The 69,871-nt window shown below is 44.2% G+C and overlaps 1 protein-coding gene across 2 annotated transcripts; it reads left to right on the top strand.

Moving 5' to 3' along the window:
• The first annotated feature begins 10,520 nt into the window (after window positions 1-10,520).
• LOC136450048 (vacuolar protein-sorting-associated protein 33 homolog) lies at window positions 10,521-29,639 on the top strand. 2 transcript variants are annotated; one of them, XM_066450309.1, is made up of 23 exons: window positions 10,521-10,816; window positions 10,995-11,109; window positions 11,202-11,241; window positions 11,346-11,426; window positions 11,628-11,822; window positions 12,487-12,597; window positions 12,669-12,734; window positions 13,040-13,147; window positions 13,241-13,285; window positions 13,482-13,538; window positions 20,896-20,990; window positions 21,844-21,895; window positions 22,138-22,197; window positions 23,343-23,405; window positions 23,472-23,578; window positions 24,184-24,306; window positions 26,115-26,196; window positions 26,310-26,380; window positions 27,015-27,095; window positions 27,741-27,798; window positions 27,881-27,948; window positions 28,728-28,815; window positions 29,304-29,639. In XM_066450309.1, the coding sequence occupies exons 2-23, from the start codon at window positions 11,057-11,059 to the stop codon at window positions 29,403-29,405; spliced, it is 1,806 nt and encodes a 601-aa protein (XP_066306406.1). In that variant the 5' UTR covers window positions 10,521-10,816; window positions 10,995-11,056; the 3' UTR covers window positions 29,406-29,639. The 2 variants fall into 2 exon arrangements, 1 of the variants encoding a protein (XP_066306406.1); XR_010758247.1 differs by lacking the exons at window positions 27,881-27,948; window positions 28,728-28,815; window positions 29,304-29,639 and adding an exon at window positions 27,175-27,261 and having other exon boundaries at window positions 27,742-27,783.
• Window positions 29,640-69,871: the final 40,232 nt, after the last annotated feature.

Genomic DNA, 69,871 nt, shown 5'->3' with positions numbered 1-69,871 from the left:
GCAATTGGTGAAGCAACAAGTGAAGCCTCAACCAAAGCCACAAGTTGAGCAAGAGAAGACACCCCAAGAGCAAATCAAGATCAACCATGAAGATGGTGGTGACTTAATGATAAAGAAGAAGAAAATAAGAAGGGGTGGAAAGGCAAGGCATCCAATACAAACTCAAGATGCCAAGATGATGAGCAAGAATGAAGATAAGAAGAAAGATTATGCTCACATCAAGTGCTTCAAGTGTGGAAATATAGGACACTTTGCCTCTAAGTGTCCTACCAAGCTTGAGAAGAAGGCTCAAACAATCCATGAGAGGCAAGGCAATAAGAAGCACTACATGAGCAAAGAAGAGAAGGCTCAAGCAAAGAGAAAGTGCTACTCATGCCGAGAAAGGGGACACATGGCACATTTATGTCCCCTAGGTAACACTCCAAAGCCTATTTCAATTGATGATGATTCTATGCTTAGGAAGGATGGCAATGGTACCTCATTGGTTATAATTGCAAAACATTCCGCTACTCATACTAAGGCTATGACTAAGTATGTTGCACCTAACTTGAGAGGACCCAAACTTGTTTGGGTACCATAAAAAAGTAGATAATTATTTGTAGGTACCATCGGCATTGGAGACTTGATTCAATTGATCTCACATTGTTCATCATATGTTGAATCAAGTTATGAAGCTTAGTGCACATCCAAACCCAACGCCAAGAGAAAATTGAGTGAAGTCAAAGTGCTATCAACATACAAGTGTTATAATTCAAGTTGTTGGTGATTCATTGGATATATTTGATGACTTGCAAATAATTGAGTTGAAGCTTGCTAGTTGGATGATCATAAGCTAACCAAGGTATATCTCTTGTTGATCATTTCATTTGGGTGCATATGAGTTGATTGAATTAGATAAATATGCAATGTTGCTTGCTATGAGATGTTTAAATGGATAATTGCTTAGCAATCAAGTTTGGATTGATTTGTGTTGGATAAATTCATGAGATGACTTTTAGTAAGTGGTTTGAATGGATATATGTCTTATGGAAGTATTCAAACAAGTTAGCTTCAAGTTTGATTCATATTTGATGAAGTATAGCTCAATTGTTGAAATTCGTCCTATAATTGAGAATCTGAGCTAGCTGTGATCTTAGCCATATTTAAGTAATCAAAACATATTGGACTGGCATAAAAATTGGTGTACATGCTCTAGACTTATGGTATAAGATGTTGTACAATTTTCATAAGAATTGGATAAGAAATGCTTTGATTTTAGAGTGGATCTTGTCAGCTATAGTGCAGCAGTTTTTAGCATGTAGCAGTGGTGGAAGAATTGATATATGGTAGCAATCTAGAGTCACTTTGATTGAAAGGTCCTTAAGTAGGAAATATGTTTATAAGTGTTTGAGGCACCTAAGTTTGGTTTTGAGATGATCTAGAAGCATGACAAGATATGAGTACAAGGCTATTTGATTGTGGAGTGTACTTTGCACACATTTGGTACTCAAATTGAAAGATCAAGATCAAACTCAAGATGAAGTTGAAGTTTAAGTTCTAGTGACTATTAGAAATCATTTGGTAAAAAGAAAATGACTTAAACAAGAAGAAAGAAAAGGACTTAAAGAAGGAATCAAGGTTACTCATAAAGTTAAGTCCATCACTTGGATTAATCAAGTCATTTCAAGTGAGTATCAAGAATGATTCTTGGAGAGAGGTCATTTCTCCCTAGTGTAGGGGCTTGCCGCCTATGTGTAGGTAAACCAAGTGTGATACTTGGAAGGCTAACATGGAAGTGGTGATCCGAGGAACATTTGAGATGCTTAATTGAAGCAATCAAAAGGGTTGATCAAGAAAAGCAAGCAACACCCAAAAGAGAGCTAGTCATGATATTTTAAGTGGTATTCTCAAATTGATGCTCTCATGCAAGCAAAAAATCAAAAGATAAAGCAAGCCAACCACAACAAAAAAGTGCACTTAATCATAAGTGGTATTCATTTCATATGGGTGAAGAATGAAATTCAACATGATATCTATTGGTCTTCACCAAGCTTATAATTGGACTTCACATTGCTATTGGAGTAATGAATTGAAATCTATGTGACTATCCTCTCCTCCAACATAGCAAAGGTATCATTGTAATGTGCATGATCATTTCATCCCTTACTAGTATGCGATTAGTGCATATAGTACATACTTCATAGGATCATGCATAACAAATGAAATGTTTAAATTCATAGCCTGCCACTATTGCTTGAATAATTAATTGATCTAGTGGTTAGTATATAAATTTGTTCATGAGCTAGTAAACCCAAGTACTTGATTTAATTTGGATTGCCAATAAGTGATAAGTACAATATTGCCAAAATAACCCTTGCAAGAGGTGTGAAGAAGCTTGTCATTGGTTCAAACCGGACTTGGAAGCTTAGGCAAATCAATTTAGTTTAAGTCGATCATAAAAGCTCATGATAGTGATAAGAGTACAAGCACAAGACAACAATGTAAATGGATATCTAGTTTGTATGTTTCAAATGGTATCTAGACTCAAGTATTTTATCAAAAATCAACAAATGATGTCTAGATCAACTCACAAGCGATATCCTATAAGTGGTACTCATAAAGATAGCAAATGTTCAAGAAATGGTTCTTATTGATAAATCCAACAAGTGGTTCCATACTAAAAGATTCTTTCAAGTGGTATCACATCTACACATGGTATCAATCATGCAAAACGATAGTTCCACAAGTGATCCTCAACTTTAAGTGATCATCAAATGAAGAATGCATCCCTCAACTATAAGAGCTCAAGTGTATCAAATAGATGACCCATGCTACAACATAGGGGGAAGTGTCTCATAAATTGATATCAAGATCAAAGATCCTATGTGTGGTATTTCAAGAAGCCCTACACAAGATACAAGTGATACAAGCTACAAGTGGTGTCATTCCAACAATCAAGTGATGTCCATAAAAATGCAAGATTCAAGCCTCAACCATCTACCCCAAACATATACCTTTGCATCAATGAGAAGCTCACCTTTTATGGAAATTGATGACAAAGGGAGAGAGATTGTACAAAGATATGAAAGCCTTGAGATTGAGATTATACAATGGGGAGAGATTGGACATGGACATAGACAAAGAGGGAGCAATATTGAAGAAAAGAGATAGATCAAAATTCTTGGACAAGAGAAGCACACAAGTAGGGGAGCAAGCTCATTAACTTTGATTGATTGCATTTGATGTGTGCATATTCATGTGCTTGCTTGCATTGCATAAGCTTTCAAATTCAATATGCATGCTTGTGTGGTGTATGCTAGTTATAGAACTTGAATGATGATTTGATAACTAGCATGCATAGGATGATAGCTAGACACTTGGTATGCTTTTCAAGTAATGCTAGTACCTTGCTTTTAATGTTGATCTCACAAGGTATCTAGTGCTTTTATTTTCAAATGATATCTAGCTAACCATGGTGCTAAGGATGAACTTCAAGGTGCAACTCCGATTGGTACACGTTTCAAAGGTTTATTCTATATACCTTAGCATCATTTGGTAGTAATTACTTTTCCACAATTTAAAACTATGCATATGTGTGAGCTTCAAAACAAACACTCTAGCACATATGTAGGGGGAGCTAATACTACCATTTTGGGTTTGTGGTACTTGTCCAAAATTATTTTCACATGGTAAAATTGCTTGGGCAAGCAACATGAATCCAAAAGAGCTTAATTTCCATATCTTTGTAGAGTTATCATCAATTACCAAAAATAGGGAGATTGAAAGGTCCTTGTGTGGTTTTAGTAATTGAGTAACAACCTAGGTGGACTAATTGTGTTTATGTGAGATACACAGGTGATTAGTCCATAGGTACATGTGTGTGAGCAACATATGCCATGAAGGTGAAAATGGCTTGGAGATGTTGCAAAGCTCACACATGTGATGATCAAGGAGCTCATTGCACATGAGACATGACATTGAGTTATGTGATCAAGGTGGAGAAGATCAAGACAAGACTTGGCTTGATGGACCGGTTGCAAGCGTGAAGGGCAAGTCGAAGGCTTTGGAGCGATGGACCGCGTGGCGGTGAAGCTTGAGCAAGACTTGGCACCGATGGACGAAGGCAACAGTGAAAAGCAAGTGAAGTCAAGATCGATGAACCAATATAATCATGTGATGATATGAAGTGGATCATATCATTATTGATTGTGTTGGTGCATGTGTTGCATCGACATTGGAGGAGATGGAATGGAATGTGCAAGGCAAAGGTATAACCTAGGGCATTTTATTTCACCGGTCATAGGTGTGTAGAGAAGTTTATGACCAGGTTTAGGATAGATGGCCGTACTATCAAGAGGGGCAAACTTGTTTGCATATCGGTCATCTAGTGCCACTCGAGTGATCTAACTTTGCATCATCATTAGGATCGAGTGGCGTGGCAAGTTGTGTGGCTAACACCCTTGAAAATGTTTGTGAAAATATGCTAACACATGTGCACAAGGTGATACACTTGGTGGTTGGCACATTTGAGCAAGGGTGAAGAAGATAGAGTTGAAAATGAGTTAGTCGCGCTGGTTATAGAGCTACCGGACGCGTCCAGCATGGTGACCGGACGACTGGACGCGTCCGGTATTTGGCGACGTACTCAGCGACTAGACGCGTCCGGTTGCCACACCAGATGCGTCCAGTGTGAATCAACAAAATCGGTGTTCGGTGGAACAGTCGATCGGACGCTGGCAGCGTTCGGTTTGGTGTGACCGGACGCGTCTGGTCATCCGTGGGTGCTTACTATACTCGACCGGACGCTGAGGCTCAGCGTCCGGTTAGTTTCTAACAGACATGTCCGATTGGCCCTGGAGGCTTACTGGACTCGACCAGACTCAGTGGTTGAGCATCCGGTCATTTCGGACTGTGCATCTAGTCATCTTGTCAAAGAGCCATTGGAGGCAACGGTAGGACACGTGGCGGTCAAACAGCTACCGGACACGTTCGGTATAGCAACCGGACACGTCCGGTATTTGCGATCGGTGCGTCCGGTGTTACGTCCAGTCGACCCAAAAAACGCCCAGTGAAGGGGTAACAGTTAGTTTTGCCATGGGGTTATAAATAGACATCGTGGTCGGCCTTTGGCCGAGAGCTTGGATAAGGGGAGCACATTAGAGCCTTGGTGGCTTGTGTAGTAGTGCTTGGGAGCCCTCCATCTCACACATACTTGATAGTAATCATCCAATTATGTGAGTGAGCGATTCTAGTGTGATTGCATCGTGAGGTTGCATCGAGTGACACTAGGTGATTGAGTTGCAAGCCGGTGGTGCTTGTTACTCTTAGAGGTTGCCACCTCCTAGATGGCTTAGTGGTGGTCTCCGTTGAAGCCCGCGAGAAGCTTGTGCGGTGCTTCGGAGAAGAGCCTTGTGAGGGGCATTGTGCTCGCCCCACGGGAGTCGCGAAGAGCAACTTTATTAAAGCGTGTCATTGAGCTACCCTCACCTTTAGGGTAGGTTCTTACGGCACCCGACGTGCGGGCTTGGCAGGTGATGCCAATTAGCCGCCGAACCACCAAGTGAGCGGTCGACACAATGGGGACTAGCGTGTTGGCAAACACGTGAACCTCGGGAGAAAAATCATCGTGTCAACCTTGTTCTTCCCGTTGGTTTGCATCCCTATTACACAAGCTTACTTTCATATACATTGAGCTTATGTTGTTGCTTTTGTAATTAGTTAGCTTGTATAGCTTGCTAGTTACCTTCTTGCTTGTGTAGCATAGAAGTAGCTCCCTTGCATGGCTAATTTTGTTTATGTAACCTTGTTAGTCACATTGCTTAGTTTATGTAGCTAAGTAATTGCGCTCTCTAATTTAGCATTGGTTGCCTTATTATTGAGCATTGCTAGTGAGCTTAGGTGGCTTTGTGCTTTTGCTTACTAGCATACGTAGGAGCTCCCTTGTTGCTTAAAGTACTAGTGGCATAGGTTTATGACCTTGCTCCTAGAATTGGTTAGGTGAGCTTTAGCTAGCCCGGCACCTTTGTTGCTTGATTAGTATCTTTGGAAGGTGCTAGAGAACATAGATAGAGGGGTGTAGTCTTGGCTAGACCGATAGTTTTAATTCCGCACTTGTTTCGATTAGCTGACGCAATTAATCTTAAAAAGGACTATTCACCCCCCCCTCTAGTTGCCATCTCGGCCCTTTCACCAGTGCTCAACTGCGTCGACCTAGAGGCAGCTCCTCAACCCAACGGCAGGCCGCCATGCCCGGACATTGTCATCGAAACATGCAAGATGACGTGGGAGAGCTTCAAGAACTTCAATCGTGACGCCGTTGTTATCGGCATTACTCATGCCCTTGCGGTGGTCCAGTCCCACTATTAATTCGTTGACCTTCAGGCAATGGGGGGTAGATTCGCTGTAGGGCTGAGCGAGGCGGAGACCCAACAGCTAGAGGATGAGGTGGAGGATGCAACGAGAAAGCTGGCCGGTGACATCGACCTATTTGGTGAGACAAGAGGCGATGGTGAAGCTCGGTGATATGCTCAGAGATTATCATCTATAATTTCTGGACAGTGTAGTTAAAACGTGTGATAGCGCAAAAAACACTTATGTATGTGATAAATGTTATAAGGTGCATGTGTATGTAGTTTGCTTATAGTTTAGTGAAAAAATCTTCATAGTTTTAACCATAACGCAATTATACGTAAGGTAAGTAGCATCCAAGCAGTTGGTTCGCTACTGACCCCCATGGCCTCGGCTAGCCGATAGTCCATAACATCGAGCCTGGAGCCCGTGCATGTGTAGGAGGAACAGGCGTGACCAAGGAACCACAGTCGACCACCCATAATGCAGAGCGCGGAGCCCATGACACGTGTCGAGAGGGATCGAAGACTGGGTCTTCTCCATAGAGAACAGAGCGGAACATGTGCTGCTCAGTGGTTGTCGAAATAACTTGGAGATGTACGTAGTAGAAGTGGCGTCCGAGCAATAAGTTCTGTGCTGCACTCTCGGCCTTGGCCAGCCCATAGTCCATAACGTCGGGCACGGAGCCCGTGGGTGTGTAGGAGGAACAGGCGTGACCAAGAAACTGTTGCCGATCACCCATAATGCAGAGCGTAGAGCCCGTGGCACGTGTAGGGAGGGATCGGAGACTGGGTCTTTTTCATAGAGAACAGAACGTATGCTGCTCACTGATCGATGAAAGATCTTGGAGATTAGGAGAAAAATCTTTGGCGATTTGGAGAAAATGTGTTCTATGATTTGGAGAAAAACGTGTTCGGCAATTTGGAGAAAAACATGTTCGACGATTCAGAGAAAACGTGTTCAGCGATTTGGAGAAAAAATTTGTTCGGTGATTCAGAGAAAAACATGTTCGGTGATTCGGAGAAAATGTGTTCGGCCACCGATCAATCTACCATCATGGGATGCCCCTCGGTGGACTGCCGAGCATCTTTTGTCGATAGTCGAGGAGCATCCCACAATGGTAGATTGATCGGTGGAGGTGCGCGTGATCAGGAACCAGATAGTGACACAAGGCGCAGAGACAACGATTTAGACAGGTTCGAGCCGTCTAATCGATATAATTCCCTACGTCCTTTGTCTTTAGTGTATTGTATTGATCTGGATGACCATGTAGATGTATCAATCTATCCACTAGGGGACCCCTGCCTCTCCTTATATACTCTAGAGGGGCAGGGTTACAAGGAAAGTATCATATTTGGTACTATATAATAACTTGCGGTGCACGTCGAGCAGCGCCATGCATGCCTTGATCTTGTGGGCTGGGCCACCTCTGATGGTGCAGCCCATGTCTTGTCTTATGGATACCGGGGGCTATACCCACACATCTAGTCTCTAAGCCTAACAGTAGGTGACGTAGTCATATGGTGCCAGGGTCAGAAAGTAGAAGACCATCCGAGTAGACAGCCAGCCCTCGAGCGTAGTCTCGAGATGAGAACAAGCACATTCACCACAAGATGAAGTGTACCCACTTAGTCCCCGAGCCTGCTGGAAGATGAAGAATGAATCTTGTAGCAGGGTTAAAGAAAAAGAAGTCTGAAAGCTTTGCCGATGTCATCCAACATGCACGCATCAAGATCCCAGATGTGCTGCCCAAGATCAGCACCCTGATCCAAACAGCATAGAGCAACTTGATAGCACACCGATGAGATGTACCAAGATCCGACCACCAAGGGAGCACCGAGGAGTCCTCGGCGTCGCTGGCGATGTCCGAGCACCAAAGAGCGAGTAGTCCCCGGCGTCGCTCGTGATGTCCGAGCATCGAGGAGCGAGGAGTCCCCGGCGTCGTTGACGATGTCCGAGCACCAAGGAGCGAGGAGGCCCCGACATCGTTGGCAATGTCCGAGCACCGAGGAGCGAGGAATCCCCAGTGTTGCTGGTGATGATCGAGCATCAAGGAGTCCTCGACGTCGCTGGCGATGACCGAGCACTAAGGAACGAGGAGTCCCCTGCGTCGCTAGCGATGTCCGAGCATCGAGGAGTCCCCGACGTCGCTGGCGATGACCGAGCACCAAAGAGCGAGGAGTCCCTGGCGTCGCTGGTGATGTGTGAGCACCGAGGAGCGAGGAGTCCCCGACATCGCTGGCGATGACCGAGCACCGAGGAGCGAGGAGTCCCCGGCGTCGCTGGCGATGACCGAGCATCGAGGAGCGAGGAGTCCCCGGCGTCACTGGCGATGACCGAGCACGGAAGAGCGAGGAGACCCCGGCGTCGCTGGCGATGTCCGAGCACTGAGGAGCGAGGAGCCCCCGACATCGCTGGCGATGTCCGAGCACCAAGGAGCGATGAGTCCCCGGTGTCGCAGGCGATGTCCGAGCATCGAGGAGTCCCCGGCATAGCTGACGATGTTCGAGCACCGAGGAGTCCTCGGCGTCGCTAGCGATGTCTGAGCACCGAGGAGTTCCCGGCGAAGCTGGCGAGGTCCGAGAACCGGCGTAGCTGACGACGTCCATGCGGTGAAGTGTGCCCACGTAGTCCTCGAGCATGAAGAAACCGAGCGCCGAGGAGTTCTCGGCGTAGATGGCGATGAAGCACGAGCGACGAACGGTCTAGTCAACTGATCGGCGGTGAAGTGAGCATTGACTAGAAACGATCGGTGAATAGTCCGATCAACTGGTTGACGACGAAGTCGATGAACCAAGCGGTCCGACCTGTTGATCGATGGAGAAGTCCGAGTACCAGGTGGTCCGATCATCTGGACGATAACCCTGCAATACAAACATGTAGAACGGTTAGTACATAATGTAAAAATATATGAACTTTAGAGAAAAAAATAGTGTATGTAGCTCGACGATCAGTTGGAGCGAAGTTGTATTTATATTTAATATAAACCGTCTGACCAGTTAGTGTGTAGCTGAGTCTCTAGCTATAGCTAGCCCATAGTCCATAACGTCAAGCGCGGAGCCTGTGCACGTGTAGGAGGAACAGGCGTGACTAAGGAGCCGCTGCCGACCACCCATAACGCAAAGCGCGGAGCCCGTAACACGTGTAGGGAGAAGCCGAAGATAGGACCATCTCTGAAGGCGTCCGAGCATCAACGTGACTGTTTAGAGGTTCGAAAAATCATTTAGAGAACAAACATGGAGAAAACAGTTCGAAGAAACATTATGGCGATATACGGAGATTGGAGAATATTTAGAAAAATATTAAAGCGTGACTTAATTTTAGACAGAAAGTCTAGTTGACGACGTATGACGTTATCTGGTCGGCGTTGACGGCGAGTACCTAGCGGGCGGTGAGTTGTTGGTGAAGACGACCTCGGAGGTAGTTCCGAGATCGGATCTACTGTCGCGGGGCTGGTGTAGCCATCGATGAATTATCGTCGTGGACCGATATGGATCTCCACGAGATTGACGACGAGAACGCGTCGTTGATTTAAGATCCATCTGGCTTGCCATGGGATCAAGCGCACACCCCTATCTGGTGCGCCAACTATCGACAGAATATCGTCGGTAGTCCTTCGAGGGGTATTCCACGAAGGTAGATTAATCAATAGAGATGTGTGATATAAAGAACAAGAAGGCAATAAAGACACACGAGTTAGATAGGTTTAGACCATCAGTATGACATAATACCCTACTCGTGTGATCTATTGATTTGTATTAGCTATCGTATGATATTGCGTAAGTTTAGAGGGGTCCCTACCCGCCTTATATAGTCCGGGAAGTAGGGTTACAAGTCGGTTAGATCTGAGAGATAACTGAAAAGTAATAACTGATTACATAAATTTTGGGTTCATACATAAATTTTGGGATCTCGTAGTATCTTCAGGATATTCTCCAGATGTCTTGCGGAAGGCGCCGAGCAAAGTCGTATCCCAAAAAACTTCATCTTATGAGTTGAATCGCCCCTGAGAACATAGCCCATATAATCTACCGTGAGTATTCAAGGTCATATCCCACAGCTAGTTCTCGAACACTTTGGACGTGTTGTGCAACAACACCGACTTAAACTTCTCCGAACAGGTACGAACGAAGTCGAGCTCACGGTCCGACCACCCTAATAAATTGCCGAGTATGAGCAGTACCGTTACCGAGCAGCACGTACTGTCGTCGAGAAACACGAATCGTAGCCGAGCAGCGTAACCCCCGCACCAGCCCATCTCGTCTCATCGATACCCGCCGTCGCCGGCGACCTTCGGTCTATCAAACTCGCAGCGCCCCACGCCGGTGATCACGCTGGGTGGCAGGAGGAGACGACGGGTGCCGCGGAGCGCCGCCGCCGCCCGATCTGCCTCCCTTGGCCGGTGGACTGCGTCACTGCTCCGTAGACACCCGCTGGTCCGTCCGTCCCGTGACGTGCCTCCGCCGCAAACCCGCTCGATCAGCCTGAGGTATTGCACGATTTCTGCCTCATCCAGTCATCCTTCATCTCCAATTGATTCGTGCGTGCTCAAATTGCTTAATTCTGTGATCTTGGATGATGTGTTAACTATATAGTATATATACTGAAAATTCCTGTACTGCTTGATTAATCGTTCTTTTCTGCCCCGGTTGTCCACCTCTGTTTAGGCTGGGGTGGAGTAGAGATCTACCGGACTTGAATAGATTCCTTTCAACTCAACGCTAGGCTGATGGCGCAGATCCCCAATCTCGACAACGCGCCGCTCAACCTTGCGGCCCTCAGGTGCCCCCACCATCGTGAACCGTCTCATTAGCTCGCCTCCTCCTATCTGTTACGCATCTGGATTCTGACAGGCTTATTCGATCTGTTTGTAGGGAGCAGTCGCAGAAGGACCTGCTCGGCATCCTAAAAAATGTGTGTTTCCTGTCTCACGTTGCTCGTTATAACCATGATCTCCGGTGGTCTTGTTGTTTTGATACTAAACTGAGAAGTTTGGTTTCCTTTGTGATGCGTACCAGATAAGGGGGAAGAAGTGCTTGGTCATTGATCCTAAGCTCGCTGGGACTCTGTCACTGATTGTGCAGACATCGCTGCTGAAGGTTTGATGACACTATGTGTATGCTAGTCTTGTCTGGTTATCTTTAATAACTCTGTGTTACAGTAATATTCTTTGCTTGTACATTTTATATTTTATATATATCATATGTCAAGGTCTAGGCTATGCCACAGCGTGTACCCCGGTTCATCTGTTTAATTTCCAGAGTTTCTTAGCTCATTGCGCCCTTTATTCTGCTTATCAGGAGTATGGCGCGGAATTGCGGATTCTCTCCCCCGAACCCCTGCAGACGGAATGCCCAAAAATCATATATCTTGTGTGCTCTCAGCTGAGCTTCATGAAGTTCATTGCAAGTCAAATTAAGAACGATGAACCTAAAGGGCTCCAGAGGGAATACTTCCTTTACTTTGTACCTCGCCGCACCGTTGCTTGTGAGAAGGTATCTGCTATTCTTTTCATGTTTGAACTAATCCACTAGTGGGTTCTATATTGTGTATGGGTGCTGTAGAATAGTTTGCAATGCTCAGATCTATTGAGTTGTTCTAAATTTATATTTAAATTTGAATTTAGTAATAAAATGAAACTCAAAGTAATAACCGTTTCGCAGTTAGATGGACATGTATCCTTGAACCTTCTGATTCTTGTATGTTCATGCATTCAATCAATTATAGTTTTGCTTGAATGAGTAGATATCACTGAGTCTAGTTGAAAATTGGTTTCTATAGGTTCCAGAAATTGGCACTTGGCAGGCTGGAGCTAGTCCATCAGTTTATGCCTTTGACCTTAGGCTATGCTTAGACACGAGTTCAACAACAGCACCTTGTGTATTGTATTTGTCATGCTAAGCATTGGCTGTGTCCTGTTTGTACTATATATATATGATTCTCATACATGGTGCGTATCAGGCCTGAAATATTATTTGGTTTGATCATGACTTTACATTATTGTTTTGCATATATGTATGTTAATGTTTTAAGAATAAATGAGATACCTTGAAGACGATCTGTGTCTTTCTTTTTCTGCTGCCATGAAGATGAATGGAAATAAAACATGTTTGTGATTGGAAGATGGCTTCTAAGAACTGTTTTACTTGGCATCTACAGATCCTGGAGGAAGAGAAAGTCCATCAGAAACTGACATTCGGAGAATATCCCTTATATCTAGTTCCATTGGATGACGATGTCCTGTCTCTTGAACTTGACCATTCTTTGCAGGTACTATTGCATATATCTAGCATTTGTCTTCTGATATTCTGAATCTCATTTTAGCCCTTGTGATTTTATAGGAATGCCTTATTGAAGGAGACACAAGTTCTATCTGGCATGTTGCTAAAGCGATCCATAAATTAGAGGTACCTATGTCTTCTTATACTAGTGGCCTGTTTGGATTGGACCCTAGGAAAGCATTTTTGGTGGCCTGGGGCTGGATGGTGTTGGCTGGCCCAGGCCACCAACCAAACAGGCCCTAATGCATGCATTTGTGCCTGAGGTATTAAATCGACACGAGTACAGAGTATGTACCAATTTTAGAAATATTGAAAATCTCAAGTTGACTATTCATTAAGTGGAAGACATAACACCCTGTTGTATTTTGTTGTACTGACTTATAAGATTCTTGAAACTATGCATTTGTGCTTATTACTGCATATTTTGCCAGTTTGCCTTTGGAGTTATCCCGAATGTTAGGGCTAAGGGTGTGGCGTCAACCAAAGCTGCAGAGTTGTTGAATAATATGCAACTAGAGGATCCAGTCAACATGGATGATGTAAGACCAACTGATGTTTTGCTTCTGTGACTCAAGTTTCTAAATTTATTTGAACCTGACTAGTTCCATCTTTTTTTCTTTGTGGTGTCTTAGATGGGGATTCCGGAGATAAACACTGTTATTCTGCTAGACAGAGAGGTACACATTCTATTATGTTCTATTTGCACTGTGATTTTCATTTCTGAAAACAATCATTTAGTGCTTCTTGTCTTCTGTTTTGACCATGCGTTTTTCTTTAAGTCATTAAGTGATACATTTTACAGTGATATCAGGTGTGATACTGTTTTGATGTATTATAGTTTTTCTTATTTGTTCTAATTTTATTTCCATTCAGGTGGACATGGTGACACCAATGTGCTCTCAGTTGACGTATGAAGGCTTGTTGGATGAGGTAGGCTATAGAATCTTTCCATCCTGGCTTAAATTCATGAGCATGTGATCTGTTTCTGTTTTCTGTTAACCATGGTAAAGTCATCGTAGAACTATGAACCTGCATCTGTATGACGTTCTAATGTTGCTTTATCTAAAGATGGAACCAACAAGAAACATTGTATAATTCCCTTTCTTTTACCAACAAGAAAAAAGTTGATTGCTGCATACATCTTTCTGACTCCTCCACTAGATCCTCTGTTCAGATTTCAGCATGTCTGTTAGGATTAAACAATTTTTGTTTTGAAGGCAAAAACTGTGGGGGAGATCCCCACAGCACTTCATTTTATATATTTAAAAGGAATTAAAACAGTACAAACTTACAACGGGAATTAACTGTAAGCATCTAGCCAAAAACAAAAGGCTGATCTGAGATCATCCTTGATTAAACATTTTTTTTGCAGTGCCAATGCAGTTAAGTCACCAAAGACCACCGAAAACTCTTTAGTCATTAAATCTATTATGTTATCTCTGGCAAACTTCATGTGACTATTAAGAGCCTGTTTGGTGCCGCTCCAGCTCCACTGCGCCACCGCAGAAGGCAGAGCCGGAGCAGGGGCACCTAGAAAGCAGCTTCGCCTAGAAAACCGCTTCGGCTCCTTTGTCACCCAGGCCAGAAGCACTTTTATCGTGAAGCCATTTGGTGTGGCTCTGTCTGGAACTGTTTGGGGCTGGAGCCGCACCAAAGAGGCCCTACTTTCAACATTGATATACAGAAAAGTATTTGGAATGGTCTTATAAATGTAATACCAGCAGATCTGTCAACAAAAAGTCTTCCAGAATGCCTTTTAACATTTTTATTAGCCTAATTAATAATAATACAAAATAGCAGTAAAAAGTGTTAGGTGGTGAGGCTGTCAAAATCTGAAACCTCAGCTGTAGCCCCTTTGTTCTCCTAAGTGAGACAAAGTGGGTTGTTGTATTTCGCTTTCTCAGATTGGTGGAGAAAAGCAGTGAAAAAGATTCAGAAAGATACAAGAAAAGGGTTGAACTCGATTGTCATTTTGGGTGCCTGGGTAATCTGGAAACACCATAATTCATGTGTTTTTTGATGGCGCGCGGCTGTGCATCAATGACCTCTGGATGTTCAGAGAAGAGCAACACCTCTGGTGTCTTGCTGGAGCTGAAAGTCTGAGAGCGTTAGGTCAAGGTCAGGGAGATGAGCTGGGGCTGTCTTAGTTTGTTTCCTCGCTCTTTCTGGGTCAGGTCTCATCTCTCCCATGTTTCTTTAGAGTAAGTCCTGTTCATGTAAAATTCAACCCCTCATGGCTCGTCTCGGAGTGAGCTGGTGGTGATTGTAAGGGGCTGGTTCTTTCTCTCTATAATACCAAGATACGAAGCTCTCCTTCGTATTCGAGAAAAAAAAAATTAATACAAATATATGCAGCGCTCCTGTATGTTCGAGAAAGAAAATATGTCTGAAACATCCTTTTTTTAACACACAATAGAATGTCATGGTCAAATGAACGATTTCATGATCCACTATTGTTGTGCTCAGATGCATATCGGATGTCAAGGGCCTCAAACCCTTGGGTAGCTGGACCTCGACTACGTAATTCGTAGCCGCGATCCGTCTTCTCCGGCGAGGTTTTTCCCCTCCGCCGCAGGCTTAATTGAGTAGAGAGAGAGATAGGTTTAGGGAATAACTTCTTGCTTAATCCTTCCGATTGTCACCGAGTACAATATTAATGGCCTCAGGCCCAAAACAAACTAGCGCCATGCGCTCCTAGAATTATGGATAAAAAACAGCAACTAATCCTATCCTTCCTCTTAGCCACTGATGGCTGGCTCGGCCCGGTTCTCCCGCGCACACGCGCGGTCAGCGCGCTCTGCCGCTCGCCGCACATCCCTGGCACGCCGGCGCCTTGAGTACTTCTGGCCCCACATGACATCTCCCCCCCCCTCGAGAGCCAGCTCGTCCTCGAGCTGGAACGCTGGGTAGCGCTCCTGGAAGGTGTCGAGGTCCTCCCATGTCACAGAAGCCGCTGTTTCACCCTTCCACTGGACTAGCACTTGTTGAACGCCACGAGCGAGGCGTGACCGCACGACGAGCTCTGGCTCCGGTTGGACGGCTCCATGATGAATGTCCGGCAAGGCAGGAGGAGCAGCTGGTACCGGGCCAACAAATTTCTTGAGGAGGCCCACATGAAACACATCATGCAGCTTGGCACGCGGAGGAAGCTCGAGGCGAACAGCGACAGGGTTGATGAGCTCGACGATGCGGTACGGTCCGTAGAAACGGGGCTTCAATTTGCCTTTGCTGACCTGGGGCAAGGAGGCCGGTGCACGATGACGGAGGCAAAGAAGCACCAGGTCGCCTGCTGCATAAGTGACGGGGCGGTGCAGCTTGTCGTAATACTTATTTTGGACGGCCTGCGCCTGCTCCAGGCGGTAGCGTACATCAGCCAGGAACTCCTTGTCCGCCATGGTCCGGGCGACGGCCGCCACGCGAGTCTCGCCCGGTTCATAAGACCGGATGGTAGGCGGGTCGCGGCCGTAGACCACCCTGAAGGGCGTGTCCCGCAACGACGTCTGGTAGGCGGTGTTGTAGAGGTACTCTGCCCACGGGAGCCAGCGAACCCATTGCCGGGGACGATCGCCGGTGAAGCAACGTAGGTACATGACGATAACTCGGTTGGCCGCCTCAGATTGTCCGTCGGACTGCGGATGAAAGGCAGTCGTCATGTGCAATTTGGTGCCCATGAGCCGCATAAGTTCCTTCGAGAATGTTGAGGTGAACACGACGTCCCGGTCCGACACCAAGGACTGGGGAACGCCATGGAGGCGCACAATGTCCGCGAAGAACGCCTGCGCCACGGACTCTGCAGTGTAGGGGTGAGCCAACGGAATGAAATGACAATACTTGCTAAAGCGGTCCACCACCGTTAGGATCACCGACTTCCCACCCACACGGGGGAGGGCCTCCACGAAGTCCAGGCCGAGGTCACTCCAGACCGCCGTGGGTACCGGCAGGGGTAGGAGGAGGCCGGCGGGATGGAGGTGTTCAGACTTGTACCGCTGGCACGTGTCACAAGCACGTACGAAGTCCTGCACCACGCGACGCATGTCGGGGAAGTGGAAGTCGCGGCGGAGCCGGTGCAACGTGCGCTGCACCCCCTCGTGGCCGTCTGCGTGTACGGCAGCCAGCACCTCATGAAGCAGCGGGGAGGACGGCGTGACGTAGAGTCTGGAGCCGAACGTGACCATGCCGTCGCGCAGCCCCCACGGCGCGCCACGGGAACCAGCCAGGACCGCGTCACGGATGGTGACTAGTGCGGGGTCCGTGGACTGGGCCTGGCGGAGACGGCTGATGTAGTCGAAGCGGGGTGCTGAGACAGCCAACACCGCTCCCTCTTCGGTGTCGCGGCGAGACAGTGCGTCCGCCACCGTGTTGGAAGCGCCCGGCTTGTACTCCACGCTGAAGTCGAAGCCGAGGAGCTTGCCCACCCAGTGGTGTTGTGGGATGGTCGCCAGGCGCTGGTCGAGGAGATACTTGAGGCTGAAGTGATCGGTGCGCACCACGAACCGGCGCCCCCAAAGGTACGGCCGCCAATGACGAATGGCGAGGACGAGGCCGATCAATTCCCGCTCGTAGGCAGCGAGAGCGCGGTGACGAGGTGCCACAGGCCGGCTGAAGAAGGCCAGCGGGTGCTTGTCCTGGAGGAGCACCGCGCCGAACCCGTACGTGGAGGCGTCACACTCAACGACGAACGGCTTGTCGAAGTCCGGCAGGGTGAGGACTGGGGCGGAGGTGACGGCCTGCTTGAGTGCCTGGAACGCTGCGGCGGCCTCCTCGGACCAGCTGAACCCGTCCTTCTTAGTGAGCGCCGTGAGGGGCGCGGCGATGATGCCGTAGTCGTGGACGAACTTGCGGTAGTAGCCCGCAAGGCCGAGGAAGCCCCGGACCACGCGCGCCGACCGCGGTTGCGGCCAATCCATGACCGCCTGCACCTTTGAAGGGTCCATGGCGACGCCCGCTGCACTAATGATGTGCCCTAGGTAGGAGATGGAGTCGACGGCGAACGCGCACTTAGAGCGCTTGATGAAGAGCCGGTGCTGCCGCAGGACGAGGAGGACGGCTCGAAGATGGCGCAAGTGGTCCGCCCAAGTGGAGCTGTAGATGAGTATGTCATCAAAAAACACAAGGACAAACCGGCGGAGGAAGACGCGCAGAATGTCGGTCATGAGCGCCTGAAATGTGGCGGGGGCGTTGCACAGCCCGAATGGCATCACAAGGAACTCGTAGAGGCCGTCGTGTGTGCGGAACGCCGTCTTGGCGATGTTGTCGGGGTTCATGCGGACCTGGTGGTAGCCCGAACGAAGGTCCAACTTGGTGAAGAACCTGGCACCGTGCAGCTTGTCCAACAGCTCGTCGACCACCGGGATCAGGTACGCATCCTTGACGGTGATGGCGTTGAGGGCTCTGTAGTCGACGCAGAACCGCCATGACCCGTCGGCCTTCTTAACGAGAAGGACCGGGGACGAGAATGCCGACGTGCTGCGGCGGACGAGCCCTTGCTCCATCATGGCGGCGCACTGCCGCTCCAATTCATCCTTGTGCGCGACCGGGTAGCGGTACGGGCGGACGGCCACCGGTGCGGCGCCCGGGAGGAGGCGGATGGCGTGGTCGCGGCCACGCTGGGGTGGCAGTCCGCGGGGTTCCACGAACACGTCGACGAAGGAGGACAGGACAGCGTCGAGCAGCGGGCGCGCCTGAACCGGTGCGTCGGGGGTCGGCGCGACCGAGTTGGTCGCCGCGGGCACGTCCCGACTCGCGTCCAGCCCCGCGGCCGTGGGGGCAGATACGCCCTGTGCGGCCGATGCCTCCAGCCCGCGCCAGCAGATGTCGCGGCCCAGCCGTTTGAACGCCATGGTCCCTACAGAAAAGTCCCAGGCGATACGACCCAAGGTAGCCATCCACTGTGTACCCAAGACCATATCATACCCGGCCAGGGGCATCACGTACAGGTCGACGTGGAACGCCAAGCCGTCGATGGAGATGGCTGCGCGACGGAGAACGCCGGGGCAGGGAACCTTCTCGCCGTTGGCCACCGTTGCTGTGAGGCGAGGGCGTGGCTGGACGGCCAGACCCGTGCGCGACGCCGCGGCTTCCCTGATGAAGTTGTGGCTGGACCCGGTGTCGACGAGCGCGACGAGGGAGGCAGCGCCCAGGGTCACGCGAAGCAGCAACGTGTTGCCACTGGGAACGCCGGCCACCGCATGGAGGGAGAACACCGGGGCCTCCGGGTCCGGCGTGTCCTCGCCGCCGGCGTCGTCGTCGTCGTCGTCCACGATGCTGTCCAAAAGGAACAAGCGTTTGCAGACCTTGTTGTGGCCACGGCTGTACTGCTCATCGCAGTTGAAGCACAGGCCAAGGCGACGGCGCTTGTCCTGCTCGGCCTGAGTCAGGCGTTTCACCGGCCGGCCTTCGACGGTGACGTTGGGCGCCGGGGCTTTGGGGGCCGGCAGGGCGAGGCGCGGTGCTGGCGCCGGGAGAACGCCGCGGCCAGCCGCTCTCGGCGGCGCAGGAGTATACTGCTCCATGAGTTCCATCTGACGTGCCAAACTCATGGCTGCAGCAAGCGACTGCGGGTTGTGTACTTGGACGGCGAGGCTGAGTGGCGGGAGGAGGCCCCCCGTGAACAGCTAGACTCGTTGAAGTTCTTCCAGGGGGCCAGCGCAGGGCAGGAGCGCCTGGAAACGTGCCTGGTACTCCGCGACGGTCCCGGTGCGGCGGCAATCGGCGAGTTCGAAGAGTGGAGCAGATCGCAGTGGCGGCCCGAACCTCATGTTGAGGAGTTCGGTGAAGCGGCGCCACGACGGCGTGCCCTCATCCGTCTGCACCTGCATGTACCAGAGTTGCGCCTCGTCGTCGAGATTGTAAGAAGCCATCCACACCTTTTCCTCCATGATCCGCTGCTGGTGGAAGTATGACTCGCAACGGTTGATGAAGACGAGTGGATCCTTCGTGCCATCGTACTTGGGGAAGTCCATCTTCTAGAACTTCGGCGGCCGGTCGTTGTGGTGCTCGCCGAAGGCCGTCTTGGAGCCCGAGGACGACATGCGGTCGGCCGTGAGGGAGGCGATGGCCTTGGCATTCGCCGCGACGGAGGCCTGCAGTTCCTTCATGGCGTCGGTGAGGCTTTTGATCTGGTCGGCATCGCCCATGGCAGCGGCAGATGAGGCGGTGGAAGCGGAAGCCGAAGACGGGGACAGGGGGGCTGGTGGCTGTGGTGGTGGGGGATTGGCGGCGTCGGATGGTGAAGAGGAACGGGACGGCGAGGATCTTCTGGAACGTGATACCAGGTTGTCAAGGGCCTCAAACCCTTGGGTAGCTGGACCTCAACTACGTAATTCGTAGCCGCGATCCGTCTTCTCCGGCGAGGTTTTTCCCCTCCGCCGCAGGCTTAATTGAGTAGAGAGAGAGATAGGTTTAGGGAATAATTTCTTGCTTAATCCTTCCGATTGTCACCGAGTACAATATTAATGGCCTCAGGCCCAAAACAAACTAGCGCCATGCGCTCCTAGAATTATGGATCAAAAACAGCAACTAATCCTATCCTTCCTCTTAGCCACTAATGGCTGGCTCGGCCCGGTTCTCCCGCGCACACGCGCGGTCAGCGCGCTCTGCCGCTCGCCGCACATCCCTGGCGCGCCGGCGCCTTGAGTACTTCTGGCCCCACATGACATCGGACGTGGCCTATTTGGCACTCCAGAACTATCTATGAAAGCATCTAGCCATTATATAATGGCTAATTTGCTTTGTGTTTTTCAACTTGAGTGTAGAGAGAGGATGTAATATTTCTCATTGTTCTGTTGCTTCTACTCTTGTATTGTTAATTACATTTGTTACTATGATGCTGTTTCAGTAAATATCCGCTACTAGATTGCACATAATGATCCAGTAATCTTAGTTTATCTAGAAATGCATACACAGCTGCATGCTGACCTGCTCTGTTTGCAGCAGGGAAGTGTTGCCTAAGACTTTTTCTTAATTAGACCTTGTCTTCTTTTTGTCTGTTGTTCTTTATGACTTGAAAGTAACTCTAAATATGGTGGCATTGTCTAGGGGCTCTTTGGTTGGCTCCTGAGCAGTGCTGCCTGGCCCAGGTAGTGCTCCTAGTGCCTCAATCCAAACACGCCCATCATCACTGCATGATAGGTCCTGAAACATTCTTTCTGGCCTAAATAAATGCAATCGATACATACAAATGATATATCATCCATTTTGTAAACCCTAAACCTGCTGCATTGCTACAGTGATATAGAATCTCAAATTGTTTGAATTTAAATATCTAGGATCATGTAATATTCTACAGATGCTACAAATTAATAACGGTTCAGTGGAAGTTGATGCAAGCATCATTGGAGCTCAACAAGATGGGAAAAAGGTTAAGGTTCCACTGAATTCAAGGTAAATTCCCTGCCTCAGTTAGCGACTATTAATCTGCTCTTTAAATTTTGAAATAATTCTGGTCACAAATATGAATTGTTTTAGATCTGCCATAAGTCAAACCTTTTTAGCTGTCCTAAATGACTGATCTATATCTTGATAAAGCTAATCCTCACTACAAGTCTATGTCATCATGCAAGCCATCCACATCATCCCCACTAACTATCCACATCATCTCCCTCTAATAGCCATGTCATCCCACTAACTTTCAACCTCTCAATTGGAAGCTATCCACATCATCTCCATTTAATTTTATTTCAAATTCTCTGCAATCCCCGCAGCAATGCGTGGCCATATTCTAGTATTTGTTATTGAGAGAGTGCATGTTACTAAATTGTAAATTTGCTTTGTGCCAACGAATATTTTGTAACCCAGCATTGTACCTTTTTTATTTAGTTTTTTATTCTTAGCTACTCTATTGGCATCCTTGTCATTATCAAGATACTTATGGTTTGTTTTGCACAGTTTTGAAACTTTTGGATCTAGAAAGTTGAGATAATTGTTATTAATGGATTTCTTAGTTTTTGAAGTTGGCAAAAGTTTGATGGTGCAAAATGTCTGCAATCAAACTTCTGATGTCTGATCAACTTACCTTCATGAGTACTTAGATTGGCTATGTGGAAATGTACCAGTTGGCTTTTCATGAAAACTACTTTCGTACAAATTTATTGGATAGAGACTGGTACTTATTTGTGACTGTAGATAGTGCAAATATATGTGTGCAATTGTCTTATTGTACATAGGCTTGCATTTTTACAGGATATTTTGCTGTATTTGGAGCTATGCATTTACATTGGTGTCTTTTTCTTTTCAGCGATAAGTTGTACAAGGAGATCCGAGATCTCAATTTTGAAGTTGTAGTTCAGGTTCACTCCACTGACTTCAACTTTTGTTTATTCATGTGAAGGAACTTTGTGCTAACTTTTGTGGTTTTGGTTGTACCTGCTATTGTCATAGCCATCATTTCTAATTCCAGTTTTTTTAGTTATAGCTACCATCATTTCTACCTATATTAAATAATTATAAATTGTATTGATTGCAGGTTTTACGTCGAAAAGCAACATCTATTCAGCAAGATTTAAATAATTATAAATTGTATTGATTGCAGGTTTTACGTCGAAAAGCAACATCTATTCAGCAAGATTATGCGGAAGTGAAATCCACCAACGTAAGAATTAAGTGTGTTGTGTTTTGCCGTGTGTCCTCTATGTCTGTTGTCTATGCCGAGTTCATGTGTGTTTTATTTAAATATGGGCCACCTCTTTCGGATGATTTACTGATATGAGATGGTTTGGACATGTCCAACGGAGACCTCCAGAGGCACCGGTGCGTAGTGGAATCATAAGCCAAGATAGTAACGTGAAGAGAGGCAGAGGAAGACCGAAGTTGGCTTGGGTAGAGGAAATAAAAGGAGACTTGAAAGGATGGAATATACCCAAAGACTTAGCCTTAGATAGGAGTGCTTGGAAGACAGCTATTCACGTGCCTGAACCTTGATTGTTTCTGCTGGGTTTCAACTCTAACCTACCCCAACTTGTTTGGGACTTAAAGGCTTTGTTGTTGTTGTCTGCTGCTGCTGTCGGAATTAGAATGAGTCCCCATGTTATATTAAGATTGAATTATTGTTCCCCAACAAATCAAGTATTTTGTATGTTAATCAAGTTATAGTTTCTTTTAGAGATAAGATTGAGTTCTTTGGAGAGAGCCTCTATAATGGATTGTAATTGTTTCAATCAGGACAATTGATAAACAAAAGTGTCTAATCTGCCTCTATTTTTCAACCGTGCCAGAGGATTGAATCAATGGCAAGAGGATTAACTTCGCAAAAAAATATTAGACAATACCCACTTTTCAGTCTTTGATTTGTGCCTGTGATTATGATAACCTGGACATATAGCATTTGCCTGCTGTTGAGAATTGACATGGATATGGATTTGGACTGATGCAGCTGGTTTAATATTCACACAAGATCAGAAAAATATTAAATTATCAAGAAATGTCGTTTACATTGTATAATCAACAGCTCTGCTTGACCTAAATAGTTTTGTCTTATTTGAAGATTCAGGGGGCATTTCTTAGTACAATAATGGGTGATCTAGGTGTGATTGCTTGGATAACAATATCAAAATTAGTCTAAATGTGGACATGCTTTAATGGAACTCTTAGTATGAAGAACTTACTACTTTTTAGTGTGTTTCTGCGTCCCGTGTTGTTTAAATGTTATGCATGTTTTTTCTACAGTAAATTACCTTTGGCTAGTACAATGTAGAAAAGGGAAGGTAATTAATTAATTGATATTGTGGTTTTTAACAGACTCAGTCCGTTTCGGAGCTCAAGGATTTTGTGAGGAGGTTGCACTCGCTACCGGAGATAGCTGTGAGTTGATTGCATGCCTTCATTTTTCTCTGATATTATTTTACTAACTTATTGCATGTTGTTTAGAGGCATGTTCATTTGGCACAACACTTGCAATTGTTCACGGGGAAACCCTCCTTTCATGCCCGACTAGACATAGAACAAACAATATTGGAGGTTCAGAACTTTGAAATGTGAGTTTATCTTTGCAATGCCCTTCTTTTTTTTCCTTCTGCTTTTGAACACCGAAGAGCTGCGCTTCATTTTATTTCCACTGCTCTTTAAGAGGGTGTTTGGTTTGAGGAGGAACCCATCCCCCAAATTTGGTGGAATTACCTCATTCCTCATGCTTATACTGATTATTAGATTGCGAGGAATGAGGTGGTGATGGATCAACTTACTCTATTCCACAAACCAAACAAGATGATGGATGGTTCATTCCTCAAACCAAACACCCTGTAATTTTCTTCTGTTTCTTTTTCTTATAGTTCATTCATCACTTATTATCCTTAAGTTTATTCATTTGCTTAAAATATCCCTTTTTGTATGCTTGTTTTTATCGATGTGCAGGAAACTTGGTGAATGAGTAAAGCAAAGTTTTCTCCTTGAGCTTTCACCAAGTTGAACTTGTGTTTTGAATTGCATTTGTGCTGATATTTTTTACTCTCACACTTCTATGAAAGCTGCCTAAATTTTTTGTTAAGTTGGGCCACATGTTTTCTTCAATATCATAATTAACCACACGAGTCCTGTTTTTGTTCCTCCCGGTATATATGAGCTAAGCTAACTTCATTCCCAGATGCTTTGAGTACATTGAGGAGATGATACATAAGCAGGAAGCTATTGAAAATGTGCTTCGCCTTTTGGTGTTACTTTCTCTTACAAATGCTGGGCTTCCAAAGAAGAATTTTGATTACTTGAGGTATGCTTATGTTTTTTATAAAACTTTCTTCTTTTTCCTTTATTGCTTATGCACAAGACTGGCGACACTATCAACCCATTTACCTTAATGCTGCAATACATTTCATAAGCTGTAAAACAATTAAGCAATAATGAAATGTATTGCCGCATTAAGGTAAATGGGTTGATAGTGTCGTCTGTCTTGGAGCACAATTTTCTTTCTAGCTATCACATCAGAGATGCGCCTTTTCTCCCAACTTTTTATGAACTAATAGATAGATGTGTTGGTACCCAGAAATACTGAATATAAACAACAACAACAACAACAACAAAGCCTTTAAGTCTTAAACAAGTTCGGGTAGGCTAGAGTTGAAACCCAGCATAAGCAATCAAGGTTCAGGCACGTGGATAGCTGTCTTCCAAGCACTCCTATCTAAGGCTAAGTCTTTGGGTATATTCCATTCTTTCAAGTCTCCTTTTATTGCCTCTACCCAAGTCAACTTCGGTCTTCCTCTGCCTCTCTTCACGTTACTATCCTGGCTTAGGATTCCACTACGCACCGGTGCCACTGAAGGTCTCCGTTGGACATGTCCAAACTATCTCAATCGGTGTTGGACAAGCTTTTCTTCAATTGGTGCTACCCCTAATCTATCACGTATATTTTTGTTCCGAACTCGATTCCTTCTTGTATGACCGCAAATCCAACGCAACGTACGCATTTCCGCGACACTTATCTGTTGAACATGTCGTCTTTTCATAGGTCAACATTCTGCACCATACAACATAGCAGGTCTAATCGCTGTCCTATAAAACTTGTCTTTTAGCTTCTGTGGTACCCTTTTGTCACATAGGACACCAGATGCTTGCCGCCACTTCATCCACCCTGCTTTGATTCTATGGCTAACATCTTCATCAATATCCCCGTCTCTCTGTAGCATTGATCCTAAACATCAAAAGGTATCCTTTCTAGGCACTACTTGCCCTTTCAAACTAATATCTTCCTCCTCCTAAGTAGTAGTGCCGAAGTCACATCTCATATACTCAGTTTTAGTTCTACTGAGTCTAAAACCTTTGGACTCCAAAGTCTCCCGCCATAACTCCAGTTTCTGATTCACTCCTAAAGCATCAATAAAATTTTCCTCCTCTCCCAGATCAAGCTAGTGCATAAATTTACAAAGTTGATGAATCACCATCCGTACATGATAAATTTAAAAACTGTGTAATATTAGATATTCATAAAGGCTTTACGTCACGTAACAGGATGACCAGGCCAATGGTCTTATAGCCCTACATATTTATAAACTGAAAGTGTCCTCATGTCTAGTCAGAGACACCTTGACTAGCGAACTGAGACTGGGCTTCTGACCATAAACTAGACATCATCTTTGATCCCCGTAACCCAATGCAAAAAATTTGTGACTAGCGGAGGTGCTACCATTCTTAGTATTATGTGTCACGACCCCATTTAAGTCACATATTCGCTATAATAATTGCTCCACAAACATAAGATATTTTTTTTGGATCTTATCAACAAATGTAAGGCATGCTTCATACTCCAATGCAAAACAATTGCGCTGCTCCCTACGCAAACCCTTAATAAGAAATATCCACCTTTTAACATCTATTGTTTGCATGCATGAATTGAATATAGACTTAAGATGGAATAAACGGATTTGTGGAGTAGATGCTGTTTAAAAGTACGTGCTTTAGGGTGTTATTGTGCATTTGTTATATACATCCTATGTTTATTAGAATTTATTTTTTAGATTCCAGCATGCTGTTGAGTGTACACTTAATCCTTGTTTACTCTGCTTTTTTTTAACTGGCTAGGCGGGAGATACTTCATAGTTATGGCTTTGAGCACATGCACTTGTTATACAATCTGGAGAAGGCTGGCCTTCTTAAGAGGCAGGTTAGTCAGATTTGAGTGTCACCAAACTTTTTCTTCAGAGTCATCTGTGGTTCCTTCAATGTTGTTTTCTTTTGCCTTCCTAATCTTCAATGACATATTGTTGTACTACCCAGGAATCAAGAAGCAATTGGGTTGGTATTACAAGAGCACTGCAGCTTATAGTTGACATAAATGATACGGCAAAGTATTAACTCTTGAGGCTTTATATATACTTTGCATTATGTTCTATTTGCTCATGCTACAAGCATTTGGTTTCATATATGCCTGGTTACATAAATACTGCCTCTATTCCAAAATGTAAAGTGTTTAAGTTTTGTCCCAAGTCAAACTTCTCTAACTTGACCAAGTTATAACATCTACAGTGACATTTAGTGGTGGAGTTAATAAACTAATATGGTGTTGTAGATGTTGGTACAATTTTGTATTGGTCAAAGTTAGAGAAGTTTAAGGCAAAACTAAAGCATTTTACATTTTGAAACAGAGGGAGTTGTATTCCCCAATGCATGCACTGATACACAGGTCTCCTGCATGTTCAAGAAAAGTAAACTGTTTCTGTCTTCTTCATATAAGTTATATAAACTGTTTCAGTACATCCTTTCAAACTCCATCCTAATTTTTTACCAAAATGTTTGAGTCAATATTTTTTCTGTTTAGTTTTAATTTTGTTTAGAAGTTATTTGTTTTCCTGCAATGCACTGCTTCATTGTAATGATTATTCAAGGCATAATTATGGCCATTCTTGAGCTCGTTGTAACTAGCCATTCGATATCTAATTGCACCTTCAACTTGTACTAATGTATTCTTATCGTCACTCTCAGCCCTACTGATATATCCTACATCTTTTCTGGATACGCACCTCTTAGTATTCGCCTTGTTCAGCATGCAGTGAGATCTGGATGGTATGTTTCTCATGCTAGTTTCTTTGTGTCCCTTTACTTTTTTATGATGATGACGTGTTTCTTTGAATATAATCTGCAGAGAAAGGATTGTTTAACTTCCTATGGAAGAAATGTTTCTATGCCAAAAGAAGTCAGAGAATAAAATATCTAGGTCTTTGAGTAACGGAAAGTTCTTATTACACATGATCTTTATTCATTTCCTTTCTTGGGTAAAACATACATGCAGTAAACAAAAAATTTGTCCCATGTATTCCTTAGGAATGTAGCCTTCCAATTCCTTTTTATATTTATAAATTGTGCAGACTTCAGTTGTGGAAACTTATGAGCCATTTTGTTGATATAAATTACAAAAAGTCTCTTCTACTAGATTGAGTATCCAGTATAATAGGAGTGTTGCCCAATTTTCCTTTATCTACATTTCTGCTCTCTTAGTTAAAAATAGATCCTAGTTTTTACCAATATATCAGATAAAAAAAGTGTTGTTTATTTATCAACAAATGCTTCACCCATCCTTTTCGGGTGGGAAAGCTTCAGCTGTCATGTTGTACAAGTGGTTTTCATGCATGTCCTTAATAACCTTAATTAATGGATAGAATGTTTGCGACATATACTTTCTCACACTGAAATATATTTCTCACTTTGCAGGTGGTCTATTGAAGAACTGTTGAAACTACTGCCAGGCCCACATCTGGATTTGAAAAGAGTGAGTGGAACTCGTTGAATTGTCTTCGCGTTTTAGGGAAGCAAAAAAAAAAAAATCCTTAAAGATTTTCTCACTCATGTAGGGTGGTTTGACAATTAATTCGTCGCCAGAGGTACATCCAGGTTTAGGGGCTCAACAGAGTATTGACAGGTAAATTCACCCCTGTATAACAATTCAAACATGACAGAAATGATTGAAGTGGAGAGAGAAGGGAGGGATATGGACACCATGTTGACTCTGTATACAAATTCAAGGAAATTGGGATCCGAAGATGTCATGCACAGCACACTTGGTATCTGAGGGGAGGAGCAGCACCATGCCTTCCTAGGGCCTTTGGATTGTGTTATTTTTTAGAGATAAGATTAAATTGTATTGTTTCGTTAAGCTTGGAGATTAGTTCTCTAGGATCAAGTCATTCCATAAGGATCAAGTCATCTCATCATTATAAGGATGGCATGCATCTCCTCTAGGAAAGCAAAAACAATAGATCATAACTCCTAGTACGTCAGCTATCCTTGCCCTTGCCTAGAGGCCACTGTTTTCCAGCACAGTCGTGCTGATTGGGTTCAGGGCCATCTAAAATAGATATGCACCAAATTGTGCATGCTATTTCATTATCCGAACTTTTTGGTTAGTAATGATAGCAACAGAAGTACTTAGTCTTGTTGACGTCAGACATAGATGGTCAAGTTTTTGGTGTTACTCAACCAGTTTTCCCTGAAATATGTGGTACCAAAATGCAATAGCAGATAATTTCTGGACAGTATGCAGCAGATCTGGGAGAATGATCTCATGCTTCAATCAAAACCATATTTTAATAGAGAAGAGTGCTAAAACTTATATACTCTTGATATGGAAAACATTGTGGGCCATTCCCCTAGCATTCTCACAGTAATAAATCTGCTTTCTAAAATTTCTGTTCATTCTAGGGTTGGTCATCGCTCTCTGGTTTTGGTTGTATTTATTGGTGGTGTCACATTTGCTGAGATTGCTGCCCTTCGATTCCTTAGTGCACAGGTACGCCTTGTCCTACTTGTTTCTCAGTTTTCAGATGTTTAGAGCAAATTGATTCCAAGGTATTTTCTTATATACAAAAATTCACATCAGTATCCATGGTACATAGGAGTTTTTTTTTTCCTGATTTGTTTTCTCAACTACTAAATCAATAAGAATAATTTGGTACAACCATTTTATATTGGTTTGCACAGAGTAAAATCTTTTTCGTGATTTTTGTTGTCCCCTTTGTTATGAAAGTTGATTGTATGGATCAGCCCTCCCCCACACCACTACCCAAAAAAAAAAAACTGACCACTATACTACTGTTTACCTGAACAAAGTCTTTCTCTTAACTTTTTTTACTGCATATAAGACCTGAATTTTGACTATGAATTTTTTTTTTCTCTTTAGTTGGGCCACGCTCTTTCTCGAACACAGCATGAGGAAGTTGGACCACACTTTAGTTCTTAGTTTTCTTCACTTCATACCTCTTGCCTTGTATATTGCAGGAAGGAATGGGCTACGACTTCCTCATTGCAACAACAAAGGTCGTCAATGGAAACACAATACTCAGACCAATTATAGCAAATAGTAAAGAGGGGATGATGTAATTTTGTTCTTTTGCTGTGCATGTGTTTTTGTAATAGCAAAGAGGAATACTCAAACCCAAGCTTGAGGGTTTTCTTGTTTGGCTAGGGGTTCGTGTTTGTTCAGCAACTAGACGATAAGGCTAACACGCTTGTCGATAGATGGAATCCAACAGTCTCATTTTGATTCAGATCTGTAGCACATTCTCCTAACCCTAAATCATTGGTTTTCATGTGTTCGTCTATCCTTTTATTCAATTAATTGCTTCCTTGAATGCTGTGCATGTTGTTTCTGGACCAATATTGTGAAAAAGGAAGAATATATAGAGCCTGTTGCAAATCTGCATCTTATTCTTCATTTTTACTGAAGGAAAATCATGTCCATGTGAAATATGAAATGAAATTGTCAGCATGCTAAGTTGCCATTCAAAAATATGGTTGGAGGATTGAAGTTTTTATTGTAACTGGGGAATGTTTAAATATCTTGAGAGTTTAAATGCGAGATCCTTGGCCTGTTGATTCTTATTTTTCTTGTGAAATTTCTACTCATAGAAGTTGGCATGAGAATTTTGAATAATTTTTGCACTCTTGCGAGGTCTCCAAAAAGCTGTACACATTCTTATAAAATGAGCGCATAACTTTGACCTGTCTGAAATCAAGAGAACAGCAAAACGAAGATTTATACTTCATCCGTCTCAAAATAAATCAGCTTCTAGAGTTGTTCAAAGTCAAATTATCCCAAGTTTAACTGGAATTATAGAAAGGAACATCAATATTTATGACACCAAAATAGTTTCATTGGATACATAATGAAATATATTTTCTTATCTTGTTTCATTCGTAGATGTTGATACTCTATAAAGTTTGTCAAATTTTAAATAGTTTAACTTAAGATAACTCTAGAAATTGATTTTGTTTGTACGACAAAGGACTCCTTCACTGGCACAATGCACTTTAAGACTTTTTTCTATCTTTGTATATTTGTTTCACTTTTTTCACATTTGAAATGTTTCTCATATAATGTTTTTGAGAGACAACAAGTGCAAATATCAGCAGTGTTGTCCCCCAAAAGTAGAATAACGAATATGACAAATGGTGCGAAGTCTAGAGATGAAAACTGCAAGCACCAGAAGTCCGCCGGCAAGGGGAATGAACACGTCGGATGATTGGGCGGTTGTCTGGTGATCAATCCAATAGGGTACTATTCAGATGAACGTTGTGGACGGTACGGTGGTCAAGGATACAAAGGCATTGGACGATAGAGTGTTGGTCCAATGTTTGACCAAAGCTGAAGACCTGAGGAATATTATCTGACGAACTATGAAGATTAAGGCACCGGACAATCCAACAGCTAATGCGAAAACTCTAGCGGATGATCCGATGACAATTAAAAAGGTGGCAACGGTGCAGTACTCACTATGCGGCGGTGGTGAGGAACAGCGGATAAATCATGTCAACAAAAGAAACAGTTACTTCAACGGTTAGTGAGGACTTGACCATCTAGTGGTGACGAAAATAATTGTTTTTACAATTCCCTTTGACTCCTAAGAATTTTGGATGTGGGACTGGTGTCATTGACACTTTTACCTCCTTAATTAGCTTTCTGTGACCAATCTGTAATCAACTCTCTGTATCGGTCCTCGACTAAGTCATCCTATGGGTCAACAGACGACATGATAGCACTAACATATCTTTGAAGAAGCTCCCCGCACCCCGAATTTGCTGATTTTACAAGTGAAATCTTCTATGTCAGGACAGAGTTCATAAAAAAGCATCGAAAACTAGTTTCTCTTGTTTTAGCCCCCAAACATGCTTTTAGTATATCTTTTTATATGTTAACTCTGATTTCTATAAGAAAAACAGGTGCTCATGAGTTCCTAGCACGCAACAGGGTGATTTCTAGGACCCTAATGTTTCTCTTGATGTTTGATGTACTTTTTAACTTACGTAAAGTTTGTTTGCTTGTATGTGCCTTTGTGTGATCATGTTCACTGTGTATAGAAGGAGAGCAAGAGGGTAAATTCTAGGATTAATATTTTGAAGAGACAAAGCAGTCACAACTCGCAACAATTTAGAGAAAGCAAGTGCCCCTTGACCATGTTCTTTACCTATTCACTCTAATCATTTTATTTATATGCATGTGTATATTTTTTGTAAACCCTAAGGACTATCTAGTTTACTTATAATTCCTTGTAGCTGGGTTTACACGTGGGTAGTTGTAAACTTGCTTAGCTACTTCAACCCTTTCTAATGATATGTGCTTATGATGGTAACTTGATTAATGGTTTATGCAACACTGTTTAATAAAATTAGGGCTTTTCATAACAACTTGTTGGAACCCAGAGGGCTGAGCATCAGTGTTCTTTTTAGAGATGCTCACATCTACCCACTGTAAGGATCAATTCATGGGGCGCCTACCGGGAACATACAGTGCATCCACAATGCTCTAGTCTTGGCTATACTTATGATTCTCTAGATCGACACATAAGCCTATCAAAAGGCACAAAAGGTGGGGTGCGAGGACCCTCCAATTGGCCCGCTCAAGTTAAGCTGCTAGCCTGCCACCTTTGGTCCACACTTAACCTAATCTAATATGTCGTTCCTTGGTAGCACCATCCATGTTCCATGCTAACCATTCTAGCAAGCCATAATCAAGTTACATAGGTACACATATAGCTCAGACACGTTCACTTAACATAAAACATAAGTTAAGTCTTTATAGTACAAGTTCACGATACATCTTGCTTATATCCCTCTATATCATGTCCTTTATATCTTACATTCTCGTTCCTTATTACTGTAGGCTTTATCTTGCTTATATCCCTCTATATCTTGCTTATACGTCTTGAGTTGATTTATCATATCTTGCTATCTATCTTGGTCATATCATGTCGGATTATATCTATGTTCTACAAATACTCGTACTAAGATGATGCCTAGATCTTGCATCTCTACCTGACGGTCCAGCGAGGCGATTGAAATAGGGCCTATTATCTCCCATTTTTATATCCGTTATTAGAAGAGCAGGCGAATTTGTGATCTTGGCACACCCATTTTTTTTCGATGATCCGTGATTTGTAAGTCGACGTCTCCCTATCATGTACTCTCTGTGTCCATAAAAGAATGCAACTATGAGTTACATGCTTGTCGAACTAGTTTAATTTTGACTGAGTTTATAATATATAATATTAACATTTATGTCTCTAATTAAGTTTAATATGAAAATATATTTCATAACTGATTTAATGATTTTTTTACTTTACATGTTAGTATATTTTTTATATAATTTTGGTCAAACTTCAAGTCGTTTGACTTCTCTATAACGAGAATTGTATTTTTTTTCCATAGACGGAGGGAGTAAACTGTTGATGAAAACTTTTAAGTGAGGGATTGAGGGAGCAACGACTTGACAGGATCATAAATCTTCGGGTTAATTAAGAGATAAGACGACGGGACGCTTGAAGGATACTCCTTGCTACTGCTGGTACAGCATCCGGGTCATGCTCACGCACGAGCTGTCCTTCTCACCAGGCTGTCACGCTTGCCCGTTGGTGTCTCGCATAGTAATAGAGATGGAGAAGAGAATAGACAGGGTTAACTCCCTGATGGCTGTCCCATCATTAGTTGAGAAAAAAAGAGAGAGAGGATATGCTTCTTTTTACCCTCGTCAGTCGTCACACGGCAACAGCGTCGAGAAATTTTGGTAAGAAAACTGTTTGTTTTTCTTACCAACATTTTGTGACAGCTGTTGCCCCCATCGATGGCATCGTGATGATCAGTTTATTATCAGCTCACCTGCTGGGTTCACTGCCAGCTGTGCGTACGTAAGTGGAATTTGAATGAAGTAACCAAAAAGAAGGTTTTTTTTTTTATCGCTTTGACTATTTGTGAAGAGTCTTGGTGTTGGTACACGTGTGCTTGAGGTGGTAATCTCAAATGCATAGGCTGGTCAGAACACCAGATGGCTGATGCTCATCTGGAGGGCGGAGGAGGAGGAGGGTGGCAACCGGGTCCGACCAGAAAACGACTGCAAAAGGCGGCAATGGGAACGCACGGCGCCTACGCGGGACAGCACATGGCTGCAGCAGGGCCGCAGGGTCCAGTCCAGCCGGCCAGCCATCCCGAGAGGCCAGAGCAGAGGCGCGCGCGCTCGACGGCATGATGGTTTCACGTGCCGCGGTGAGCGGCTCTTCAGCCGGAGTCCATATCGTATTGTGGATTACTGGTTTAGTGTGAGAGAAAAATATCGTTTTCGACTGGAAATTTATGATCATTTACGAGCAAGCGAACAGGCGTGTCGCATGGTCCCTGACTGACACGCTCACGGCTCACTACAGGTGCTACAGGGGCAGTGAACCGTTCGTTACACGCTTCAGCTCCTCCTCGTCCGTCCCATACTCATCACGACACGAGCTGCCAAAGCATGACTGTTTTCTTGTCTATCGATAGAGTACAAGAAAGAGTATGGTGTTTGTAGGATTAGCAGCAGTGCCTAGCACTGTTGATGCTGAATAGTATTGACCATTACCATTGAGAAATGAAACAGAAATGCTATACAATATACATGTGTTTTAGCACTTAAAAAACACATGATTTTTTTTTCATAACAGGAGCTGCCAGGTGCCACCGACGGAGCTGCCGGGTGCTCCATTCATCTTCTGACGGAGCTGACGGAGCTTGCCAGACAGGTGCTCGATTCATCTTCTGACGGAGCTGCCAGGTGCCACCGACGAAGATGAATTACGTATAAGGCCTCGTTTAGGTCCGAAAATTTTTGACTTTTGGTTACTGTAGCACTTTCGTTTGTATTTGGTAAAAATTGTTCAATTATGGACTATTTAGGCTTAAAAGATTCGTCTCGCCAATTACAGGCAAACTGTGCAATTAGTTATTCTTTTTACCTACATTTAATGTTCCATGCATGTGCCGCAAGATTTGATGTGACGGGAAATCTTGAAAATTTTTGGTTTTTGGGTTGGATCTAAACAGGGCCTAAGACATGACAAGATCAGCACGCCCTGACGGAGCTGTCAGTGCTCGATTCATCTTCTGCCTCGGGTCCAGAATCGTCCTCTGTAATTTGTCTTACCATAGAAAAAAATTGTTTTCTATGATATGTGATTTATGGTTTGTGGATCTGTGATTTTGTGATGTGTGATCTATAGAGGCTAAATGTAGAAGAAGGGTGGAGACAGTTGGATCTTAATCCTATGGTGTAAAAAAATTCATGTGTTAAAACTATATAAAATATATAGTTGTTGAATAGACAGACTCAAATGAAAAGAGGAGGGCAGGAAAGGTCTAGGTCAAGCTGAACCAGACCGTCCAAAGGAGAGGTCGGTAGTGCAGCAAAAAGAGAGAGGTCGATGCCCCATATGGCTCCATGCCTCAAACAGCGATCATGTGCTGCTCCCGCTCGCTCGTCAGTACACGCAGTCAAACATTGGTGTGCCCAACATTGCTCAGTTCCTTATTTTACTAAGGCCTCAGTTTAGTTCTTCCTTATTTTATCTCATCGAATGTTGGACACTATTAAATATAAACTAAAAAAATATTGATAACGTGATGCTATAGTAACACATGTGCTAATAATAAATTAATTAAGCTTAATAAATTCGTCTTACGAATTACTAACAGATTCTTTAATTTATTTTTTTATTAGTATCTGAATACCTCATACAACACCTGTATAACATCAAGGTGACACCCTAAAATTTTAGAGCCTGAATAACATGCATGAGTTTCTGTTTGCACAAATAAATTTTTTGCGACCCTCGTAAACAAGACGCCGAATCTTTGTCAACAGAGGAAGAGCATTAAACTACACACGCCCCAAGGTTCATTCTCCTGCATGAATCCTGATCATAAATAAACTAACCAGATCGAAACACCCCTGACCAAGACACGCTAAGCTCAGTCAGTCAGTCTTTCAGATCGTCAATAATCAATTTAATTCCTGGCCACAAAAAAGACCTGCGTCGATGCAACGCGACGCGGATCGGAAGTATCAGTACTAGAATCAAACCTAACGCGTCACAGATCCCAACAGCGACGCGAAATTCGCAGCGATGGAGCGAACAACAACACACAGAACGCAGCAGAGTAGAATAACGATAAATCAAGCGCAGAGAAAGACTAGATTAGCGACAACGCACATCTCAAATGGGACCAATAATAAGAAATGATACTACATCAGTAGCAACCAGACAGAATCACCACTCACGATCACGGCGAGATAGCAGAGTATCTACAAGGGGATCAGATCACACAACCGACACACACCACGACACGGTAGAAACCCTCCATCCACCAAGGACACCAGATCCGACCAAAATGCGACGACGACGACGACGACACGAGAGCAACGAACAAATCTCCCTACTACTACTACTACTACTACTAGAACTACTGAATAACACTCCAATAAATAGATCTAGGCGGCGGTGGTGGTGGAAGTACTGCTAGGTAGGCAGGCATGAGGCATCATCAGGTCCCATCGGCTCAGTGGCTGACGGCGGCGAAGAGGAAGGCGGCGGCGGAGGCGACGAGTGCCGCGGCGAAGGGCGCCGACGCGGCGCCGGCGGCGGAGACCGGGCTGGGCGCGGGTGCATCAGCCGCGTTGGCCACCGAGAGGGCGACGGCCGCCAGGACGGCGACCACGGCGAGGGCCTTCGATCCGACTCCGGCCATTGCTTGCTGCTTCGAGGTTCTAGAAGGAAGGGAGGCAGGCGATGTGTTGCTGCGGCGAGCACGAGACCTCTGCTGGTGGTGGGGAAAGGTGCGGAGGGGCCGGTATTTATAGAGGGGCAACGCGGGTGGAGTCGCGGGCTAACGGGTCTCGCTTGGTGGTGACAGCTGGCACGGGTCTGTGATTTGATTTGGGCAATTCTGCTTCTGTTGAAAATCGATTTCCCGTTGAGTTGATATAGGAGTAGGTGATTTTGGAAAAAATGAGAAAGGAATAAGAAAAAACGTTTCCATTTGTGTACTCAGTGAAGCTGTGGTTTCGAGAAATGTCCGAGGTATCAGGTTCGATGGCGCCAAATTCCCTGAAGATAGGGTATATATATGTTATTCCTAGAATTTCTTGCCTGTTTATTTATTTTCTGCAACGTATTTTGTTTTGTTTTCCTTAGACATGTTTGGATCCATGAAACTAACAACTAATTGACTAATTTTTAGTTTCTAAACATCCAAACAAGTGAGCTAATTGTTAGTCCACTGATCATGAACTAGTTGTTAGCTCACGAGTCCTTAGTCCTGGTCTATCCAAACGTGCCCTTATTTTCTTATTAGGTTCCATTTGCATCCCGGTGGATTTTAATGATGTGGATAAAAACGATACATGTGTTTTATTCGTTTCGAATCTGAGTGGATTTTAGGAGTCTAGATAAAAAAAAAATCTTATGTGCTTTATTGGATTCTGTGCATGTATGTTAAAATTCATTGTATTCTAGCTTTAGATGTGATTCTAGAATTCCGAGATTTTTTTTATCTGGGTTCTTGAATGCATGGATGGAGGAGCTTTACGTGGGAACGGTATATTTACAAATCCGCAACACGCTAGATAATAAGCCTCAAGCATCTCAACAGTGGTTTTGATTCCACCACTGTTTACGGAGTGATATCTACTGTAGGAGATACAATGGTTGTTTTTGGCACACAGGGGACAGGTAGTAAAGGCGCCACGGGTGAGGGTTTTTTTTTTTTAAGTGGCTAATGCACGGCCGGCCATAGTATAGTGCTTCCGCATGGCCTTACCGGGTTTTTTTTTTTGTAAAAGTGCAATTATTAGACACCTTTTTTTTTTGGCAAAATGCTAATTAACGCTGGCTTGTTGGCACGTCCAGAGGAAAATTTTTCCCGCCCTCGCGGCTTGCGCGACCAGGCCCAGATACGACGAAGGTTTTTTTTTTTTTGAAAAAAAGGCCAATCAGCCCCAGACATATGCTATAATGTACTACATGTATATGCTCAAAAAAGGACAATGTATTCATAAAAAACACATTTTGCATCTGCAGTTCTAGATCACGACACTATACATCTAGTCCCTCGGAAAAAGCACACAGTTACACATCTTCTCTGTACATGGCCTGCATCTTGTTTCCCAGTATATGGCCTGCATCCAGCTTGTTAAAAAAAGAATAACTGTCGATACGGAGCCCACAGGATACCCTGCAAGGAAGAGCGAAGATCTAGTCTAACTAGGATTTTTCCTATGTAATCCTAATAGTAATACTACCTTGTAATCTTACTAGGACTCTATATTGTAAACCGACTAGAACTCTAGCCTCCTGACTATATAAAGGAGGGCAGGGCTCCTTGTATCGGGAGTTCAGAGGACAACGGTACGACACTTTACAATCAATCCAACGCAAAGGCTAACGCCGACTGAACGTAGGACTATTACTCGATCAGAGATCGAGGGTCCGAACCAGGATAAATCGACTGTCTTTTGCGTTAACCGTCGAGTTCCGCATACGCTGAAGCCCGAATATACTGCCCCGGGTACCCCCGTGGTAGGCTATCGGTGGTCAAACATTGACAGCTCACGTGCCAGGTAGGGGCTTTCAGCGACTTTGCATCCGAGAGCTCGACGGACCTCGACAACATGATTTTTTCGAAGGGATCAACCTTCATCTTCGGTTCGTGGATCTACGAGGCAAGCGATGATGGCAATCTCCAAGGCCGTCTCCTTGAAGATTCGGATCACCATAAAGATCATTCTATTTCGGCAACTACGACAGATCAACTTGCTGGAAGATTCGCGTAGCTCACGATGTCCGATCCAACTCAGAGTTCGCGACTTTGCGCATCCGACTCAAACTCAGGTTCCGCATCCGAAATAGAGTCTTACCTGAGTTCTTCCGAGAAATCGAGTTCTTTTTCGATGGGGCTTAAGAACGCGGCCTTGGTCTATAAAGACTACAACTCGGAGTACACTCAGAGTACTTTAAAGAAGACGGGTCCTTTTCCGTTCGGTCTCCGCAACATGACAACGTCTTATCAGGCACAGCTCGAAAGATCTCTTAATCCAGTGCTTGGAATACCACTGACAGGAGCTCAGGAGGGTCTCGTACTAACCGTAACATCTCAAGACTACATCATCCACTGGCCAGGTTCTATTCCTAAAGATAGCAGTACCTGGATAGTTGACACAACAACGACAACAACTCTACCCTACCAGGAAGGAGACTCGATCTGTGACCTTGAAGCCTCTACTGAAGTGATCAACAACTCTGACAGTACGGAAACCAACATCGATGACAGAACAACTCACGCACGAGAAGTATTCATGATTTGTCGTGCTCGATCACCATTGCCCCCCCCAGAAGCACCCAACATCAGGTCATCGGATGAATCTGAGTCCAACATATCACCCTTTATCCAAGGGCACGATGGTGAGACCAAAAATAAAAAACAAGCCAGAGAAAGAAAAAACAAATTGAAACAAGGACGCCAACGCCGTGCTAGGCAGCGCAAGAAAGCATGGATCAGATATGAGTCAGATCTAGCTGAGTACGATAGAAGAAAATTAGAACAAGAAGTCGAAGAAAGACGCACGGCAAATACACCCTATGACAGGATCAGAGAAGCACTAGAAGAACTCAGAGCAATCTCACATCCTAGTAAAAAACAGGAACAACTCTGGGACTATCTCTGGTCAACAGCCCTAAGGACGCACGACGAAAGAACCCATTCAAAACTACCTACTAGATCGACATCTCATGCATAAGAAGATCAAAATCAAAGGAAGTCCGCTTTCGAGAGACTTGGTCCAAGTGGAAGTCACAACGGGGAAAGTAGAAGAGACCATAGTCAAAACTACCGAGTCGAACAACCAAGAAAAATCAGAAGCAAAGTACCCATTCAGACAGCCACGCACAACTACTCTCAACAAGACGATAGTTGGCTGGAAAGAGGTGGTGAATCAGAATACAAAGAAGCCAGAGCGCACGATAGATTCCCCTGTTTTGCGAACAGACTCGCTTCAATACGACTACCTCACAAGTTCAAGCCATCTAACCACTCTAAGTATGATGGCAAGACCAAACCAAGGCAGTGGCTCAGGATCTACTCGTAATCAATCGAGATAGCCGGAGGAGACGACGACATCAAGATCTTATTCTTCCCAATGGCCCTAGAAACCATGCCCCTCCAATGGTTCAACAAATTGAATCTAGGGTCGATCAGAAATTGGAAAGACTTGCAAAGATCTTTTTGTGAAAATTTCACAGGTATCATTACACACCCAATCACCCACGCAGAGTTAAAAGGACTCAAGCAGAAAGGAGGCGAAAGTCTCAGAAATTACTATCGATGATTTGGCAAACTACGAGCTCAAGTACATGACATCACCGAACGAGAAGTAATTGAAGCTTTCTCTCACGGAATCATGGCTAGGTGGTAATTTCAGGACTTCTATAAAGAAAACCTGAGAAATAATGAAGAATTCAGACGCATAGTGGAAAGAATGATCACTGTAGAGGAGAAGACACGAGAAAGGTTCCCGAATAGAAACAACCAAGACAACCTGGACAAGCGAAATCATCGAAACAACAGACATCAGGAAAGAAAGTATGGACCAGACAACACTGTAGCGACAGCTGACAAAGCAAGGAAGTTTTCCAAACCCAGGAGGTATGACAACATTGAAAACATGCAGTGCATCTGGCACCCTAAATCAAATCATACAATCAGAGAATGCTACACCTTCAAAGATCGATACACAAGAAAAGATAGTAAGGGGAACAATAAAGAAGGCAATTAAAAAAAAAGAAGACAACCACGAAGACAAATGATTCAAAAAAATCAAGGGGGACAGTAGTAGTGATCTTCGCCGGGGTTCCAGATTCCAGAAGCAAACATCAAGAAAAGCTAGCGCTGCGAACCATCATGGCAGCAGAACTGGCTACTCCAAGATATCTCAACTGGTCACAGTATCCAATCCAATTTTCAAGAGAAGACCAATGGACTAGCGTAGGAAACGCAGGCCATTACCCACTAGTTCTAGATCCAACTATTACCGGTATGACTGTCACAAAAGTACTAATCAATGGGGGAGTCGGACTCAACATCATTTTTTCAGAAACTCTAAGGAAGATGGGACTACAACTCACTGGGATGATTACACCAACAAGCATGCCTTTTTATGGAATAGTACCCGGCAAGGCAGCAATGCCACTTGGACAAATCACTCTACCAGTTACTTTTGGGACTCTCTCGAACTACCGTACAGAGTTCATTAAGTTTGAAGTTACAGACTTCGATTCATCATATCATGCAATCCTCGGGCGCCCAGCACTAGCAAAATTCATGGCAATACCGCATTATCCATACCTATTGCTTAAGATGCCAGGGCCTAACGGTGTTTTTTCTCTGCAGAGTGATTTGAAGCGCGCTTTTGACTGCGATGTTCAGGCAATCCAAATTGTAGCAAAAGCACAAGCCGTCGATGGTAGAAAAGAAATAGCCACTATCGTAGCAGAAATAAGCCCAGAAGAACTAGAGATAACGGCTAAAAAGCCTAGCATCCTCGAACCACCAAAAGAAGCCGATGTCAAGCAAATTGACTTGGGCACTGGTGATCCCTCCAAAACAGCAACCATCAGCGCCCACCTCTCGGCAAAATAGGAACTCGCGCTCACCAACTTTCTTCGGGACAACAAAGATATCTTCGCCTAGAAGCCGGCCGACATGCCAGGTGTCCCAAGGGAGTTGGCTGAGCACGGAATCGATGTCAATGAAGGCTCCAAGCCTATGAAGCAACGGCTACGATGATTTCACCCAACAAGAAGGCAGCAATTAAAAAAGAAATTACAAAGCTAATGGTAGCAGGATTCATCAGGGAAATCCTTCATCTAGATTGGCTAGCAAACCTAGTTCTACTATAGAAAAAGAACACGGATGAGTGGTGCATGTGCGTTGACTACACAGATCTCAACAAGCACTGCCCGAAAGATCCGTTCGGACTACCATGCATTGATCAGATAGTTGATTCAACAGTAGGATCTGCCCTATTATCCTTTCTTGATTGCTATTCAGGATATCACCAGATCGCATTAAAGGAACAAGACCAGAGCAAGACATCCTTCATCACTCCTTTTGGTGCCTACTGCTACAAGACCATGTTGTTTGGACTCAAGAATGCTGGTGCCACTTACCAAAGAGCTATCCAAACATGCCTTGGTGAACAGATCGGCGAAAACATAGAAGCATACGTGGATGACGTAGTAGTAAAAACAAAGAACCCGGATACACTAATTGAAGACTTAAAGCAAACCTTTGAAAACCTAAAAAGGTGGAGGTGGAAATTGAACCCAAATAAGTGTGTATTCGGAGTTCTATCAGGAGAACTACTTAGATTCTTGGTCAGTCATCGGGGAATCGAAGCCAGCGCCAAGAAAATTCGAGCCATAATAGAGATGGGCCCTCCTCAGAGTGTCAAAGATGTGCAGAAACTAACAGGCTGCATGGCGGCCCTTAATCATTTCATATCAAAACTCGGTGAAAAAGGGCTACCTTTCTTTAAACTACTAAAGAAGACAAACAAGTTCAGGTGGATAGAAGAAGCCAACGAAGCTTTCAAAAGACTTAAAGAATACCTCACCTCCTCGCCCGTGCTCACACCTCCAAAGAAATACGAAGACATGATACTGTATATTGCGGCCACTTCTACCATGATCAGCACAGCAATAGTCGTGGAAAGAGAAGAAGAAGGGCGCGTATATAAAGTACAACACCCCGTATACTACATCAGCGAAGTATTATCAGAATAAAAAATCCGGTACCCGCATATGCAAAAACTACTCTATGCCCTACTGATCAGTTCACACAAGCTTCACCACTATTTTAAAAGCCACAAGATTACCGTGGCGACATATTTCCTACTCGGTGACATCCTACACAATAAAGACGCAACCGAGCGCATATCTAAGTGGACAGTTGAACTTGGTGCTCTCAATATCAATTTCACACCATGAAAGGCAATTAAATCTCAAGCCCTTGCCGATTTCATTGCCGAGTGGATAGAAATTCAACAACCTATGTCAAATACCATCCTTGACCATTGGAAGATGTACTTTGATGGATCACTCAAGCTAAGCGGAGCCGGTGTAGGTGTTCTCCTCATTTCTCTAGACAGAAAACAACTCAAGTACGTCCTCCAGATATTATGGCAAGCTACAAACATTGAAGCAGAATGCAAAGCCCTCATCCACGGGCTACAGGTGGCAATTACCCTCGGAATCAAGCGTCTACTCGTATACGGCGATTCAGCAGTGGTCATCAATCAAGTCAACAAAGATTGGGACTGCACCAAAGAAAACATGGGCGCTTACTGTGCTAAAATACGAAAGCTCGAAAATCATTTTCAAGGATTAGAAATTCTACATGTCCTACGCGATTCTAATATTGCAGCAGACGTCCTCACCAAGCTTGGATCAGACAGGGTGAAGGTCCCACCCGGTGTATTCATAGAGGAGTTATTAGCTCCCTCTATCAAATAACCCGATGAGATAACCCCTGAAATCTCAGCTAAAGGCACCCAGATCTTGGTAATCACTACCTCATGGACCCAGGTTTTTATTGATTACATCAAAGAGAATAAGTTGCCAGCAGATAAAGAGGAAGCTACCCGAGTTGTTCGCAGAAGCAAGAACTACGTCCTAGTAGGAGACAAGCTCTATAGAAGAGCTGCATCATCAGGAGTACTCCTAAAATGTGTCTCATTCGAAAAAGGCAAAGAGATCTTAGACGAAATACACTCAGGCTGCTGTGGGAATCATGCTACTTCAAGAACACTAGTCGGCAAAGCATTCCGCACCAGGTTCTATTGACCAACCGCTTTGAAAGACGCAGAAGAACTCATTTGAAAATGCAAAGGTTGTCAAATGTTCACAAGACAAGCTCATGTACCAGCTCACAATCTCATCTGTATCCCACCCGCTTAGCCTCCTCCTGCTGGGGGCTGGATCAAGTCAGACCTCTCAAGAAAGCAAAGGGAGGCTTTGAGTACATCTTCATAGCAATTGACAAGTTCACAAAGTGGATTAAATACAAACCACTCACAAAATACAGCACAGCCAAAGCAGTCGAGTTCATCCAAGAAATTATGCACCACTTCGGCATGCCCAATCGAATCATCACAGATTTGGGTTCTCCCTTCACAGCTATAGAATTCCAAAGTTGGGCACATGATTGTGGTTTCGACATAGATTACGCATCAGTCGCACATCCAGAAGCCAACGGATAGGTAGAAAGGGCTAATGGACTCATACTAGCCAGATTAAAACCAAGATTATATGAAGAACTAGTGGACTATAGATCCAAATGGATTGAAGAGTTACCCAAAGTAGTATGGGGGCTACGAACTCAAGTAAGCAGAGCCACCGGATATTCACCTTTCTTCCTGGTTTATGGATCAGAAGCCATATTATCTGCTGACTTGATCTGGACATTACCAAGGATAGAACAATATGATGAAGGAGAAGCAGAACACACCTGAAGATTAGAACTCAACGGTACAGAAGAAGTCAGAGTAAACGCTACCCTTCAATCAGCAAGATACCTCTAAGGTTTAAGACGCCACTACAACAAGAGTACACAACCTCGATCACTCCAAATCAGAGACTTAGTACTAAGAAGAATACAAAAAACTGATGGACGCCATAAACTACTCAGTCCATGGGAAGGTCCTTTTATTGTCACAAAAGTCACCGGACCAGGTACGTACAAGCTGATAACCGAAGATGGAAAAGAAGTCAACAATACATGGCACATCAACCAACTAAGAAGATTCTACGTGTGAAAACAACTCAAGGAAGAATATATATACAAGCCACAAGAGATCAACATTCAAGATAAATAGAGATGATGTTCCTTGACAACACATGTATTATTATGGTTTCCATTCAAGATCAATAAAGATGGTGTTCATTGGCAACATGTCCTATTATGGCTTTCCCTGAGTTGATTTCATGAACCAAAAAGCAACACGGCTAATAATATGCCTGAGCATATCGGCCAAGAGCAAAAAAAAGCTGAAAAGATGCTTGAGCCCGCCGATGAGGGTAGCTAACAACCTAACACTCGAACCAAAAAGCAACACGGCTAATAATATGCCTGAGCATACCAGCCAAGAGCAAAAAAGCTGAAAAGATACTTGAGCCCGCTGATGAGGGTAGCTAACAAGCTAACACCCGAACCAAAAAGCAACATGGCTAATAATATGCCTGAGCATACCGGCCGAGAGCAAAAAAAGCTAAAAAAATGCTTGAGCCCGCCGATGAGGGTAGCTAACAAGCTAACACCCGAACCAAAAAGCAACATAGCTAATAATATGCCTGAGCATACCGGCTGAGAGCAAAAGAGCTAAAAAGATGCTTGAACCTGCCAATGAGGGTAGCTAATAAGCTAACACCCAAACCAAAAAGCAAAACAGCTAATAGTATGCCTGAGCATTCCGGCTGGGAGCAAAATAGCTCAAAAGATGCTTGAGCCCACCGATGAGGGTAGCTAATAAGCTAACACCCGCTAGTCCTAAGACTTTTTAGTACCAACAAGATCAAGAAAGTTTATCAAGACAACAATCTACATATACTGAGTTGTTTACATGGCGCAGACGAAAGCCAGACAAGCACTTGATGAAACAAGAAAGTTTGTCAAGACAACGATCTACATATACTGAGTTGTTTACATGGTGCAGACAAAAGCTAGACAAGCACTCGATGAAACAAGAAAGTTTATCAAGACAACGATCTACATATACCGAGTTGCTTACACGGCAAAAACAAAAGCCAGAAAAGCAATCGACAGATCAAGAAAGTTTGTCAAGACAACGATCTACACATACCGAGTTGTTCATCCGGCACAGACAAAAGCCAGACAAACGACTACCAAGAAAATGCTGATCACTTGGACAACTCTTTCAAAGAATAAACAAGGAGTCCAGACAAAGAAGACGTCGACAAAAATAAAGAATCTCCATTCAAAAAGAAGTATAGTGTTCTATTACAGAAGCTAGAGTACAAAGGTCAATTATATCAAGCAGTGTCATCAGGAGAAGAAATATCAATGTTAAGATTATCAACAATCCTCCTGGCTAAATCTTTGACCTCAGGCTCCACCTTCTCAACAGCATCCATATATTCTTGACTCTCGGCTTCATCGGCAACCTTGGACAAAGGAAACTCCGGAGAAAGAACCTGGACCTGGACAAGAACATTCCTGGTACATAGATGGGCACACCTCTTCATGAACTCCTGGAAACAAGTTGGCACTTGGGGAATAAACTGAGCCCAAGATTGACCATCATCTGCTGGAGTCCAGAGAAGGTCGGCTACTGACCGAAAAGACTTCCACAAAGCATTCTAGTTCTCAGTAGCCGTTGCCAACTAGCCAGTCAAGTCTTCAACAGTTTTTTGGACCTACACAAGATCCCTGTCAGCTCCACGCCTAATCAACTTGGCAAGCACGAGTTCTTCTTCAGCACGAGAAATTACCACCTCAGCCCTGTTGTGACTATTGCAAACAGTTATCTTCATTTCCTCAATACCCTCTGAGAGTTTCTGCTTTTCAACTCGGAGAGCTAGAACAAGCACCAAAAAAGAAGTCAGCAGAAAGGGAAATCTGATTACAAAATGAAACAAAAAAGAACTCGCAATACCAGTGCACTCTTTCTTTAGGGCCTCCACATTTTTCAAGGCCTCCTAGGCAGCTGCATCCCTCTGCTTTTCTACCTCAACCACCCAGGCATGGAGAGCCTTCTCCTCCTTCTGATGCATCTAACGCTCGGTCTCCAGCTTAGCCCAACAGAGGTCAAGCTCTGCCTTTAGGGTACTCACCTTAGAAGACAACTTTCTCTCAGTTTCAGACGAGAAAAAGAAGCTGATATGATCGTGAGAAAAAGACTAAGCAAAAAGAGAGAGAAAAACAAGACATAAGGACAGAAGAAAGACGAACATCCAAAGAAAGAACTTTAGAAAAACTTACCTAGAGCTTTTTCCCAAAAGAAGTCACAAAGGTCGCCAAGTTTCCCCAGGCAGCGGTCAGCTCCGACAATTGATGAGTAGCATCAAATTGCTGCACCATATCATCATCCAAAGGCGGACCACCAGAAGCAAGAAGAGGAGAGGGAGAAGCCGGCCGATGCAAAAAAGGCATGGCCAGGTGAAAGGTCCTAATGGCTAGAGAGGGGGTGAATAGCCTAATAAAATTTCTACAATAATACTTAACAAAATAGTTAGACAAATATGAGGTGAAGCAAGTGTTGCGCTAGCCTACTCAAAATGCAAGCCACCTACCACAATTCTAGTTTAGATAGTGTCTATACACAAAATAGCTATGACACTATCCTATGTTAGTGTGCTCTCAAAGGCTAATTAAAGAGCCACACCAACTAAGCAAGCAAGCTCTCACAACTAGCTACACTAAAGAGCTTGTCAACTAGTTTGCGGTAAAGTAAAAAGAGTGATCAAGAAGGTTATACCACCATGTAGATGAAGAAACCAATCAATCACAAGGATGAATAACAATGAAGACCAATCACCTCAGAATCAATGATGAACACAATGATTTTTACTGAGGTTCACTTGCTTGCTGGCAAGCTAGTCCTCGTTGTGGCGATTCACTCACTTGGAGGTTCATGCGCTAATTGGCTTCACACGCCAAACCCTCAATAGGGTGCCACACAACCAACACAAGATGAGGATCACACAAGCCACGAGCAATCCACTAGAGTACCTTTTGGTGCTCCACCGGGGAAAAGGTCAAGAACCCCTCAGAATCACCACGATCAGAGCCGGAGACAATCACCACCCTCCGCTCAACGATCCTCGCTGCTCCAAGCTGTCTAGGTGGCGGCAATCACCAAGAGTAACAAGCGAAATCTATAGCGAAATATGAACACCAAGTGCCTCTAGATGCAATCACTCAAACAATACACTTGGATCACTCCTAATCTCACTATGATGATGAATCAATGATGGAGATAAGTGGGAGGGCTTTGGCTAAGCTCATAAGGTTGCAATGTCAATGCAAATGGCCAAGAGAGTGAGCTTGAACCGGCCATGGGGCTTAAATAGAAGCCCCCCATGAAATAGAGCTGTTGTACCCCTTCACTGGGCACTGATCGGGGTGACTAGACGCTCCAGTCCAACTCACCGGACGCTGCTCCTCAGTGTCCGGTTGCCCGATGGCGGTGTCGATGTTTTACCACCGATAGCCTACCACGGGGGTACCCGGGACAGTTGTTCGAGCTTCGGCGAATAGCGGAATTCAGCAGTTACGCAAAGAGACTCACGATTTATACTGGTTCAGGCCCTCGACTTGGTCGAGTAATAACCTTACGTCCAGTTTTGGTGTTAGCCTGTTTGCATTGTATTGCTTTGAGTATTGGGTATGCGTTCTCCTCTTACAATGGGTACCCTCACCAGCCCTTTATAGTTCAGGCACTGAGAGGCGTTGTTTGTGTCCTATTCGGATACAAGGTTAGAGTCCTAAGCTACGCTTCGGGCGCCTTTCCTTGTATAGTTTGTGTTGGAGTTTAAGTTTTGCACGTTGCTTTGCTCCGCGTTCTTCTGGCGATTGGGCTGTAGGCCTTGTTACCAAGGTCTACCTCCCTACAGTATGGTCCATGGGGGGCCCATAGGGTTCCCCATCGATAAGCCCTTGAGCATTTCATGATTGAGCTTCAAGGGCCGAGTTGTTGTAGTCTTGATCCAGGTCCTTCTTGAAGTGAAATCTTGAGATGGTCTTCTTTGATTCTTCTTTTGGCTTATGTGCACTTTTGCTTGATGTCCTTCGGGTTCTTTTTCCTTTGAGTGCAACGAGTGCAATTTTGCAAAAATTGCACTCATTGAGTGTAGCCCCTGAGCCTTCTGTTTTTTGGTACAAAAAGCTGGAGGGTCAAAAAATTTGAAAATATGTTTTTCTGTGGTAGGTACTTGCAGCCCCCGAGCCTTCTCTGGGTTCTGTTGAAAAGAAGCCGGAAGAAGGGTCTTGATTTGTACTCCTTTGATCTTTGTTTTTTGCTGGTCATGGATGGGTCTTGTATAGCCATGAGTGAGCGTCTTCTTTTACTTTTTGTCAGGAATCTTGCTTTTGGGTACTATTTGCCTTTGTTGCTTTGCTCTTTTGTTCTTTTCCTCTTTCTTTCTTGTGATGTTTAGCCTTGTTTACCTTTGGTTTGCTATAAATACCTTCTTTGTTGGTTGTGGTTCTTCCTTGAGTAGGAAATTTCTTCTTCAATTCTTTCTTCATTCGTAGATATGCTGGTGTGTGATGTTGAGTAGCCCCTAGGCTTATGCTTGCTTGGTAATGAACATGCTGCTCTATCTGTTCTTCTGTGTCTGGGCTGCCACTGCTGCCGCCACTAGGTTCCTTGTTGTAATATTTAAGAATCTTGTCTCTATCTTATATCTGAGTTTATCCGGTCCTGTTTGGCTGTCTGTAACCTTTATATTTGTCTTCGATCAATGAGATGTATAATTTTTCTCTATCCCAGTTCTTTTTTGACTGTAATCCTTTGACATTGTAATTTTGTATGTGATCCTTCACACATCTCTGAGTTGTTTGTTCGGCTGCTTATTGCTGCTGTCATTCTGGTTGTTGGAGAATTCAATGTGTCTTCATGGGTTGTATTGCTGCTATGAAATATTCTCTTGGATATGCTTTATCTTGTACTATGGTTGTTCTGGGTATGTACTGTTCCTTCGTGATGGTCTAGTCACATCTGATTTTTTACTGAAGTCCTGGCTCTGCAGTGGTTCACATGGTTGTCCTTTTGGAGTTCTTTTTTCTTCCATGAGTCTGGCATATGTGCATCTGAGTTGTGCTATAAATATGGCTTGTTGCTGATACCCTGCTGTGCAGTTTCTTCTTCTTCTTTTTGTAGTCATGGATATTATAGTTTGAGAGCTCGACGAGCCCCCAGGCCTATTCTCTTCCTTCTGTTTTCTTCTGCTAGTAAATGGTGTAGGTCTTGTGATAGAGACTAGTAGCAGGCTAGTCTCGAGGTGGTATTTAGCTGTAAGGGATATTGAGGCAAATGGTGTAGGACTTGTGATGTGAGTGATGCATGTTGCGTTGCCTCATCTTCTAGTGCCTGCCCTTTCTTTTTTGTTCTTCTTACAGTGATGATTGGCGTGTGTTCTGGCTTGTTCTTCGATAGTCCGTTGTAGATCAGCCATTATTCAGTCTTCTGCTATGCCATTTAGGTTCAGTCCAATACAGATCAGCACATGTTGAGAGATGGTGCCGGGTTCTTCCATATTGATGTGGTTGTCATTGTCAATCTTGGATGACTTGTGGGTGCCTTCTCTATCACCTATAGCAATCTTTGATGTGCGCCTTTCCTTTGGAGAAAAGTACGTTTGAGTTGTTTTATCCTGCCTGGTAATATCGAATCTTGGTTCGAGGGTTGCAACCTCATGCTGAATGATTTCCTTTGCTTTCTTCACCGAATTCATCAGATCTTGTATTCTGTTGTAATCTCAATGTACCTTTGATGAAATGAGAAAATATTCCTTTCTGCTCTGTGACCGAGTTGTTTATTGATGTGGCTGAGCTCTTTTGTATGTTTGTACTATGGTGTTTTGTCATGACTGACTTGTTGCATCCTTCTTTCTTGGTTGCCTCCTTATGAATGTGTTAATTCATCATGTATCCATTATAGTCTGAACAGACCGTTGCCTTTTTGTTTTGTGTGCATGGTAATTGTGGAACGGTAACTTTGAAGGGCCTCTTCGGGCAATCCGTGTGATTTTGGGCCTCGTGGGCCACATATTTTTCTTGTATAAAGATAACTACTCTGTTACTGTTGGCTTAACTTGCCTTTGTAGTAAAAAATTCCCCAATCTCAGCCAAAACCCTAGCTCCATTGTGCCTTCGATCTCCTGCTATTTCTGTCCAAATCTTGTCTTTGTTTTTCTGAGATGGTGGCGAAGAACAAGAGCAAGAATAAGGGCAAATCTGTCGACGAGGAGGCGTCGCTCAAGGTGATCGAGAACACTGAATTTGTTGCGATGCGGAAAATACAGAGGCAACTCCCCAAGCCGTCGACTTTGGAGGCGGAGTTGGATCTGCTTGTTGCTCATGGCCTTCTTCAGGAGAAATGTCTCTCTAATTTCTCTGGTCCTGGTGAGCACGATGTCCCTTCTCCCACTCCGAATCAATCTGTTCTTTTTGTTCCTTTTGTGCGGGCGGGGCTCTGTTATCCCTTGTCCAATTTCTTGCTTGAGTTTCTTGGATCCTATGGGATTCAAATCCATCATCTTACCCCTAACAGGGTTCTTTTCCTTTCTACCTTCGTGCATTTTTGCGAAGTTTTCATTGGAATTCCTCCAAATCTTCTTCTTTTTCATCATTTTTTCCATGTGCGTTTGTTAGATGGAAATAATACTCCTTTTCTCAGCTGCTGCCTTATCTAATCCCGTCAAGGAGTTTCTTTCCCTTCTCTTACCCTTTCTAATTCTGTCAAGAATTGGGCGGAGAAGTGGTTTTATATTTCAAAACCTGCTCTTTCCTTTTCTCATGATCTTTCTATTCTTCCCGTTCCCCTCTCTATTTGGAAAGATAAAATCTCTTCTGCTGAGCGTGCTACTCGGAAACCTATACTCGCTCGAGTTGCAGTGCTTAAAAAGGCAAGCTTAAGCAGCAATTGTATAGTTGCCAATTTCTTGTGTCGCCGGGTGCAACCTCTTATGCAGAGGGTGCATTATGGCTTTGAATATACTGGGCCCTCAGATCCTTCCTGACTTGTTCCTGATGTTGAGTTGCCTGAGGAGGTCATTCTTGAACGCCTGGGGCATATTCTGGGTGGGGTCTCTGTGATGCCTGCTCGTGTTGAAGAGTATGATGCTGCTCATCCTCCTCCTAAGGTAAGTGGTAATCTCCTCCGAGTTCTTTTGGGTTTTTGTAATTCGTATTCTGTTTTTGACTTCTTTCTTCTTCTCTTGCAGGGTTTTGGTCAGGCTTTTAAGCTTGAGATAGCTGTTGCTGGTGGTGGCAGGGCTATTATTGAAGAGCCCGTCAAAGAAGGAGATGAAGATGATGATGCTGTTGCCTTTCCTATGGTAGTTGCTGCTATCGGGCCAGGTTCTTCTTCGGCCAGGTTGATTATGGGCTTGTTTGAAGGCCACCACTCCTACATTGAGTATGTTCCTGATCCTCGAATTGCTCAATATATCTTGTCATCTAGGAAGCGGAAGTTAGAGGTTGCTGCTAAGCATATTTTACCCAACAGGCAACGTTCAATTCGTCAGATTGCCTCAACAGGTAATGTTCTCATAGGTGAGCTTGTGCTTTCTCCTGTGTTGTTTTTGCCTCTATCTTTTGGTTTGCTTTGTTTTACTGATCTCGGCTTTTGTTGTCTTGATAGAAGGCCAGTCTATTGTCTTGAGCGAGGTGGAGACTAAGGATGAGGTCCCCTTGATCACTCGATCATAAGTCTTCCGCTGTAAATTTTCTTGTGCTTGTCTTTTTGCTCTTTTCCTAAATAACTGAATTACTTTTTTCATTATAGTCAGAAACTGGCACCTTGTGCCCCTTCTGTGATAGTTGTATCTGCTTTTGTCTTGGAGGCCCTCCCAATCCCCTCCTTTGAGGTGGTTGAGGATGATTTGTTCGATGTGCCTCTCCTGAATCTTGGCTTCTCAGGGGTGGCTGGAAACTTTAAGAAGGTTATCAAGTAAGTATATTTATCTTGTCTTCTGATTCACCATTTTTGCTTTTGTCTCTGACTGGCCTGAGCTCTTTTTTCGAATGTAGGCCTTCGGAGGATACTTCTTCTTCCTTGGCTCTTGAAGCTGGTGGACCTCTACAAGATTTTACTGCTGGTAAGTTATTTTCCCATTTATGCTTGCTTTCTTGGTTTTTTCTTTTCTGTCTGATGGGTTGTTTTCTTTGTAGCTTCTCTTCCACGTATTGCCTCTCATGCTCCGTGTGTTGAGGAGGAGGCTATTGGAACTCTGGTGTCTCCACCAATGGAGCACCGAGTTGAAGTGAACTTAGGTAGCCCTTTTGCTGCTCCTATTCTGCCGACCAGGTTGTCCCTGTTGGACAACCTCGAAGCAACTGCTCAGGAGGATGCAGTGAATGGGGAACTGGCTGATAATAATCCTTCGTCTGTTGCTGCTGTGGATGCTGCTGGTACTTCTAGTGCCGGCCAGCCTTTGACTTCTACTCCAAGTACTCTCCTGTTAACTCAGGGTGGGGAGGAGTTGGTCCAACTCGGTTGTGTTGAGCGACTGTCTGAGTTGGTTTCTTTGTGGGAGAATTTCTCGGGCGCGTATGGCGCCAAACTCAAGGTATTCGAGTTCTTTTTAACTTTCGATATTGGTTTTTTTGCTGTTGTCTCACATATTTTTGCTTTGCAGTCTTTATTTCAAGATCAGGATGTCTTGTTTGGTCCTCATGAGGCACAATTTACTGCCATTGCTGAAGCCAATTTGAAAAGAAAGGAAGATGAGCTGGCTCGGACTGAAGTTGTCCTGACTTATGAGAAGGCATAGTGTGCTCTGATGGAGTCCGCCCTCAATGCTAAGGTGCTTGAGGCTAAGAAGGTGCGTGACTCATCTTTGCAGGCTGTTACTGCTACTCAGAATGAGGTCTCCGTGTTGAAGAAAGAAAAAACTGGTGGGTTCTTCTTTCTTTGCATACTTGCTTTTTCTGCCTTGTTTTTTCTTTCTTTCTTTGAGTTCTTTGTCTGCTTTCTTTTTAGCTCTTGTTAAGGATAAGGAGAGTTGGCAGAAAGAACAAGAGGAGATGGTCAATACCCTCCGTACTTCTCAAAATCAAGCTGAGTCTGTAAGTTCTTCTTCTGATATCAAATTGAAAGAGGCCCAAGATTTATTTGCTCAGGCCAAGCTGATTAGATCTGGAGCTGACCGTGACCTTGTTCAGGCTTTGAAGTCAGTGCAAGATTTGCATGAGAAGTTAGCAGCTGCCCATGATCAATTCTGGGTTCTCCAAACTAAGCTAACAGGTGCCTAAGATCAATTCCGGGCTCTTTATGAAGCTATGAAGCCTATTATTGCTCTTGTTTGTCGCCATGAGGACTTTGCTCAAGGGTTGAGAGGCATTATCCCAGTGTTGTCAACTCAATTTTTTGAGTTTGTCAAGGGTGGTTTTTACCATTGTGTAAACAATGTTATATCCTTCATTCGGGTTGCCACTCCTGATGCTCCACTTCAGCAGATTGTAGATCCTTCCGTGACTGCAGAGTTTGCGCAGCAATGGGATGAGGCGAAGGTGGAGCTTGGTGGTCTTACAGACCAAATCTTGGAACAGATGGATGTGCTTCTTGCTGTGCCTCTAGCTCCTTAGATGTTTTATGTAATGAACTTATGGTTTCTTGTAATATATACTTGTCTCTGAAAATATGATCAGGCTTTGCCCTACTTTTGAATTTGTCTTTGACTGAAATGAGCAGGCTTTGACCTGTCTTTCTTTTTCTTCTGAGATGTCTTTGAATAATATGGAAAAGTTTTGCCCTATCTTTCCTTGTGGCTTTTTTCTGCTTTGCCATAGCTTGTTTCTTCTTGTGATGTAGTAGAGTTGATGGAGTTGATTATACTTTTCTTGGGGTAATCAACCGATTTGTACTATAGATCGCTCCTTGGGCGAAGTAGTCGATCGTACCGCTCTTGGGTCGAAGTAGTCGATCGTACCGCTCTTTGGGTCAGCGACCGAGTTGTTTGGAGTGTTTGTGCTACTCTTTGGGTGAAGTAGTCGATTGTACCACTCTTGGGGTAGACGATCGAGTTGTTGGAGTGTTTGTGCCCCTCCTTGGGCAATGTAGTCGATCGTGCCGCTCTTGGGGTAGGCGATCGATTTGTTGGAGTGCTTGTGTCCCTCTTGGGCAAAGTAGTCGATCGTACCACTCTTGGGGTAGGCGACCGAGCTGTTGGAGTGTTTGTGCCACTTCTTGGGCGAAGTAGTCGATCGTACCACTCTTGGGGTAGGCGATCGAGTTGTCAAAGTATTTGTGCCGCTTCTTGGGTGAAGTATTCGATCGTACCAGTCTTGGGGTAGGCGACCAGACCCATATAGCACAACCATTTCTAGGTTGGCTATTTGCAGGGTAAGTAAGCAATCGTACCAGCTCTTGGGGTAAGTGATTGCGCCCGTATAGCAACAACCGTTTTTGGGTTGAGCTATTTGCAAGGCTATCCCTTTTTCCCCAACCTAATTACGGGTTGGTTCTGTCCGTTGGACAGGGCTGTCAGTCGTACCATCTCTTTATGGTAGAGTGACAAATGCTAGCTTGGGTCTCCTTACCCAAGAAGCTATTTGGCCATTGGCCGTCAGTCAGGCCATCTCTATATAGTTGAGTGACAAGATTGCCCATGTAGCACAACCATTTCTGGGTTGGCTATTAACAGGGAAGCCCCTTTTTCCCCAACCTAATTATGGGTTGGTTCTGTCCGTTGGACAGGGCTCATATTTGAAGCTGTTCTTCTTGAATAATCTCTATTTTATTTCTCTTGAAACTTGAGTACAATCTGTTGTACTTAATTGTAGAATCTTTTGAGCTGGCTGATATGCCAAGTGTTCTTTACAGGTATTTCACCTGGAGTCATCAACTCATATGTGCTGGGTCCTATTACTGTCTTCATGATGAAGGGTCCTTCCCATGGACTGAGTAGTTTGTGTCGTCCATCTTTCTTCTGGATTAGTCATAGTACTGAGTCCCCTAGCTTTAGTGATCGAGGTTGAGTACTTTTGTCATAATGTCTTCGTAACCCTTGCCGATATCTTGCATTTTGTATGATTGCACTGTCTCTTATTTCTTCTATTGAATCAATTTCTAACCACCTTGTTTCTTCTGCTTCACCTTCTTCATATTGTTCTATTCTTAGAGATAGCCATATTAAGTCAGCTGGTAGTACTGCCTTTGATCCGTAGACCAGAAAGAACGGTGAGTATCCAGTTGCTCTGTTGATCTGTGTTCTTAGACCCCATACTACTTTTGGTAATTCGTCGATCCATTTTCCACCATAATCTTTCAAATCTTCATATAATCTTGGTTTTAAACCTTGTAATATGAGTCCATTTGCTCTTTCGACTTGTCCATTGGCCTGCGGGTGTGCTACTGATGCAAAGTCGATTTCTATCCCACAATCTCTTACCTAGTATTGGAATTCTCTTGCTGTAAATGGTGAACCAAGATCTGTGATTATTCTGTTGGGCATGTCGAACCTATGCATGATGTCTTGTATGAATTCCACTGCCTTTTCCGCACTGTATTTGACCAAAGGTTTGTATTCAATCCACTTTGTAAATTTGTCGATTGCCACAAATATGTATTCGAAGCCTCCTTTTGCTTTTTTGAGTGGTCCGACTTGATCCAGCCCCCAGCATGAGAACGGCCAAGCCGGCGGTATGCATATTAAGTTTTGAGCCGACACATGTGATTGCCTAGCAAACATTTGGCAATTCTTGCATGTCCCGACGAGCTCTTCTGCATCTTTGAGTGCTGTTGGCCAATAGAAACCGGTTCTGAATGCTTTGCCGACTAGTGTCCTAGAGGCTACATGATTTCCACAACATCCTGAGTGGATTTCATCCAATATTTCCTTTCCTTTATCTATCAGAACACATTTAAGCAGTACTCCTGATGATACTGCTCTTTTGTATAGTTTATCCCCCACCAGAACGTAGTTTTTGCTTCTTCGTACAACCCGAGTTGCTTCTGCTTTGTCTTCGGGTAGTTTCTTCTCTTTGATAAAATCAATGTATGTTTGTCTCCAATCACTTTGTATGACCATGATTTGTCTTGACTGGTCTGGTTCTTCTGCTTGATCTATTTCCATTGGATCTGTTGTCTCCTTCTCTTTTTCTATGTTTCCGAGTTGTTTGATGGATGGGGCTGTGAGTTCTTCCACAAATAACCAGGTGGTACTTTTGCTCTATCTGATCCTAATTTGGCTAGCACATCTGCTGCAACATTGGAATCTCTTAGTACATGACAGATTTCAAGCCCTTGGAAAAATTTTCCAATTTTCTGACTTCTGCATAGTACACATCCATATTATCTTTTGTACAATCCCAATCCTTGTTGACTTGATTGATTACTACAGCTGAATCACCATAGACAAGTAGTCTTTTGATCCCAAGCGAGCTTGCAACTCTTAGACCATGTATTAATGCTTCGTATTATGCCTCATTATTAGTTGCCTACCAAAGTATTTGTAGCACATATTTTAACTGTCTCCCTTCTGGTGATATGAATAGTACTCCTGCTCCAGCTCCTCCTAACTTTAGGGAACCGTCAAAATACATTTTCCAATGATCAAGTATTGGTTCGGGTTCTTTTTGACTGATTTCTGTCCATTCAGCAATGAAGTCGGATAATGCTTGAGATTTTATTGCTGTTCTTGGTTTGAAGTCTAGGTTGAGAGCACCGAGTTCTACTATCCATTTTGATATCCGACCTGTTGCATCTTTATTGCGTAGAATGTCTTGAAGTGGAAAATTGGTTACCACTGTAATCTTGTGTTCATGGAAATAATGTCTCAGCTTTCTTGATGATATCAACACTGCATAAAGTAGTTTTTGCATGTGTGGGTATCTCACTTTTGATTATGTTAGTACTTCACTTATGTAATAGACTGGTCTTTGCATTTTGTATGCGTGTTCGGGTTCTTCTCTCTCAACCACAATTGCTGTGCTGACAACGTTCTTGGTTGCTGTAGTGTATAGCATCATGTACTCTTTGTCTTTTGGTGGTGTCATTACTGGTGATGATGCCAAGTATTCTTTTAACTTTTGGAATGCTTCTTCTACCTCTTCTGTCCATTCAAAATTTCCTGCCTTTTTCAATAATTTGAAGAAAGGTAGCCCTTTTTCTCCTAGTCGGGAGATGAATCTGTTGAGTGCTGCCATGCATCCTGTAAGCTTCTATATGTCTTTAACTTTCTTTGGAGGTTTCATATCCATGATGGCTTTAACCTGCTTTGTACTTGCTTCAATTCCTCGGTTACTGACTAGAAATCCGAGTAGTTGTCCTGATGGTACCCCAAAAACACACTTTGTGGGGTTTAGCTTCCACTGCCATGCTTTTAGATTCTTGAAAGTCTCCTCGAGGTCTTCTATCAATGATCCAGGTTCTTTTGTCTTGATTACTACATCATCAATGTATGCTTTTGCATTTCTTCCGACTTGACTCCCCAAGCAAGTTTGAATTGCTCTTTGATATATTGCCCCTGCATTTTTAGCCCAAAAGGCATTAATTTATAGCAATATGCCCCAAAGGGTATAATGAACGAAGTCTTGCTTTGGTCTTTTTCTCTTAAGGATATTTGATGATAGCCTGAATAGCAATCTAGAAAGGATAATAGAGCTAATCCTGCTATCGAGACGATAATTTGATCAATCCTTGGTGGGACATATGGATCTTTTGAGCAATGTTTGTTGAGGTCTGTGTAGTCGATGCACATGCGCCATTCTTTTGAATTCTTTTTCTCTACTAGGACCGGGTTGGCAAGCCAATCCAGGTTGATTATTCCTCTAATGAATCCTGCTGCCATGAGCTTGGTGATCTCTTTTTTGATTGCTACTTTTCTGTCTAGAGCGAATCTTCGTAACTTCTGCTTAATAGGTTTGGACCCTTTGTTCACATCTATTATGTGCTCAGCCAACTCCCTTGGGACCCCTGGCATGTCTACTGGCTTCTAAGTGAAAATATCTTTGTTGTCCCAAAGAAAGTTGGTGAGCACGAGTTCCTATTTGGGGTTGAGATTTGCACTGATGATTGCCATCTTCTCCGGATCACCAGTCAGTAGGTCAATAGTCTTGGTAGCAGCTTCTTTTGGTGGTGCGAAGTTGCTTGGCTTCTTAGCCAGTATCTTAATCTCATCTGGGTTCATTTCATTGGCCAGCATTGTAATCTCCTTTTCTTCCTTTATATCTTGTAATCTTTTGGATATTTGTACTGCTTGTACGTCGCAATCATGTGCTTTCTTTAGATCTCCTTTCAATGATAATATGTCCATTATTGTTGGCATCTTGAGCAGTAGGTATGGATAATGTGGTACTACTATGTATTTTGTTGAAGCTGGTCTCCCAAGTATTGCGTGGTAGCATGATTCAAAGTCTGCAACTTCGAATTTGATGAATTTTGTCCGGTATTTGTCTGGTGTGCCAAAGGTGACAGGTAGGGTTATCTGTCTGAGGGGCATAGCTGCTCTACTGGGTACTATTCCATAGAATGGTGTGCTTGTGGGTGTCATTAGACCTTCACAATCTAGATTCATCCTTTTGAGAGTATCTATGAAAATTATGTTAAGCCCGGCTCCTCCATCGATGAGTACTTTAGTTACTACTACTCCTACGATAGTCGGACCTAGTACCAGCGGGTAGCATCCTGCATTTGTTGCATTGGTCCATTGGTCTTCTCTTGTGAAGTGGATGGGGTACTCTAACCAATCTAGATATCTTGGGATGGCTGGTTCAGCTATCATGATGGCTCTGTGAGCTAGTTTCTCTTGTCTTTTGCTTCGTGTGTTAGGAACACCTGAAAATATCACCGCTAATTAGCGTTGGGGTTCTTGATAATCTCCTTCAGCTCTCTTTTCCTCCTTCTTGGATTCTTCTTGCTTTGGCTCCGAGTTGTTTTGATTCCTGTTTTCTCTCTTCATGAATTGCCGCTGAAAAGTGTTGCATTCAACTAACTTGTGTCTGGCCCCTGGGTGTATGTGACACGGCATGTTTTCTATGTTTTCCGGCGCTCTTCCTTGGTAGTTGTTACTCTGATAGTTGCTATTACTGTTGTAACCGCTGTTGTTACGGTTGTTGCTATTGTTGTAGTTGCCATTGTGATTGCTATCATTGCCGTTGCCATTGTATCTTCTTTTGTTGTTTGTGGTTGCCACCATATTGTCCTGCCTTGGTCTTTTGTCTTGCTGTCTGTAATTGGGTCTTCTATTCTCTAGGTTGTCCCTAGCAAATCTGTGTCGAGTTCTTTCTTCTGACAAAATTAGCTTCTCAACAACCCTCTTGAAGTCCTTATTTGTTCTTGGGTTCTCATTGAAATAGTCCTTGTATTGCTAGTTTGCCTAGATTCCTTCTGCAAAGGCCTCTATCACCTCCCTATCAGTAATGTCGTGGACTTGAGCCCTGAATTCTCCAAATCTTCTATAGTATTCCCTTAGACTTTCTCCTCTCCTTTGCTTTACTCCTTTCAATTCGGCTGCAGTCATTGGATGGGTAATAATACCTGCGAAGTTGTTGCAGAAAGCTTCTTGCAAGTCTTCCCAATACCTGATTGATCTTGGCCTCAATTTGTCAAACCATTGTAGCAGCATTGCTTTGAGGGCCATTGGGAAGAATAGAGCCTTGATGTCGTCGTCTCCTCTAGCTAATTCAATAGATTGGGAGTAAACCCTTAGCCATTGTCTTGGTTCGACTTTGCCATCATACTTGGAATGATTTGCTGGTTTAAAACTTGTGCGGTAGCTTTAAAGTTTGTAGTCTTCCTGCGAAACAAGGGAATCTGTCGTATGGTTCCGTTCTTCCGTAATCTAGCGATCTTGCCCTTCTGTAATAAGACCTGTCTTCTTTTAACTCAGACTCTCTGTAGTCATCTTCTTTGTCAAATCTTCTTGATATTTCTTGGTAGCATTGGCTCAATTCTGGTTTGTCTCTTTCTTGTTGCTTTGAGTAGTGTTCCTTCCTTCCATTGATATCAGCACTTTCTACTGGTCCTATCCTTTGAAAATGTGGCTGCTCCCTTTATGGCTCCTATGGAATTTCTTCGCTGGGTTGTTTTTCTGATCCCCTGACTTCTTTCTTTTGGTCTTCCTTTGCTTTCCCGTTATTCGTGAGGGTGTACAACTCCTTTGTTAATTCTTCAATTCTTTCCCTTTTTGTATTTTTTGTGGCTTCTTTTTTCACCTTCTTTCTGTTGTATTCCGTTAGCTCTGCTTTGTATTTATTCCAGACTTGCTTCCTTTGTTTAGCCTGGTTCCTCCTTCCAGCTTTCAATTTGTTCTTCTTTAGCCTTGCTAGTCTTTGCTCATCAATTTCGTTGCTGTCGCTTTTCTCATCTAGTGAGATGTTGCCTTCTGATTCATCTAAAGATCTTATATCTGGTATTTGTGGTGGTTCCAAAGGTTGTTCTAACTGCTCCGCCATGTATACAGTATACCTCTTCTGAGCACTTCTTGTACGGTATTCCATCCTTCGTTTAGTTGAGCTGTCTGTAGCTTCTGAACTGGATCCGAGTTCTTTTCCCTCTTAATAAGGTAGTTCTTCAACGCGTGTGCCAGTATGGACTTTGCTTGAGGTGAAAGAACCTGGCCAATGCACCACACAATCTTGCGGGGTCACTGTCATGATCATCCCTTCTTGTGCTCCCTCCAGGAGTATTCTTCTTGCAGAGTTCATCTTGTTTTGGGTAAAGTGTTGATAGACTGATGCCGTGTTGTGCAGTCTGTAAGTTCCCAAGTTCTTCTTTGAGTTGTACAGGTCGTATCCCTTCGTGATCGTTGTTGTGTCTCCGAGTCCAATTAGGCTTGGCTCTTGTGCCGTGAAGATTGTCTTGGAATCAGGTTGTATCTCTTTTTCAGAGTCGGTTTCGTATCTGCTTTCTTCCTTATTCCGAGTTGTATCTGAAGTTGAGAGTTTTGTCATCTTCTCAGCGAGTTTGTATTGAACTTCGTCATCGAATTCTTTTTCTTCTTGGAGATGGGTACGAAGCTTGCCATCGCCATCAGCCTTGCAGATCCAGGATCCGAAGACAAAGGTTGTTTCCGCCGAAAAGGTCATCTTGTGGTTGAGGTCTGCCGAACTCTCGAGAAAAAATTCATCGAAAGCCCCTACCTAGCGCACCAGCTGTCGATGTTTTACCACCGATAGCCTACCACGGGGGTACCCAGGACAGTTGTTTGGGCTTCGGCGAATAGTGGAATTCGGCAGTTACGCAAAGAGACTCACGATTTATACTGGTTCAGGCCCTCGACTTGGTCGAGTAATAACCTTACGTCTAGTTTTGGCGTTAGCCTGTTTGTGTTGTATTGCTTTGAGTATCGGGTATGCGTTCTCCTCTTACAATGGGTACCCTCACCAGCCCTTTATAGTCCAGGCGCTGAGAGGCGTTGTTTGTGTCCTATTCGGATATAAGGTCAGAGTCCTAAGCTATGCTTCAGGCGCCTTTCTTTGTATAGTTTGCGTTGGAGTTTCGGTTTTGCACGTTGCTTTGCTCCGCGTTCTTCTTGGCGATTGGGCTATAGGCCTTGTTACCAAGGTCTACCTCCCTATAGTATGGTCCATGGGGGGCCCGTAGGGTTCCCCATCGATAGGTGGCCATGTGTCTCTTGCGTTCAATAGGGAACGTTTGATCTCAACGGTCGACATGTTGACCGGACGCTCCAATAGAGTTGACCAAACGCTCCGATAGAGTTGACCGAACGCTGGACCCTCAGTGTCCAGTCATTTACAGTAAGGGTCCAAAACATGTTTTTTGCCGACCGGACGCGTCCGATCATGCTTGATCGGACACACCCTAGCGTTTGGTGCTTAACCTTAATCACTGTGCCGACCGACAACACAACCGGACGCAGCCCTTCAGCATCCGGTCGCTGAGCGACCCAGTGTCCGGTCATATGACCGACGCCAGCATCTCACTATTACACATGACCGGACGCGCCAGTCCCTTAGAGGTCCAGCGTCCGGTCACTGTATAACCAGCGACACTAACTCGTTTTCACTTCTAACTTCTCCACCCTTGCTCAAATGTGCTAACCACCAAGTGTATCACCTTGTGCACATGTGTTAGCATATTTTTCATAAACATTTTCAAGGGTGTTAGTTCTCCACTAGATCCTAAATGCATATGCAATAAGTTAGAGCATCTAGTGGCACTTTGATAACCGCATTCCGATACGAGTTTCACCCCTCTTAATAGTACGACTATCAAACCTAAATGTGATCACACTCTCTAAGTGTCTTGATCACTAAAACAAAATAGCTCCTATGGTTTATACCTTTGCCTTGAGCTTTTTGTTTTTCTCTTTCCTCTTTCTAAGTCCAAGCACTTAATCATCACCATGGCATCATCTTCATCATGCTATGATCTTTGTTTGCTTCGCAACTTGGAGTGTGCTACCTATATCATGATCACTTGATAAACTAGGTTAGCACTTAGGGTTTTATCAATTCACCAAAACCAAACTAGAGCTTTTACCAGGGCAATCTCTTGGGAAGCCATGGCTAACCCCTCAGATGGATCCACCATCACCTCAGGAGTCAGCAAATCCATGGTTGCATACTCTGTCCCCCTCACAGCCACCTCATGGCCACGGTCACCTCAGGAGTCAGCAAATCCACGATTGCGTACTCTGTCCCCCTCATAGCCACCTTGACGACCGTGCGTTCCGAGTCTTGAGGCTTAGTACACAAGGGCACACCAGAGGACTGATAAGAAGTTGACTGAGGGTTTAGGGAAGATGAAGGCCTGAAAGTTGACAAGGAAACTCGCCAATAAGAATAAGAAAAAAAGGAGAACAGAAGCAAAGATATAAAACCAGAATTCACTCACTCAGCTATCTTCTTCTTCATAAAACCAAAAGAAGACCTCACAGGGGGAACCACAGTAGCAAAAACATCACCACCACCCTGCGTCGGGAGTGGCGTGGTCGGCACTGGAACCCCAGAAGAACTCAAGCTCGACAACCACTTACTACAAGACAACAAGCCCAAAGTTAAAACAAAAAGAGGTGTTCAAAAACAGAAAAGTAAGGAAACAACTCACCGACGCGTGACAAGAGGCACATCATTAGCCTCGTCTTCCTCAGTCTCCAACAAGACAGCCACAACGCCATCTAAAAAAGAAGTACTCGGTCAAAGGCACAAACAAACAACAAAAAGACAAAACATGATTATATGCTCACCTAGGAGCACCAACGAAACCAGCCTAACAAAGGATACAGTGAAAAAACTGAACTCAATAATGGAGGACTCAAAAGTAAAGGAACAGTACTCGAAAACGAGCATATTCAGAAGAATATACCAACACTATGCAACTCGTGAACAAATAACATTTATACTCAACTACCACCATGCAACTACACCTGACAAATAGCAAACTACCAGAGAATATGCCAAGACCCTGTATCCGAGTTTTTTTGAATAAAAGAACTCGGAAATGTGCTCGGGGGCTGCAACAGGAAAGGTTTTCAATTCTTCAAACAACCCAGAATCAAGACCCTCCAACTTTTTGTTCCAAATAGCAAGAGGCTCGGGAGCTACACTCAGTGACTGCACTTTTTCTTCAAAAAAGCACACATCACTCAGAAGACTTCTTCAGAATAGGAATTTTCAAACAACATAAAGATTCAGGACCCTCCAACTTTTTGTTCTAAATAGCAAGAGGCTTGGGGGCTACACTCAGTGAGTGCACTTTTTCTTCAAAAAAGCGCACGTCATAGAAAAGACTTCTTCAAGGCAGACCACTTCAAGACCTTACGACAAAAAGAACCCGGACCGAGCCATATCCGAGTTCTTTTTGACCTTCAACGAAGAAACAGAGCAGTTTCAGGACAAGATCCTCCAGTTCCTTGTTCCAACTAGCAAGAGGCTCGATGGCTACACCCAGATGGATGAACTTTTTTTTAAAAAGCACACACCACTCGAAGATCCAAAGAAGCGCTACATGGTTTCACTCAAGAAAGCACTCGGACGACCCTTGTTCCTACTCGACAAGAGGAACAAGACGAGGCTTCCAGATTTCAACCATGAAGTGCTCGGGGGCTTGTCGATGCGGGACCCATAGGATACCCCGCAAGGAAGAGAGAAGATCTAGTCTAACTAAGATTCTTTCCATGTAATCCTAGTAGTAATACTATCCTGTAATTCTACTATGACTCTATATTGTAAACCGACTAGGACTCTGGCCTCCTGACTATATAAAGGAGGGCAGGGCTCCTTGGATCAGGAGTTCAGAGAACAATGGTACGACACTTTACAATAAATCCAACGCAAAGGCTAATGCCGACTGGACGTAGGGCTATTACTCGATCAGAGATCGAGGGCCCAAACCAGGATAAATCGACTGTCTCTTGCATTAACCGTCGAGTTCCGCATATGCTGAAGCCCGAACATACTGCCCTAGGTACCCCCGTGGCAGGCTATCGGTGGTCAAACATCGACAATAACATGTGTCATAATTTTGTTGCTGGATGGAGATAAATATGTTGCCTATTTGAGAAGACATTATTGTTCCTAGAGCCTATATATATTGGTGATGAGCAGGTTGCTGCACGTAAATACTGTAGTGAATTGCATTTTCTTGGGCAATTTAAGTGTCACTCGTTAGGCAACAATGTCTTCCTAAATAGGCAATTTATGTATTCTAAAAAAGCAAGTACAGTGTTGGTGATCTAGAAGACTAGTTCGGTGGCCACCAGCGGGCGCCGCTCGTCGATGCGTGCTGGTTCGACGGGTAGGGCGCGGCAAGGCACGGGCGGCGTGGGTGGCCAGGCGTCCTGGCCCCGACTTGCGGAGAGGGCTACAACGGTGGAGGATGACGACGGAGCAGGAGCAACGGAGGTCAGCGCAGATTCGAACCCTCGCGATTCGAACCACACGGTACCCCTCCCGCTCAGCACCATCGCAAACCATCTAACTCGCGCGGGTACAAACCCTAGTAGCATGAGCATGAGCAGCAGCACCATCATCAGATGCAAGCGAGCACGACGCGCTAGGACCAATGGGGGGAGGGCGCTCACCTGCGGGATCCGATCGGGCGTGTGCGGAGGTGACCGGATCGGGGAGGCGGTGAATCTACGATGGCCGTGAAATTGAGTGGGAGGTGTGGGGTGGGGGAGAAATGGATGGGGAACAAAAGGATGAGGAGGGGATAAAAAAAAGAGAGTTTTACCAGTGTGCCGTTATAAAAGTTTGTAATTGTTTATGAGACATTAAAAAGTTCGAGCGGTCACATATGCCACTGCTTCAAATTTATTTGATCTCCATGTCATTTCGTCCATTTCGGTTGCTAACGTTGTGCTCCATGGATGGACGCGTGTGCGTGCGGTTGGCCAACCCACGGCCGGCCAAGAAGTCTTTACCTTTTTTTTATGGTCGTGGCGTGCACGTCGGCGACTAACAGTCTATTCGTTTCGGCTGAAACGATCATGGATTATAAGCCAGAAGTACTGCTGACTGGTTTGGTGTGAGAGAAAAATATTGTTGTAGCTTATAAAGCACGGGAGTTGTGGTCGGTCGGCATTTGGCAAAGGCGCGAAGCTGATCGTGCGTGCCCCCCATCCCATTTGGGGGCGGGCGGTGCACATGAGTAATGCGCGTCACGGATAGCTGTCAAACCTACCCTACTACTCACATACACGCCAGCGGCAACGAAAGAAGGAAGGCAGGGTCCTCTTTCTCACGTCTCACGTACGCAATCATGCACACACCCGAAAGACAAAGTCAAGCTAGGCCTCGTTTAGATTGAAAGTTTTTTCAACCTGATGAATAGTATCACTTTCGTCTTATTTGATAAATATTGTCCAATCGTGGACCAACTAGGCTCAAAAGATTCATCTCGTGATTTCCAACTAAACTGTGTAATTAGTTATTTTTTTACCTATATTTAATACTCCATGCAAGTGGCTAAAAATTGATGTGATGGAGAGAGAGTGAAAAAACTTGAAATTTTGAAGGGAACTAAACAAGGCCCTAATTACACCTCCCAATCATGCACCGGTGAACCGTCCCCTGCGTAGTAAGCTTTCATTATTTATTTCAGTAGTACTATATATGTTGGGGACATGGACATATATCTGACCCTTGTGTTTCAAGCCCTCATTGTTGCTTTGATTTCACAGGAAGAATTCAAGATGATGTGCATGCATGTGCGAATGCACTTGCTAACAAAGTTTCTTGACAAATGTAAAAAAAGAAAACTAACCTAACCTACCCTAGTGCTCAAAAGTGGGCAGTGAAAGCAAAGCAAAGTATTGACTGTGTATGTGTTTGACGTGCTTGTCGGTTTTGATACTTAGTCGTCGTCGTCGTCACCAGAAATTACCGCGCACGTTACGCCGTCGTTAGTGGACCTTAGTACATGTTATCATTATAGTATATACACTAATAATACTTCCACCACTAGTTTCTCTAATACTTACTGTACTTTAGAATCGTGGGAAATTATACTTTCCAAATTAAACGCGACTTTCCAGCCAAAATAAATCTAATATTGAAGGTCTTGACAACAATCATGTGCGTCCAACTGAGAGGAGTGGCCACAGAAGCTTCTGCACATCCTTTCGGTTAAACTAGCCACAGGGTTATTATAGTAGTTTTTTTTTAGATTTATTATAGTAGTATGTTTTTTTTTCTTGAGGGGATATTATAGTAGTATGTACTACCATACTATACTAAGTTGGGCCGTATCCTGTTGCTCACAAAAATTAGTCCTTACGCCTAACCGGCGGCGACCCAAATCAGTGCTTAAATAAATTATGTCTACTAGGATCATTCAAAACATCTGGGTGTATATTAATTCCGTGCGTGTCCGATCTTTTTGTGCTCTGGAACAAGGTCGGTCGGTCGGTCCCGAAAGATGCCAGACGGCCGATCTCAATGGGAATTTCGTGAAGTTTTATGGGCGTTAAGGCCCCTTTTGTGCAGCTCCCAACGGCTCCAGCTCCCTCAGCTGCGTTATTGTTTATGTCCTGTGCGGCTGCTGTTCATCAAAATTGATTTTCTCTTTCTTCATTTCCTCTCTCACAAATCGGTTCGGAGGGGGAGGAGCTGCTTTTTTGGGCTCCTCCGGCTCCGGCTACAGTGCAGGAGCCAAAGCAGGTAGGAGCCCGGCCAAAGAGGCTTTAAATATACTGACATGACACGGTATTGATGAAGAGAGATATGATATTGCGCTGTTTTTTAAATCCGTGTGTATTAGAAACTGGGACATAAAACTCGCATTCAGAGTGCACTTACAACATGTGAGAACGTGTCGCATTCTTGCGTACTTCATATTAGACGTACATCTGTATTTTCATGTTTGGTAGTTGGCACAGGTCACTCCACTCGATTTTGTAGCTTGTCTTTATTAGCAACAACCAAAACAACAACAAAGCCTTTAAGTCCCAAACAAGTTGGGGTAGACTAGAGTTGAAACCCAACAGAAGCAATCAAGGTTCAGGAACCAAGAACTTTTTAAGGTATACCCATAACTTCAACTCTACCGGTTTTTGGAGCAAGAGATACCAGCATGTTCGCTTGTTGATTTCAGTCAGCCCAAATCAGTCAGCCAACAGTGTTTTTCTCTCATAACAAACCAGCACCAGTCAGCTCAAATCAGCCCAGAAATCAACCAGCGAACAGGCCGACTTAACTCTAAGAAATATTCAGATTTCATTCAATCAGGAGTTGAGAACCCCCCCACTGTTGATCTTTTGATGATACATATATACATATATAAATATAAACCTTATAAATTTCAGGCATTTTTCTTATTTGATTGAAATTACGTCAAGAGTTCCCGACATTCCACTAAAGAATGGAGGTGGACACCCATCGCGGATCGTGATGCTGATGCAGTAGAGTGGAGTACTCTCTTCCTCGACACCCAGTCGACGGGACCCATGTGTCCCGGAAAAGCTTCCTGATTTCGTCTCGTTGGCGGCGGCGCAAACTCGTCTGCTAGCTACCCATCCAGATCCAGTACTTGAATTCACTGCTGCCTACTACTTTGTTGATGAACAAAAGAGCAGCGGAATACAGACGGGACGGGAGGCTAGCTACCACTTTCATCGCATGATTGCACTGCATGTGCGAGCCAAAGAGAAGCAGATCAAAAAAGCTAGTGTCGCCGCTACCATTGCATGGTTTGCCCTGGCAGACCATGCAAACCTGTGTGCTGGGCTGCTGATAGCCTCTGTTTCCCGGCCGTTGGTACTTGCCAGTTGCCACGCAAACATATAGCCTAGCTGAAGTTGCCTTAACAAAAACAGGACTGCTGCTGTGCTATTGCTGGATTCCTAAATCTTTCTACGATCGACTCGTAGTGGATCGGAGTCGGACAAAATCCATTCGTACGTATCGAGTTTCCCTCTAATTTTGACATCGAGTAGTCCCCGTGGGTGGGCTGGACATGTACAGGCTTGCAGTGGAGGCTGTGTTCCTTGCAAACATTCTGGTTGGTTCAGCAACTCTGTTGTTGGGGGCAGCCTGGCAATTGCAATTATGCCTGGAAGGAATCTAGTAGTATGTACAAAAAAATCAGCACCTCAGAACTTCAGACATGTGGTAGTTTAGCCGCGGTGGTCTTTCACTCTTTCTTGTATAGAATTAAATTAACCTGCAAAGCCTTTGCATGCTTGCAAAAAATCATAGGATGGTATAACGATTAAGTGCACATAGATACGAATAATACAACAACTAACGGCACCTATTTCTGTGAATACTACAGCCAGAAATTGCCCCCAGTCTTTTTACTTTTTTGTTTTGCTTTGGATAAATACAGTCTCCGTTACTATGGCTTAAGCCGGAGGCTGTTGTTGCTGCTCGAGATACAGAATCGCGATCGGAGCAAATGGGCCTAGTAGGAGTACTCGGCCCAGGTCGGCCAGTGTACAGTATATCGAGCCACCAATGGATTCGGCCCACGTAAGTGTGGCGGCGCATGTTGAGATTTGGCGAGGATAAATAGGAGGGAGGAAGCAGTACAGCACATCACACAAGGCTTAAGCATTGTACAGCATAACTGTATAAGACAATTCTGAATGAATGAAGTCAATCCTTGATAGTTCCTAAACCTCTTGCTAGCCTTCCCTGCTCTTCCTTCCTTCCCTAATTCCTCTCCGGTTCCAAATCCGGCAGCAAACACAGTCCCAGCATGCTTCGGGCCGGAAGGGGGAACAATTTGCAACTGAACAGTGACTACTGGGATTCTCACTGATGCAACTGCTCAGTGTGGCGACGTGGCGTTACGTCGCCCTTTTCGCGAAGTAGTGGTCCGTCATTTTTTCGCTCTCCTTCTGCCGGTCTGCAACCTTCTGAGGTCGAAGTTGTACCGCGAAGAGTCCGTGGCTTTGGTTGGTTTATGCTGAAATTTAGCTTATGTTAAAATGTTGTGAGAAAAAACACGGTTCGTTGGCTGAAAAGTAGCTCAAGCGAGCAGGAGTGAGTTGTGGAAGGATACTAGCCGAACACGGTAGGCGCAAGTGTTGGCCTTACCAACAAAAACAAGAGAGCTAAGGAGAGAAAAGAGGGAAGCAAGCGAGAAAGCGAATGGGAGGTGGGAGAGAAAGTTTTCTTTATGCTTTTTGGTAGGGTTTGTATTTACAAAAATAACACTAAAGACTATAAATGGTTCTCGAATATTATTTTGTGAGCCCTAAGCTATATAATTAGGCACTTAATATGATAATAGGTCCCCAACATATATTACACCCCACCAATAACGGATTCAGGATAAAAGTTTAGGAGGGTCTCCTTTCATCGTCTTCAACCTCAAGCCCCCCTAACCTTCTCTCATGGCT

Source organism: Miscanthus floridulus, chromosome 5 (genome assembly GCF_019320115.1).
Source record: "Miscanthus floridulus cultivar M001 chromosome 5, ASM1932011v1, whole genome shotgun sequence".
Taxonomy (NCBI): domain Eukaryota; kingdom Viridiplantae; phylum Streptophyta; class Magnoliopsida; order Poales; family Poaceae; genus Miscanthus; species Miscanthus floridulus.
Note: the sequence above shows the minus strand (reverse complement) of the source record. Positions and strands in the feature narration are given on the sequence as shown.

Bases quoted from the DNA above. Each gene is read 5' to 3' on its own strand.
- LOC136450048 (XM_066450309.1), top strand. From the start codon at position 11,057: ATGGCGCAGATCCCCAATCTCGACAACGCGCCGCTCAACCTTGCGGCC. The intron at 20,991-21,843 runs GTAAATTCCCTG...TTTTCTTTTCAG, and splicing joins AAGGTTCCACTGAATTCAAG to CGATAAGTTGTACAAGGAGA. The intron at 22,198-23,342 runs GTAAGAATTAAG...GGTTTTTAACAG, and splicing joins CGGAAGTGAAATCCACCAAC to ACTCAGTCCGTTTCGGAGCT.